This window comes from Populus nigra, chromosome 13, assembly GCF_951802175.1.
Source record: "Populus nigra chromosome 13, ddPopNigr1.1, whole genome shotgun sequence".
In the NCBI taxonomy this organism is placed as follows: Eukaryota; Viridiplantae; Streptophyta; class Magnoliopsida; order Malpighiales; family Salicaceae; genus Populus; species Populus nigra.
In genome coordinates this window covers 14147573-14217089 of record NC_084864.1, presented here as the reverse complement: position 1 = coordinate 14217089, position 69517 = coordinate 14147573, and the positions used below count along the sequence as shown (strand labels likewise).

The 69517-nt window shown below is 35.2% G+C and overlaps 9 protein-coding genes, 1 long non-coding RNA gene and 2 pseudogenes across 15 annotated transcripts; 5 read left to right on the top strand and 7 right to left on the bottom strand.

The window, feature by feature from the left end:
- Window positions 1-10386: 10386 nt before the first annotated feature.
- LOC133671400 (1-aminocyclopropane-1-carboxylate oxidase homolog 1-like) lies at window positions 10387-13867 on the bottom strand. Of its 4 annotated transcripts, none has more exons than XM_062092164.1 (4): window positions 12113-13867; window positions 11454-12040; window positions 11040-11361; window positions 10387-10714 (listed from the first exon to the last, which is right to left on the bottom strand). In XM_062092164.1, exons 2-4 carry the CDS (start codon window positions 11981-11983, stop codon window positions 10457-10459), a joined length of 1110 nt encoding a protein of 369 aa, XP_061948148.1. In that variant the 5' UTR covers window positions 11984-12040; window positions 12113-13867; the 3' UTR covers window positions 10387-10456. The 4 variants fall into 4 exon arrangements, with proteins under 4 accessions (XP_061948148.1, XP_061948149.1, XP_061948150.1 ...); XM_062092165.1 differs by having other exon boundaries at window positions 11454-12006; XM_062092166.1 differs by having other exon boundaries at window positions 13127-13266.
- LOC133671401 (1-aminocyclopropane-1-carboxylate oxidase homolog 1-like) lies at window positions 12589-13861 on the bottom strand (annotated as a pseudogene).
- Window positions 13868-17353: 3486 nt separating the features above from the next.
- On the bottom strand, window positions 17354-19403 carry LOC133671030 (1-aminocyclopropane-1-carboxylate oxidase homolog 1-like). Its single transcript, XM_062091646.1, has 3 exons — window positions 18756-19403; window positions 18341-18662; window positions 17354-17673 (listed from the first exon to the last, which is right to left on the bottom strand). The coding sequence occupies exons 1-3, from the start codon at window positions 19301-19303 to the stop codon at window positions 17386-17388; spliced, it is 1158 nt and encodes a 385-aa protein (XP_061947630.1). The 5' UTR covers window positions 19304-19403; the 3' UTR covers window positions 17354-17385.
- A 4588-nt stretch (window positions 19404-23991) lies between these two features.
- Window positions 23992-25800, bottom strand: LOC133670843 (1-aminocyclopropane-1-carboxylate oxidase homolog 6-like; annotated as a pseudogene).
- Window positions 25801-27121: 1321 nt separating this feature from the next.
- On the top strand, window positions 27122-29124 carry LOC133671246 (polyubiquitin-like). The gene is made up of 2 exons (XM_062091950.1): window positions 27122-27281; window positions 28032-29124. Exon 2 carries the CDS (start codon window positions 28032-28034, stop codon window positions 28947-28949), a length of 918 nt encoding a protein of 305 aa, XP_061947934.1. The 5' UTR covers window positions 27122-27281; the 3' UTR covers window positions 28950-29124.
- Window positions 29125-29774: 650 nt separating this feature from the next.
- On the top strand, window positions 29775-34453 carry LOC133671245 (protein ABA AND ROS SENSITIVE 1). 2 transcript variants are annotated; one of them, XM_062091949.1, is made up of 7 exons: window positions 29775-29987; window positions 30682-30781; window positions 31272-31482; window positions 32510-32798; window positions 33563-33638; window positions 33752-33798; window positions 33914-34453. In XM_062091949.1, exons 1-7 carry the CDS (start codon window positions 29902-29904, stop codon window positions 34092-34094), a joined length of 990 nt encoding a protein of 329 aa, XP_061947933.1. In that variant the 5' UTR covers window positions 29775-29901; the 3' UTR covers window positions 34095-34453. The 2 variants fall into 2 exon arrangements, with proteins under 2 accessions (XP_061947933.1, XP_061947932.1); XM_062091948.1 differs by having other exon boundaries at window positions 29776-29987; window positions 32504-32798.
- A 4786-nt stretch (window positions 34454-39239) lies between these two features.
- Window positions 39240-47055, top strand: LOC133670993 (potassium channel SKOR-like). Of its 2 annotated transcripts, XM_062091604.1 has the most exons (13): window positions 39241-39872; window positions 40961-41185; window positions 41395-41458; window positions 41623-41962; window positions 42595-42890; window positions 43289-43369; window positions 43907-44005; window positions 44244-44465; window positions 44633-44821; window positions 45150-45225; window positions 45301-45595; window positions 45972-46093; window positions 46692-47055. In XM_062091604.1, exons 1-13 carry the CDS (start codon window positions 39607-39609, stop codon window positions 46931-46933), a joined length of 2517 nt encoding a protein of 838 aa, XP_061947588.1. In that variant the 5' UTR covers window positions 39241-39606; the 3' UTR covers window positions 46934-47055. The 2 variants fall into 2 exon arrangements, with proteins under 2 accessions (XP_061947589.1, XP_061947588.1); XM_062091605.1 differs by lacking the exons at window positions 45972-46093; window positions 46692-47055 and having other exon boundaries at window positions 39240-39872; window positions 44633-44841; window positions 45301-45448.
- Window positions 47056-49417: 2362 nt separating this feature from the next.
- LOC133671125 (PHD finger protein MALE MEIOCYTE DEATH 1) lies at window positions 49418-53054 on the top strand. Its single transcript, XM_062091775.1, has 5 exons — window positions 49418-49855; window positions 50361-50604; window positions 50697-52219; window positions 52328-52369; window positions 52665-53054. Exons 1-5 carry the CDS (start codon window positions 49561-49563, stop codon window positions 52667-52669), a joined length of 2109 nt encoding a protein of 702 aa, XP_061947759.1. The 5' UTR covers window positions 49418-49560; the 3' UTR covers window positions 52670-53054.
- Window positions 53055-54299: 1245 nt separating this feature from the next.
- LOC133671605 (probable methyltransferase At1g29790) lies at window positions 54300-56160 on the bottom strand. The gene has a single exon (XM_062092403.1). The coding sequence runs from the start codon at window positions 55641-55643 to the stop codon at window positions 54435-54437; it is 1209 nt and encodes a 402-aa protein (XP_061948387.1). The 5' UTR covers window positions 55644-56160; the 3' UTR covers window positions 54300-54434.
- A 1357-nt stretch (window positions 56161-57517) lies between these two features.
- On the top strand, window positions 57518-59196 carry LOC133671162 (uncharacterized). Its single transcript, XR_009834215.1, has 2 exons — window positions 57518-58038; window positions 58929-59196. It is a non-coding gene; the product is annotated as an uncharacterized LOC133671162 (long non-coding RNA).
- Window positions 59197-59978: 782 nt separating this feature from the next.
- Window positions 59979-61540, bottom strand: LOC133670900 (U-box domain-containing protein 21-like). Its single transcript, XM_062091498.1, has one exon. The coding sequence runs from the start codon at window positions 61442-61444 to the stop codon at window positions 60104-60106; it is 1341 nt and encodes a 446-aa protein (XP_061947482.1). The 5' UTR covers window positions 61445-61540; the 3' UTR covers window positions 59979-60103.
- A 4089-nt stretch (window positions 61541-65629) lies between these two features.
- Window positions 65630-69316, bottom strand: LOC133671257 (receptor protein kinase TMK1-like). The gene is made up of 2 exons (XM_062091974.1): window positions 66636-69316; window positions 65630-66273 (listed from the first exon to the last, which is right to left on the bottom strand). The coding sequence occupies exons 1-2, from the start codon at window positions 68944-68946 to the stop codon at window positions 65747-65749; spliced, it is 2838 nt and encodes a 945-aa protein (XP_061947958.1). The 5' UTR covers window positions 68947-69316; the 3' UTR covers window positions 65630-65746.
- Between the last annotated feature and the right edge of the window lie 201 nt (window positions 69317-69517).

Here is a 69517-nt window from a genome sequence, read left to right as displayed (position 1 = left end):
CGACAAGATAAAAGGCAAGAGATAGGATAAAATGAGAAATGAGACACACAAGAATTTACGTGGTTCACCCAATTTGGCTACGTCCACGGGCAAGTATAGAAGGATTTTACTAAGTAATGTGGGAATTACAACCTCTCTCAAATAATAGGAGAACAACTAAGAATCTCTCTATTATTAGGAGAAAACACCTCACTTACTCTCTCACAAATACCTCACAATTTTGTGGGATTACTCTCTCTTCACTCTCCTCTTCTTCTTCTCTAACTTGGTGTGCATATAGGCTTGAATGCATTGCCTATTTATAGGCAAGAGTGAGGGTATAATGGTCATAAATTTAGGAGGAATATATGCCTAACAACTCATCCTCCACTCATACTCCACCAATTATACCAACTCATCCTCCACTCACACTCCACCAATTACAACTCATCTCCCACTCAAATCCCATCAATTATGCCAACTAATTAAAGTGGCTTTACACAGATGGGATCCATCATCCCCATGGGATCGGACGAATCTGATGGAAACACATTCCGAGTCCAGATTCATGGTTCAGACGTGTTGCATATGCAGGTTCTGTAATGGAAACCGCATTGCAAGTCCTTTCCCTGTCGTGTGAGCAGACAGAAAAAATAGTAGATCAGTTAAGGCATGCTGCTATCCTATCTATGAAGGCAGTAAAGCATAGTGATGTAACACAGCATATCACGCAACAATGGCAGGGAAAAATTCAAATCTGATAGCACCTATGCTAAATTTTATGCAAGGTACGGTTTACTTTTCCATAACATTCATGTTAACACATTCAGCTTTCACTCTTATACGCGGCAGCAGAATAAACAATCTATCAGTCCTAATTTACCGATCCTTTCTGCAGTTAGATTCTTTGCTTCATACGTAGATATGGTAGTAGAGCTAGCCGTAGAAGGAAATTTCAAAGTACGGAGTCCGTTGGAGCAAGGCAATAGCCTGTGTGTGGGTAGAGAAAAGATTAAGCACTCAAAGCAACCTCAGTGCCACCTTTAACTTGGTCTGCCCTTGATTGCCATTCCAAACTAGCAGCTTCTAGCCAGTAAGTTACCTGGTAGTGGAAATAGTCCCTTCCCATCTGCCTCTACCTTCATGCACTCACCAGTCACCACCATTGTTGTTGCAATCTTTTGAACAATCAGAGCTTGCATTCTTCATTGAGATTGAAGTTCTATCAGCTAGAAAATTTCATATGAACCTGGAAACATCATTAACATAAATATCCAAGATATGGATTTGAAAAAAAAAAAATGGAATTCATTATGTTATGCTTGCTTTTCACATGGAGCCATTGTGGAACATATATATTATACAGACATGCCAGATTTTTCATGTACTGATTTTTGCTTTTGGAATTATATAATATATATGTTTAAAATCATAGTGCACTTACTGTTTCTTTGAATAATGTTAAATATACACGTATATATTCACATAAAACTTTGAGCTTGTGTAAAATAAAATATTTATGGACCATTCAGAGAAGATTTCAGGAATTAATATTAACGATACTGTCTAATTTAGAATTTCAGGATGTAAATCTTTACTTGGTTCTGATTTTTAATTTAACTGGACAATATATTTATTCAATAAAACTTAGTTGATTAGCCAAATATGTTACAAATCTCACTGAGTTAACAATAAGAAAACAAATTTAAAAACAAAAACAAAATGATTTGTTTTAATAAAAATGGTTAAATGGATTACTCCTGAATCACCTACCAATGTTGCCAAACATGGAAGTGCTCCTGAATGCCAAAGCTGCAAGTTCCATTCCTGAATATGATGATTCCAACTACAACAGAGCCAAGGAATTTAAGGCATTTGAGGAAACAAAGGCTGGTGTCAAGGGACTAGTTGACTCTGGTGTGACTAAGATTCCAGGGTTTTTTGTCTACGCACCAGAGAATGTGGAGAAGTCATCAGCAAAGGCTAAGACAAACAGTTTACTTCGTCATTTTCTTCAGAAAATAATTTCAGTATTCTATAAAAAAATGTTGTTTTCACCATTTTGTAGCTATCACCAATGACAAGTTCGGAAGTGTGGAGCATAGAGTTCTTGTCGGAGATGTCAGGTCCAGGACATCAGTTGCCTGCTTTTCCATCCAAGTGCAGCGAATCAATTCAAACCATATGGGGTAATAAAGGAGCTTCTATCTGATGGCTCACTGAAATATAGAGGAACTCATATTGCTGAATTTATGGCTTGCATCAGGTCCAGAGGAGTAGACAGCACCTCTGCACTATATCATTTTAAGCTGGCTTGATTAGCTCATGCTTCTTGTTTCCAATAACCAATGTAGAAACTAGTTGGAAAACAATTCTCTCCACTGTAATAGAACTTATCCATCCAAGGGCGGAGGGATGCTGAATGCTAGGTGCGTTTTAGTCCATGTCAAGATTTTATTAATATTTTTTTGATTAGTTTTATATATAAAAAATTCATGATTTTCAATTGAATTATTAAAAAATTCTGAAAATTTATGCGGAGCCTTGTAATATAATATTTTAGCTTGGGTTAAAATTTCAGAAGTTTTGGAGAAATTTAGAAATTTGATAAAAAATCATAATTTGACTAATTTTACGTTATTGGACGTAATTTTCAATCCAATTATCAGATTGAGTTGAAATTTAATAATGGATTTTAAAATATATTGAATAAAATCTGGTTAAAATTTTAGAATGAACGGAACTTGATAATGCTAACAAAAAAAAGACTGTCAAATAAAAGCAAAACAACTCATTAAAGGTAAAATGGTTATTTGCCATTAAAAAATAAAACAAATAAGCTCTTCCTTTCTTTTATATGTTGTCGATTGGGCGGAAACAGAATAGAAAAAGAAAGAAAAGAAAAGGCAAGAGAGAAAGAGAGAAAAGTAAGGGAAAAACATTTTAAAAAAATAAAATAAAAAAGTAAGAGAATAACCTTGTAAACTTTCAAAGTCTAACTTATAAAACACTAATATAAAAAAGAATCAATTGAAAAATAGAGGAATTGAGAGAGGAAAAAAATTTAATTACTTTGTTTTCCAGAGATTGTTATTTTATCCCCGTTGAGGGGTTATTACAATATCAATTTAGATTCGATTATACTTTTTATTTTAATTTTATGTATTTTTAAATTTATTTTTTAATATTTTGGGTAATGCATTTGAATTAAAATTTTAATGTTAACTTCAAAAATTCATATATATAAATTAATAATTAATCTTAAAAAAATTTATATATTTATTTTATAGCCCAGGGAAGAAAAAAATCGTGTATCCACACTGTATGCATCCATTGTCATCAAATTCTTCTACCATGTCCTCTTTTCGTTTGAGCAGCTTATGGCATAAATTACCAGAGTGAACAAAGTGAGTGGTGGAATGGCAAAATTTTCGCGGCTTTTTGGAACGAGTAGTAGGATAAGTGTTCAGAATCAACCAAGAACAACAACAACAGCAGCAAAATCAAAATAAAGCCTTCAATCAAGCTGTACAAAAAGGAAGTTGTACAAAAAAATGCATTTCGGCAAGTGATCCCAACAGAGTAAAAATATAAAAGCAAACTCCCATAAAGGTTAATAATGGATCAGTCACCATGAGGTTAATTGAAGTGTTTCTTATAGATCCTAATTCCCTTTTCGACTAACAATGTCAGCAAGGTGATAATAATGTTATTCTGTTACAAGCTGCTTATTAATGTTCAACATGCATGAAAGAAAGATCAAAATTCAACAAGTTTGTGCAGCAGAAATTGTGAAGCAACAAGCATGGGCTCATTTCACTTTAAAATGAGAAAGGGTTAAGATAGACAATACATGAATTGATGAGCTGTAAATTCTGCCAGATTACGGGTTTCCCTGTACAGTTATAGGGCAAAGAAAGGTCAAAGGTAGGTACGGTTCTCTTTGCCTAGCATATTATATTTGTTTTTGTAACATCAGCATGTATTTTCTTTATTGAGCTTGAATGGCCACCCCTGACAGCTCTATTTAATTATACGCAAGTCCTTGTCTTCGATCACCAGCTTGTTGCCAAGTGCTTGTCCTCGATCACCAGCCATTGTTGTCAACATGAAAATCTCAGATAATGCTGCAAATTCGATTAATGAAGATGAAGAGTCTAACTATGATAGGGTAAGGAAGTGAAGGCATTTGAAGAAACCAAAGCTAGCTTGCGTTAAGGAACTAGTAGACTCTGGTGTGAGCAATATTCCCAGGATTTTTGTCCACCCATTAGAGAAAATGCAGAAGTCGTCTTCAGATACTAGTAATATCAGCATTCAGGTTCCAAAATAGTTTTTGAAGGCTTCAAAAATTCTCTGCGAGCGGAGTTTCTCATGAATCAATGGATTCATGACCCCCCTCTGTACGGAGCTATTATTGTAAATATTGGGGACTTCATGCAGGTAAAGCTTTTTTTTTTATATAATTGATTTGGATTTTCTTTTATGAAAAATTGATATGCCAACAGTTTTATTAATTTGAGTAGACCAATGATGTAGAGAGGCAACCTATGAGCTTCTGACAAGCTGGCCGAAATAAGGTCCAGTCTAAATAAGGTACCCTGGAGGCCAAGTCTTCAGTCTGTATTTTGTGCAGAGTTAATTTCCTTCAGACTTGAAGGAACATAGCTGCGTGTGAGTGAATCATCACATGCAAGTGATGATTCAAGACTTTTAACATAAAAGTTGTGGCTAACTTCATGTCCAAAGTAGCAGACAGCGCCTCAACTCTACCCCATTTAAGCTGGCATGACGAGCTCAAGCCTTGTAAGAAGTTGAATTCATCTCGTTAATTATTCGATTGAATAGAGCGGGCATGCATGATCAATGCAGTGGATGATTCAATTACACAACTCTAAGTTGCTGTCAATGTAAAAGGTATAAAAGAATGCATTTCAGTAGGCAACCCAACATAGAACAAAAATATATAAGCGAAGTCACACAAAAGGTTGAAAATGGATCACTCACAGTAAGGTTTAAGTCTTTTGGATGATAATAAGCTGTTTATTGATGTTCAACATCCATGAAAGTGTAAAGCCACTTTAATTAGTTGGCATAATTGATGGGATTTGAGTGGGAGATGAGTTGTAATTGGTGGAGTGTGAGTGGAGGATGAGTTGGTATAATTGGTGGAGTATGAGTGGAGGATGAGTTGTTAGGCATATATTCCTCCTAAATTTATGACCATTATACCCTCACTCTTGCCTATAAATAGGCAATGCATTCAAGCCTATATGCACACCAAGATAGAGAAGAGAAGAGTAGAGTGAAGAGAGAGTAATCCCACAAAATTGTGAGGTATTTGTGAGAGAGTAAGTGAGGTGTTTTCTCCTAATAATAGAGAGATTCTTAGTTGTTCTCCTATTATTTGAGAGAGGTTGTAATTCCCACATTACTTAGTAAAATCCTTCTATACTTGCATGTGGACGTAGCCTAATTGGGTGAACCACGTAAATTCTTGTGTGTCTCATTTCTCATTTTATCTTATTCCTTGCCTTTTGTCTTGTCGGGTTTGCATGCCAGTATCCTAACAGTGGTATCAGAGCCTTCTTGGTTGGTGTTGTTAATACACAAAAGTTATTCGTGTATACAGTTACTATTCACGTCTACGGCACTATTCACCTATACAGCATTATTCACCCATACGGTACTGTTCACATAAGTTACTGTTGGCGTATATAGAAAGTCAGTGCGGTGATTAAATACAGTCTAGGAAGTTCTGTCTAAGGAGATTGGGTTTTAAGCGGGACCGTTTGTGACCCCTCCAATCTTTCCTGGGAACTTACTTAGTGAAGTATTATTCACACGATACTATTTCTGTATACGTTACAGTTCTGTGAAACGGTGATAGCTGAATAGATCACGGTGAATAAAATGGCAGCAAAGTACGAGATTGAAAGGTTTAATGGGAGCAATTTCTCACTCTGGAAAATGAGAATCAAGGCAATCTTAAGGAAAGACAATTGCTTGGCAGCAATTGGGGATCGACCCGCGGAGATCACTGATAATGCAAAATGGAATGAGATGGATGGCAATGCTATTGCTAACATACATTTAGCATTAGCCGATGAAGTATTATCAAGTGTGGCGGAGAAGAAAACAGCTAAGGAGATATGGGAGACTCTAACAAAGCTATATGAGTCCAAGTCTTTGCACAATAAGATTTTCTTAAAGCGGAGACTTTATACCCTTCGAATGGCAGAAACCACGACGGTGACTGACCACATCAACACAATAAGGACTCTATTTTCACAACTCACTACGTTGGGTCAACAAATAGAGGAAAGTGAACGTGCAGAGCTTCTACTTCAAAGTCTTCCAGATTCGTATGATCAGCTCATTATCAACTTGACCAATAATATCCTCACAGACTATTTAGTCTTTGATGATGTTGCAGCCGCCATCTTGGAAGAAGAAAATAGGCGCAAAAATAAAGGAGACAGAAATAGTTCAAACCAAGCAGAGGCATTGTTGGTGTCAAGAGGGAGATCAACGGAGCGTGGCTCTAGTGGGAGTCAAAGGCAAGGGAGGTCCAAATCAAGAAGTAAGAAGACTGTGAAATGCTACAACTGTGGCAGAAAAGGGCACTTCAAAAAGGATTGTTGGTTTAAAAGGGGTATAGAGAATACTGCAGAGTCATCAAAACCTCAAGGATGTGTCGCAAGCACCTCAGAAGATGGAGAGGTTTTATATAGTGAAGCAGCGACAGTCTCTACAGATAGAGAAGAGCTCACTGAGGTCTGGCTAATGGATTCAGGAGCAACATGGCATATGACTCCTAATCGAGATTGGTTCCATACATATGAACCCATCTCTGGAGGCAAAGTGTTCATGGGTGATAATCATGCTTTGGAGATTGCTGGCATTGGCACCATCAAATTGAAGATGTATGATGGTTTAATTCGTACTATTTCAGGAGTGCGGCATGTGAAAGACTTGAAGAAGAATCTTTTGTCTGTAGGACAATTTGATAGTCTTGGCTGTAAGATCCGAACAGACAATGGAATAATGAAAATTGTCAAAGGAGCGCTGGTGGTTTTAAAGGCGAGAAAGACAGTTGCAAACATGTTTGTATTAATGGGAGAAACACATCATGGGGCACAAGCGTCAATCGCATCAGCCAGTCCTGCAGAAGAGAAGACGATGATGTGGCATCAAAAACTAGGCCACATGTCAGAGAAAGGTTTAAAGGTTCTCTCTGATCAGAAGTTACTCCCTGGGCTTACAAAGGTTACTTTACCTTTTTGTGAGCACTGTGTTACAAGTAAACAGCACAGGTTGAAGTTTGGCATATCAACAACTAAGAGCAAATGCATCTTAGACCTGATTCACTCTGATGTTTGGCAAGCACCGGTTGTATCCTTGGGAGGAGCAAGATACTTTGTATCATTCATAGATGACTTCTCCAGGAGATGTTGGGTGTATCCAATTAGAAGGAAGGCAGATGTGTTCGCAGTCTTTAAAACTTTCAAAGCGCGGGTGGAACTTGAATCTGAAAAGAAGATCAAGTGTTTGAGGACTGACAATGGAGGAGAATATACCAGTGATGAATTTGATAACTTCTGTCAACATGAAGGTATCAAAAGGCAGTTCACAACGGCATACACTCCACAACAAAATGGAGTGGCAGAGCGGATGAACAGAACTCTATTAGAAAGAACAAGAGCAATGTTGAAGGCTGCAGGTCTAGAAAAGTCATTTTGGGCAGAAGCAGTCAATACCGCCTGTTATGTGATAAATCGATCTCCATCAACTGCAATTGAGCTAAAGACACCGATAGAGATGTGGACTGGGAATCCAGCTGATTATTCTCGATTGCATATATTTGGAAGTCCTGTGTACGTGATGTACAATACACAAGAAGTTAGCAAACTGGATTCAAAATCCAGAAAATGTGTATTCTTGGGATATGCTGATGGAGTGAAGGGGTATCGCTTGTGGGATCCCACTGCCCACAAAGTAGTCATCAGCAGGGATGTCATATTTGCAGAAGGTAAAATGCAAATGGAAGAACATAATAGCATTCTAAAGGAGACTACAGCAGTCCAGATTGAAAATACTCAGAATCATACTTCTTCTGAAGCTGTACCAGAGCATGAAGAGCAAGAACAAATAGAGACTGAAACTCCTGAAGTTCGGCGGTCGACTCGTGAAAGAAGGCCACCGGCTTGGCACTCAGAATATGTTACTGAGAGTAACATTGCATACTGTCTTCTAACAGAGGATGGAGAGCCTTCAACTTTCCACGAGGCTATCAAAAGCACAGATGTATCTATGTGGATGACAGCAATGCAAGAGGAGATTGAAGCTCTGCACAAGAATAACACTTGGGATCTTGTTCCGCTACCACAAGGAAGAAAGGCCATTGGCAACAAATGGGTTTACAAGATAAAGCGTGATGGCAATGATCAAGTGGAGCGGTATCGTGCAAGATTGGTGGTGAAAGGATATGCTCAGAAAGAAGGAATAGACTTCAATGAGATATTTTCTCCGGTGGTACGACTTACTACAATCAGAGTAGTCTTGGCAATGTGTGCTATATTTGATCTTCACTTAGAGCAGTTAGATGTGAAAACTGCATTTCTTCATGGAGAACTTGAAGAAGAAATTTATATGCTCCAACCAGAGGGTTTTGCTGAAACAGGCAAGGAGAACTTGGTTTGCAGGTTGAACAAATCTCTATACGGTCTCAGACAGGCGCCGAGGTGTTGGTACAAGAGATTTGATTCCTTCATAATTAGCCTTGGGTACAACAGACTCAGTTCAGACCATTGTACGTATTATAAGAGGTTTGAAGAAGATTTCATCATTTTGTTGTTGTACGTGGATGACATGTTGGTGATAGGCCCCAACAAAGATCGAGTCCAAGAATTGAAGGCACAGTTGGCTAGGGAGTTTGATATGAAGGACTTGGGACCAGCAAACAAGATTCTAGGGATGCAAATTCACCGAGACAGAAGTAAGAGGAAGATTTGGCTTTCTCAGAAGAATTATTTGAAGAAGATCTTGCGACGCTTCAATATGCAAGATTGTAAGCCAATTTCCACCCCACTTCCTGTTAACTTCAAATTATCCTCAAGTATGTCTCCTAGCAATGAAGCAGAGAGGATGGAGATGTCTCGAGTACCGTATGCATCAGCAGTGGGAAGTTTAATGTTTGCCATGGTATGCACAAGACCTGACATTGCACAAGCAGTGGGAGCAGCTAGTCGATACATGGCAAATCCTGGTAGAGAGCATTGGAATACTATTAAGAGGATCTTGAGATACATCAAGGGTACCTCAGATGTTGCATTATGTTATGGAGGATCAGAATTTACTGTCAGAGGTTATGTTGACTCAGATTTTGCCGGTGACCTTGAGAAAAGAAAATCCACTACAGGCTATGTGTTCATAATTGCAGGAGGAGCTGTGAGCTGGGTCTCTAAACTTCAGACTGTTGTAGCATTGTCCACAACAGAAGCTGAGTACATGGCAGCTACACAAGCTTGCAAAGAAGCAATATGGATGAAAAAACTTATGGAGGAGCTCGGGCACAAACAAGAGAAGATTCTTTTGTATTGTGATAGTCAAAGTGCCTTGCATATTGCAAGGAATCCAGCATTTCATTCAAGAACAAAACATATAGATGTTCAATATCACTTTGTTCGCGAAGTTGTGGAAGATGGAAGTGTGGATTTTCAGAAGGTTCATACAAAGGAAAACCCAGCAGATGCTTTGACTAAACCGGTCAACACTGATAAGTATATATGGTGTAGATCCTCTTATGGCCTAGCAGAAACGTAAGCAGCATGAAGATGGCAAGTATAGAAAGGATAGAAGAAGAATCACAGATAATCAAGTGTGAAGACTTGATTAAATCATCAAAGTCTTCAAGTGGGAGAATGTAAAGCCACTTTAATTAGTTGGCATAATTGATGGGATTTGAGTGGGAGATGAGTTGTAATTGGTGGAGTGTGAGTGGAGGATGAGTTGGTATAATTGGTGGAGTATGAGTGGAGGATGAGTTGTTAGGCATATATTCCTCCTAAATTTATGACCATTATACCCTCACTCTTGCCTATAAATAGGCAATGCATTCAAGCCTATATGCACACCAAGATAGAGAAGAGAAGAGTAGAGTGAAGAGAGAGTAATCCCACAAAATTGTGAGGTATTTGTGAGAGAGTAAGTGAGGTGTTTTCTCCTAATAATAGAGAGATTCTTAGTTGTTCTCCTATTATTTGAGAGAGGTTGTAATTCCCACATTACTTAGTAAAATCCTTCTATACTTGCATGTGGACGTAGCCTAATTGGGTGAACCACGTAAATTCTTGTGTGTCTCATTTCTCATTTTATCTTATTCCTTGCCTTTTGTCTTGTCGGGTTTGCATGCCAGTATCCTAACAGAAAGAAAGAGAAAATTCAACAAATTCGCGCAGCAGAAATAGTGAAGCAACTAGCATGGCCTCGTCACTTTAAAAGGAGAAAGGACTGAAATAGATGATCCTGTGGACATGTATTGACCCATGAATTCAGCCAAATGAGTTGCCCTATAGATGGGTGTGTCGTCAGAGAGAAGCTCCTTTATTACCCCATATGGTTTCAATTTGTTTGCTGCACCTGGAAAGAAAAAGCTTGCTACTGATGTCCGGGGTCCGACTTCTTGAGCCAAAACTCTATGCTGCACACTTCTGAACTTGTCATTAGTGATAAGCTGCAAAATGAAGAAACAACATGTAGATCATCCATAGAAGTTAGAAAACAATCTTTGGCACATTTCCCATCATGATTTCAACATTAACGATTCATATCGTTGCATCGGATAAGGTGCGACACAAATTCTGAAACTATAATTCTGAAAACGTCAGAATAGTGATAATCTAACATCCTTGTTTAGAAGCGAGCTCATTCTATTTTGTCAAAGGGAGATAGGTTGCCTCTCTTTGACCGACTCACATAAAAATATTGAAAAAGAAAATCAAAATTATTTTGTTCATAGGAGGAAAATCCTAATCAACTGAAAATATAAGAAATTTTACCTGCATGAAGTCCCCTATATTTACTACAAGTGCTCCTTGCAGAGGTGGGACATCTACCCATTGATTTTGATGATGAACTTGGAGGCCACCCATGTTGTCTTGAACAAGAATAGTCAGAAAAGAAGGGTCTGTATGCTTGGTGGTGCCCATTGTCATGTCTGGTTCAGGACAAAGTGGGTAATAGTTACCCGCCAATGCTTGAGTATCCATGCATTCAATACTTGAAAGGTAGTCACAACGAAGCCCGAGTGCTTCTGATAAGAGCTCAGACAGAGTCTGGCTGATTTTGGTCATGTGTTTTGTGTATTCACTTAACTCTTCTCTGCAAGACAAGTTTAGCTGAATCCAGTGGAAATCTCTTAGAGAAATGAATTCACAGAGACAGTTTTAGATCTTATTGCAAAGTTCTAATACCTTAAAACTTCAGGATATAGTTCAGGGTCAAGTTCACCATCCTGAAAATTTATTGCCACTGTATCCCTCCAAACCGCTGTTTCTTTGGTCAGAACCACTCCTCCATAGAAGAACTTCACTCTTTGTTTAGGATCACGAGAGTACAGCTCCGCCTTCGCTTCCTGGGGTTGCTCGTGGAATCGTTTCACCCCTGCTAACATCTCATCCATGACAGCAACTGGAGTTCCGTGGTTAATAATTTGAAAGAAACCCCATTCTTCTGATGCTTTCCGGATCTCATTTACCACCTCTGATCGCCGACAACTTTCAAACCCTTCGAAGTCTATAATTGGAACCTGATGACTGATATTGCTAGACTTGGATGATGACTTCAGCACATTCTCTGGTGGGTGGACAAAACACCTGGGAATCCTGGTCACACCAGAATCAACAAGTCCCTTAACACCAGCTTTTGTTGCATCGATTGCTTTCACTTCCTTGTCTATGTCATAGTTTGAGCCTTCTTCAAAATTGGAAATCGTGACTTCCATGTTTGCAGGATCGGATGATGATGCTAGTTTTGGTTACAGAAGTAGAGTTTCTGATTACTGTAAAGGGTTTGTGTCTAATTAACTAGAGCAGTCAGATGGTCATAATTGAAGCATAAGAAAAATTGTAACCTGGAATGGCCAATCAGAACTTTTGATCTTCCTGGTCTAGCCTTAATTATGAGACATCATGAAAGGTCTGCAATCCATCCTCAAATCTCTCCCTCCCTCTCTCTTTCTATCCCAGTTCTCTTCGTATGATAATTTTGTTTACTATTGCCTAGGTCCACTCTAGCCTGCATGATTGAATCCATTCAATTCTTTCTTTGTTACATCTTTGAATTAGTCTCAGTCGAAAGAATTGAAAGAACACATAAGAATTGAAAGAATACATTAAGTATTGAAAGTGATTTTAAACACACAAAATTGACCTTTTCCTTAATTAATCTCTCATTCTTTTGATTTAGTTTCCACCCTTGCTCTTACCTGATCAGATCCATGCTTTCACTTTCCATGATCATTTCTATAAACATTAGAGAGTAATTGGATTGGTGTTCGGAATCATTCAAGAACAACAAAAAGCCATCAAGCAAGCTGTTGAAGTAAGAAGTATAAAAGAGCCTGTGTCTCGGGCAAGTAATTCCACAGAGTAAAAATACAAACGCGAAGTCACATAAATGGTTGAAAATGGATCCTTCACCACAAGGTTTAAATCTTTTGTCTAATCCAAATTCAACCAACAATTTCAACAAGGTAATGAGATGTTATTAGTGTTACAAGCTATCTAGTGAACTTGTCATTGGTGATAAGCTAAAAATTGAAGAAAACAACACTTTTAGGTCATTACATTTAGAATGATTCTATTTCTGAGACAAAGATAGCCACGTCCTGAAAAGGTCATCAAACTTTAGGCAACATCAAGTTTTAGTGAGTTATGATTTTCGATCCATTTCTATCAATCTTGAGGACTTAATTGCAGACATTTATGTCATGTACAACCTCTCAAGAGAGAGTATCGTATGATCAATGTTTTGTTTCATTGAAAGATAGTGCTTGAATTCGACCTTTCGAGCTTGCCCGAGACAGGAAGGTTGCCTCCCTCTGAGAAACTCAAATAAAACTATTGCTGCATAAACTATTACGTACCTGCGGCCATTAAGTCCCCTGTATTTATTAGAAGAGCTCCCTGTAGAGGGGACATCAATCCATTGCTTCTGATGATGAACCTGGAGGCCATCCATGTTGTCTTGCAGAACTATACTTAGAAAAGGACGGGTCTGTATGTTAGGTGAGGCCAAACGTCAAGGCTGGTTCAGGGAAAGCAGGGTAATAATGACCCACCAATGACTCAGTTCATGCATTCTATGCTTGAAAGGTTATTGCAACGAAGCCCGAGTGCTTCAGGTAAGAGTTCAGATAGTGTCTTACTGATCTTGATCATGTGTCTGATACATTCACTAACCTCTTCTCTACAAGATAAGCTTCACCTCCTGAGGTTCCTCATGGAATCGTCTTGCACCTGCTAACATCTCATCCGCGACACTAGCAGGAATCCCATGATCGATTAACAACTTGAAAGAAACCCCAGTTTTCTGATGCTTTGCGAATCTCATTCACAACCTCTAACCGCCGGGAACTTCCAAACCCTTCAAAGTCTATCGTTGGAACCTGAAGGCCGAAATTGCTAGACTTAGATGACGACTTTTGAACTTTCTCTGATGGGCGGATAAAAAGCCTGGGAATCTTGGGCACACCTGAGTCTCCTAGTTCCTTCACACCGGCTTTTGTTTCATCGAATGGCTTCACTTCCTTGGCTTGATCATAGTTGGATCCATCTTAAGGATTAATAGAACTTGCAGCGTTGGAAATCATAATTTCCATGTTTGCAACAGTACTGAGTGAGCGATCTTATTGAAGATTTCGTGCCTGGTGAAGATGGAAAGGAATTCAATAATGAAGGAAAGAGGCGCTCACTACGATGAGAAGTCCAAAACCAATATGGTAAGCAAAAAGCGGTAAGCCGCCAAAACGCTGTTTCATACCCCTTTTGACTCCACTGAATATGGCAAAGATCTTCATTTCGAGATATCATGGCATATTAGCCTCAAAACTTATTTAATAGTTTTTCTTCCACAGTTCCACTATTCTGCATGACCCAACTTTATACATAACTACAGGATTTATCAATGATTAGAAAGATGTTTTCTCAGGCTGTTTGCTTAACAGAGTTTTCTAAAATAATTTTATTTAAAATTATTTTTATATATATTTTTGGACTTTCTTGATATTAATTTCAAAAATAATTTTTTTAAAATAATAAAAATTATTATTTTAATATATTTCCAAATAAAATATACTTTAATAAATCATTATTATTACTCTCTCTAATACTCCTTAAAATTCAATGTTCAAAACTCATTTGTATTATCTTTATTTGATCAATTAATTTTTCTTCTAATTAAAAATTTTTAAGCTTTAGTGTATATATGAAAAGGATGTATTATCTTTTCCTTATAAATGATAATTTAAGTTAAATTCAATGTCAATTTAAAATGACATAAATAAATAGAATTTTTTATATGATTATTTTATCTGATGAATAATAAATATAATATAATTATTATTAAATATGACCAAATATATATATATATATATTATTTTTATTTTATATTAAATAATACATAATACTTGAATAATGAATTTTCAAAAATTAATTAATAATATAGATATCTAATTTTTTTCATGAATATAGAAAAAATTCGACATGCAAATACTCCATACCAATATCCTAGTTTTAGCCTAGATTAGGATTACTTTCCATCTTTTCTTTTCTTTTTTAATTTCGTTTCCAATTAATCCTCTGTTTGAAAAAAAAAGTCCTACTTATTTGTCATTATTTATCAAGACGACAACATGATATAATTATGAGAAGTGGACTTTTGTGCCACCACCATTATTGCCCTTAGCTTTCACTGCCCACTTGCTATCATGTTAAGCTCGTTTAGCAACGAGGTAGAGGTTGTGTTTCTTTAAAAACGCACTGGTTTAGTGTTTGGTTAAAGAAAAAAAGTTGTTCATTGTGTATGGATCCCACGATAAATTACGTGCGAAACGCAGGCAATTTAAAAACAGAAAAATACTGCTTTTTTGTGCGGCTCTTTGAGAACAACCATGCTACACTGTTTAAACAGTGTAGCATGATACACTGTTCATTGAACAGTGTATCATGCCTCCACTGTTCACTGAACAGTGGAGCATGTGAACAGTGCAATTCGCACTGTTCACGTGAAATTCCTCTTTTTTTTGTCAGCCAAATAAATTTTTTTAACATTTGTATTTAAAAAAAACACTAGTATAAAATGAATTAATTAAATTCACTCGCACTGTAATATCAATTTTATACCTAATAATATTTATCTACGCTAAAAAAATTATGAAAACTGTAATTCTTATCGGATGAATTTTGTACGTAATGGAATTATAAATAGTTTAATGAAATAATAAAAAGTATTTTTTATAAAGTATTTTTTATTTCATGATGTAATAGGAGTAATTAATTCTACAATATTTAAATTTAAAACCATCAATATTAATATATATTTTTTTAAATTATTTTATAACCTCAATTTCAAAAGCATTTTTAACCAAACACGTTAAACTACTTTTTCTTCAATCTCAATTTCAACCATAGTTTTAACCAAACACCAATTTTTTTCAAACCAACCTCAACTAAAAGTACTATTTATAAAACAATTTTTTTCAAATCACAACCACAGCCGCTACCGTAATATCAAACACACTCAAAGTCTTGACTTTTGGAGAGGGTGTTAACGTACTCCTATCTAATTTGCATTCAAAATATTAATACCTGCAGGCGGGTAATTATGTCGTTATAATGAATAGTGGAAATATTTTTTAAATTTTTTTATTTAAAATTATATTAAAATAATATTTTTTTATTTTATAAAATTCATTTTTGATATATCAACATATTAAAATAATTTAAAAATAATTTAAAATAAAAAATATTAAAATATTATTAAAAAAACTGGTTTAATCTCAATTTCAAATATTAGCCTAATCTACTGTAATTTGTAATTTACATTGCCTATGATGTTAAAGAGTTTTTATCACCGACAAGATATCTGGTGGGTAACTAATCTAACAAGAAAATTTTTAATCCTTAAAATAAATTTTTATTTTAAATTTGTTATACCCTCACATAACAAATCTAATCTTATTTTTCTAAGTCACATTCAAAATATTAATATATTAATGTGTTTATAGTTTAAGAATATAAAAATATATCATTAAACTTCCTAGTAAGCTATATTAATTGGTAAATCATTAGGTTAGCACGGTTATATATAAGAATTATTCAAGATGTCTTTTATGTCTATATATATATATATATATATATATATATATATATATATAAACTACTAAATTAATTAACCTTCAAACTATAAAATAAATTTAGAAACTTAGATTGATTTTTACAGTATTTATAATAACAATTATATAAATTAAAGAATTTTTTTATTTGTAAAATATATTTTAGTTAATACGTAAATGTTACATCAACATTGGGTTTATTTTATAGGATTAATATGTATTAAAAAGAAATCAATAAAAATATCAGGTTGGATACGAATCAGATAATGAAAACAAGTTGGATTTTCACTTGATCCATTTTAATTATGATGAAATTAGATAAAAATTCAAATCGGACACTAAATATATGTTGCATATGGTAAGATTATCATCCCTGTTTAGAACTTATCATCAACACTGTTCATATAAAGGTATATATATATTGTTAATTAACACTATCCCACCACCATTATCGATTTTCAATCGGGAATATCGGTTGCTTTCCATCCTTTTCTTCTTTCCTTTCCGACCAATCCTCTTTACTTGCCATAATTCTGAGGAAATCCTCTTTATGTTCCATCGTTTATCGACACGATAGCATGATGTGAAAAGAATAGGACTTTATAACCATTACCTTTATTGTACGTTACAATGGGCCATTTGCTATAATGGAGCGATCGATAGGCTGTTTGTCCCCAAGCATCAAAACTAGATCCACCATTCTAACGTTGCCAAGAGCAGACATCCACAGTGGGATTAGGAGATTCGCAAGGAATTGCCTTGGAACACGTTTTCAAAACAATCTGCTAGCTATGCCAGCAAGTTCTAGCTAGGAACGTAACAGCTTCTTTTGCAAAAGTGTAATGGTTCCTTAGATTGTAAAGCAGAAAATATTGAAGCAGGAAACAATGTAGAGTGAGCATAAAGGATGAGCTGCTCAGCTAAAGCCAAAATGACTACTTGCAATCAACTAAAAAAAAAAATTCAACAAGGGGAGGATAATGCTATAGGTTACAGGCCGTTTATTGATTTCAATCAGTATCTTCTGTAGAGGAACAAGCATGGCCACTTGACACTTTAAAATGAGAAAGGGTGGAAACATATGATCCTGTGGACATGTATTGGCCCATGAATTCAGCCAAATGAGTTGCTCTATAGATCATGGGCGTGTCGTCAGATAGAAGCTCCTTTATTACCCCATAGGGTTTAAACTTATTTGCTGTGCTTGGGAAGAAAAAGCATGCTACTGATATCCGAGGCCCGACTTCTCCAGCCAGAACTCTATGCTCCACACTTCTGAACTTGTCATTGGTGATGAGCTACAGAAAGAAGAAACAACTTTAGTCCTTGCACTTAAAAGGACAATTTCTTGCAGAATAAGATATATATAGATGCATGCAGAGATAGCCACATCCTGAAAAAGTCGATAGACTTGAGCCAACATCAAGGTCACTGAGAGTTATAATTCTCCAGTTTGCAGTGATAAATTTATCTTCCAAATCTTTATCAACCTTGAAATAGTTCTTTATTTTTCCAGACTCTTATACCAAGCAACAACTCTCAGAAATAGAGGCATATATATGATCGATGCTGTGTTTTGTCGAGAAGTCCTAATTGCTAGTTATTTGATCCCCGTTGATCTGTAGGATGTGCATCAATCATGCTCATCTGGACTACCAATCAGCATTTCATATTTTCTTTGAAAAACAAAAGCAATGCCCGGAAACATGAATATTACATAGAAACATTGCTAGTGTACTGTCCAGACAAAAAAGACACTGCTACAGCAAAAGATAAAGGACAAAAAATTGATCATTGCACTGCTGCACTGCAAGACCATGATTAGATTGAACCTTTCCCGTTTGTCCCAGGCTGGTAGGGTTATATTCTTAATTAGACAAACTCAAATGAAATTATGGATACATTAAATGGCTATCACTTTCAGAAAGAAAAATGCAAACAATGGGAGAACTAAATCTTAATTACCTGCATCAAGTCCCCTATATTTACTAGGAGAGCACCATGAAGAGGGGGTACATCAACCCATTGATTTTGGTGACGAACTTGCAGGCCACCCATATTGTCTTGCAGAAGTATGGTCAGAAAACTTGGATCTGAATGTGTGGTGGTGCCAAGGGTCAAGTCTGGTTGAGGACAAGCCGGGTAGTAGTGACCCACCACTGATTCTGTTTCCATGCATTCTATGCTTGAAAGGAAATTGCTTCGAAGCCCGAGTGCTTCTGATAAGAGCTCAGATAGTGCCTTGCCGATCTTGGAAACGTGTCTGAAATATTCGCTGACCTCTTCTCTGCAAGATAAGTTTGGTTAAATCCTTAAAAATCTAAAAGAAAACTGAACTCATAGATATATTAGGATCTTCCTACACATATTCAATACGTACCTTACGATGCCAGGAAAGAGTTGAGGGTCTAGTTTACCATCCTTGAAATCAAATGCTACCGTATCCCTCCAAATTGCTGGTTCTTTAGTCAGAAGGAGAACACCAGTGAAGAACTTGACTCGTTGATCAGCGTCACGAGAGTAGAACTCCATCTTCACCTCTTGAGGTTGCTCATGGAACCGTTTCACTCCTGCTAACATCTCATCCATGACATTTTCTGGAATCCCATGATTAACAACTTGAAAGAAACCCCAGTTTTCTGATGCTTTGCGAATCTCATTCACTACCTCCATCCGCCGAGAACTTTCAAACCCCTCGAAGTCTATTATTGGAACCTGAAGGCTGATATTGCTAGACTTGGGTGATGGTTGCTGGATTTTCTCTGGTGGGTGGACAAAAAACCTGGGAATCTTGATCATACCAGAGTCTGCTAGTCCCTTAACACCAGCTTTGGTTTCATCGAATGCTTTCACTTCATTAGCATTGTCATAGTTGGATCCATCTTCAGGATCAAAGGAACTTGCAGCATTGGAAGCCATAACTTCCATGCTTGCAACAGTACTGGTCAGTGGGAATCTGATGAAGATGGAAAGGAATTCAATAATGAAGGAAAGAGAGCTGAAGTTGAGGAGTACATAACCAATATGGCAAGCAAATATATATGACAAATGATTGAAAGAAAAAGAATTCATAGATTAATTGAGTTTTACTTAATTTATTCTTTATTTTAAATTTCACCTCATCTCCCTTTATAAATTTGGTCAAATCAAATTTATAATTTTAAATTGGATAAAATAAAGTATCTTCTTCTAATTACAGAACTCATTTTTTCAATGTGTTTCGAAGAATTAAAAGAGATAGAATCCATAGATTAATTGATTTTTTTTATTAATTCATTCTTTATTTTAAAATTTACATCATCATATCTCTTTTTTTTTATTACTAAAGAATTGATAACTTAGTTTTCACACCCAATCCAAAAATAAACTTGATTCGAGAGTTGACCCAGCCAAGAAGTCAGGCCCTGAGTTACACGGGTTGACCCGAGCCAACCCGGAAAAATAAAAAAAATTAAAATTTTAATATTTCATATGAAAAAATTAAGAAACAATTCATGTGAATATAAACTATACATGTTATAAATAATAAAGTTTAAAAGATTATTTCAAAAGTAAATTTATCCCACATTGAAAAAATATTATGTTAATATGTTATTCTTTTAAGATGAAGTATTTAAACTAAAAAGATTTTTTTATCTCATATTAAAAAAATATAATTTTTTTTCTTTTGAACATAGAGTATATGTACTAAAAGGTTTCAAATTTTAAATTGAAAAAATAAAACATTATTTTAATATTTATATAGTCAACTTTAAAAAAAATTAATAATTAACCAAAAAATCTATAAAAAAATCTATGATTAGAAGAAAAAATATATTTAAAAAAAATGAGTTTCAACTAGGTTTTACTATGTTTTTATTCATTCCAGCTTTTACTGGGTTTGCTTTATTTAAACTGTTTCAACCACCCAAGCAACTTATTAAACTGTTTAATAACTATAATCTATAATTACCTCTACTTTTTATATTTATATTTGGTATAATCCATATCATACTCATAAAGATCATTTCATCAACTCTTTTACTATTTTAAATTACAGGATAAATGTCATGTCCGTCCGTATGTATGATATGATATATTTGGTAATGGTTGGAGGATGTCAAATCACCTTTAATTATGGTGCATGGGTATTTTTGTCTAATTAATATATTGTGTTTCAGTATTATGATATAAAATATTTTTATTTAAATCTTTTAATTTTTAATTTCAGAAAATTAAAAATATAATAAAACACTAAAAACAATAGTAATTGATATTTTTCTATATCAAACATATTTTTTAAAAATACTTAAAAACAAAAATTATTACACTTTCTAACTAGAAGAATTGCTTTGAATAAATAAAAAAAGTAAAGAGATTAAATACTAATTTCTTACCAATAATATTTGTTTGGTTTACATCCTTTTCTTTATTTTTTCCTTTCCAATCAGTACTCTCTATTTACCATATAATTATCATAAAAAGAAAAGAAAGAAACATGTCAATCAGTACTCTCTATTTACCATGATTTGCCATTCCATTATTGATGATCACTTGCTATAATCGTTAGAGTAATGGCTTGTCTGAGATTGCTGGAGAAGTTTTTAAAAATATTTTTTAATTTTAAATAATATTTTTTAATTTTTAAAATTTATTTTGAATATTAGTATATTAAAATAATTTAAAAATATATAAAAAAATAATTTTTTAAAAATACTGTAGATAAACAAACACGTCATATGTTTTCATTTAACCTTAAGCTAATTCTAACTTCCTGTCTCTTTCTTTTTTGCTGTTTGTTTCCATCATAGGGACGACTTTCAGCCATCATGGTTCGATGCAAGGTTCGATGCATCTCTTCATCAAATCAAAGTCATTTTATTGTATCATATTATTACATAAACCTAAAAATCTCGATGTGTTACTGTGCGGTGATGCATAGTGAAACTACTTTTTTGCTATTGGATGAAAAAAAAATTGAAAATTGAAAATTGAAAATTTGTTCGTTGACTTTTTAGGATATGTTCAAATAAATTAAGGCATGGTGATTCCATTCGGATCGTTTATTTGCCATGCTCTTCGTGCCTAAAAGTGCCTTGCCTTTTAATTGATTCCCAATTTTATAAAATTATATTTAGTTTTATCAATTGCAAAAATTAAGATAACGCATCGTCTATTTTAACTTGGTGACCGGAAAACATTATTGCTGTACAGACTGGCTAACCATATCTGGTGTTTGTGCGTGACCACACCGGACAAAATATAAGGCCCTGTTCTTTCTGCCCTAAAAGAGAAAAATCGGGACCCTCAGTGATCATACCATACGAGCATGGAGGCACTTTCTTTTGAAAATCAAGGGTTTAAGATTCGGTTAACAATTAGTGTGATATAATGTGTTTTTTATTTAAAAATATGTTGAAATTTTATTTATTTTTATTTTTTAAAATTTATTTTTGATATTGACGTATCAAAATGATTTAAAAACATAAAAAAATTTAAATTTTTACAAAAAACACATTTGAAACGCAAAAACAAGCATGTCTTAATCTACACAATAAATATTTGAGATTGAGATACACAATGTTTGTTTCTAGAGTGCTTCTTGCTTCAAAATTTATTAAAATAATTTTTAATTTTTTTTAATTTTTATAAATTTATTGTGTTTTTTCCGATCATTTTTTAAATTGGTTGTTTTATTAATAAATCAATTGATTATTATAAAAATAGAAAGCAAATCAATCAGTTTTCTTTCTCTAAACACCTAATTAAGCTACAATATATCTTGTCTAAAATAGTTCTATATTTGGTATCACTAACAATCAGATTGACGTTGATGGCTTGCCTTCATTCCCTTCACTTTGATATATTTTTTTAAAAAAATGGAAAGCATGCACGAACAAGAAGAGAGAGGGTGAAAATCATGTAGCCCATTGCAGACGTTTATGGACCCTTCAAGCAATATGCTGCAATGAGTTATGCCACTGTTTCGATGAAAGGGCAAGCAATGAATCACTGCTCACGATCTTCTTCTTCTTCTTCTTCTTCTTCTTCTTCTTCTTCTAATGTATTTCTTTTTATTCCTATTTGCTTTGTGCTAAATCTCCTTCAAAAAGTTCATAAACCAAGCTTGAATAGTAGTACTGTTTTTTGAGTTGAATGTGCAAGTTCCCTTAAACTTAAGACTTCATCCCTCTTGTTGTTTGATAGCACTGAATTTTATATATATATATATGATTATTAAGTTGTAATTATCAATATTTATAACAAAGGAGAGAGATATATAAGAAGAAAAGATAAAGTCTAGACATATTAAAAATGATAAGAATTTCTTTTCTTTTCAAACAAAAATACTTTTTCAAATTTCTATCCCTCTCGCTTCTCTTATACTAAAGTGAATGATAATTACAGCTTGAGCTAGTATCATGGGATTTCTCCTAAATTATCAGTCCATTAATTGGTGTGTAAAATATATTTTTACTTATAAAATTGACTTTATTCCTTATAAAATTTGAAAGGAATAAAGTCAATTTTATAAGTTTATTCCTGTTACTTTGCAACTCATCCATTTTCAGTCCCTTTAGTTTTTTTAAAATTTCTCTTTCCATCCAAAACTATATTTCTCGATCTATGTTTTAAGCTAAGAGTGAGAAAATTATCAAATTTTAAAGGTAAAAAAAAATTATTGATTAATTGACACTGATTATAATCGTTAAAATAATTGATTTTAGTATTAACAAGTTCTATTTGATTAGAGAAGTTCTGCTATGGTTTTTTTTACCTTTAAAATTGTTTGAGATAGTAGATTTAACCTCAATAAATCTTTGGGTTTTGGGTTAATTTTTTATTTTTGAACTGTTTTCAAGTTTTTTAAAAGCATAAATGAGTTTATTTAGGTCTTTATATTTTTTATTTATTTTTAGATCAAAAAATGGTTAAAAATGGTTTTTTTAGGTATAAAACATCTCTGCCCCGACTTTCTAATGATTCTCTAATCGTGGAATCTTGGCATAGCAGGCGATGTATTGCCTTTTTTTTCTTCAAAAAAGGCTACAAAGGATGATAAGAACAAAAAAAAGAAATCAAGGCTTAGGTGCATGAGTTTCGGCTAGCAAACTCGCACCAATTGACTTTTTTATTAAGGTATAGGCATATTGGGCTACATAGGCTTGCGTAACCGGATACATTTTTTCTTTGATTTTTTTTTAAATTTCTTTTCAACATTTAATTTATTTTTAACATGTTTTTATCTATGTAATTATTGTAATCTCAAATAAATATCCAGTTATTTTATTGGTGCTTGATTTTATAAATATTTATTTTTGTTATGTTTTTTTTAGAAATCCAAATTTCCTTTACACTTATCATGATCGGATTAACTCCAATGCAATTTACATCCTTTTCTATTAGAAAATATGTTATCAGCACCTCCTCTTTTTTCTTTTTCTTTTGCAGTTCAATAATTTTGTTTTAATTGTGGCCCATCAATTTTTTTATTTAATTATTTAGCATATTGTTTATTTAAGGTTAATCTTGGTGATTTGTTTTTCATGCTCATACAGCATGTATGGTGATCTCAAAGTGTCAAAAAAATGTTTCGTCACCAAGTTAATCCTTTTTTCACAAAAGGAGAATCTAAATCAATTTACCTGCATTAAGTCCCATTGATTCTGATGACGAACTTGGCGATCACCCATGTTGTTTTGCAGAAGTAAAGTAAGGAAAGATAAGTCTGTATGATTTGCAGTGACATGACAATGATTCACATCCCATGCATTCTATGCTTGAAAGGTAGTCACTACGAAGTCTGAGTGCTTCTGATAAGAGTTCTGTCAGTGCCTTGCTGATTTTGATCATGTGTCTGATGTACTCATTTGTCTCTTCTCTGAAAAACATGTTTAACATAAACCTAATAACAATCTCCTTGATAACTGAATATATAGAGAGGAATTTGGAACTTGATGCCCATTTATCTGAATACATCAAGAAAAATTTCAGGATCAGTTAGTTTACCATCCTGAAAATCAATTGCTACAGAATCCCTACACGCATCTGATTCATTTGCCGATGGAATGCTCCCCAGTGAAGAACTTCACCTGTTGGTTAGGGTCACATGAGTACCACTCCATCTTCACTTCCTGGGGTTGCTCGTGGAATGGTTTCGTAGCTGCTAACATCTCATCCATAACACTAACTGGAACTCCATGATTAACAACTTGAAAGAAACCCTATTCTTCTGATGCTTTGACCACCTCAGGTCTCCAACAACTCTCCAAACCTTCAAAGTCTATGATTGGAACCTGAAGACTGCAAGTCTCAGATGATGATTTCTGGACATTCGCTGGCGGGTGGACAAATTAAATAAACAGGGAATCTTGGTCACACTAGAGTCCACTAGTCCCTTAACACAAGTTTTTAAAGCATCAAATGCCTTCACTTCCCTAGCTCCTCGCCGAAGGACCCATCTTCAGGAATGGACTTTACAGCATTGGAACTCACGACTTCGATGATTGCAAAAGTGGATACTGATATTTTTCCGTGTAATTTTTTTTTGGTGTCAGAAGCGGATGGGGAATAGTGAGAGGGAGATGCATCTATTAAAATAGAGCAGCTAAGTTGCCATAATTCAAGAACGAAAGAAATGTTGAAAAATGGAAATCAAAGACGACAAGGGACCCATTGTCGGAATCTCAGCTCTTAAGATTCGGGCTTGGAGGTCTAGAGCTGTTTTGGTCCAATATGTATTGAGCTATCCAACTTGTTTTTAGGACCTGCCATGGATGTAAATTTTAGAGGTCCGAGGAGGAGGGAAAGAGACCCGGAGGACGGTGTCGTTAAGATTCCGGATTTCCACTAGCAGGTGTAAAACTGATCTAGTCCAATGGTATGTTTCGAGTTATTCAAATCATTATCAAAACTGTATGATACAAGTAAATTTAGGAGCTTGAGAGAGGAGGGAAGAGACCAGTACGCTTCCAATTGACTTCTCACAAAAAAAAAAAAAAACTTTTACCAATAACCCACATTATTTTCCACCCAAAGTACAACCCTCGACTTCAATTAAGACCCCATTTCCTACTTATGATTCTGTTCTTTAGTATTTGAAAAGAGGCATTCAATAAATAGTTAAATACCAGAAACTGTCAAGAACAAACAAAAACTGAAAACTAAGAAAGCAAATCAGAGAGCAACTAACCAGCATTCGATTCACTAACCCTTTCACAGCATTCCTTTGCTACCCTTCTGTAACAACACAAACAAAATGAATCAATTCGAACAAAAGATTCAAACTTTAAGAAAATCCTTTTCTTAATTTTTCCAACTTTTGATTGGTGAAGTGTGTGAAGGACTTGCCTTGGAAGAAGCATGAGAATGAATAGAATAGAAACAGAACCCAAGAGAGCTCCAGCTCCCACTAGTACTGTCAAATACTTCAGTCTCTCCTCCATTGCTTTCTCTTAATTTTCTCTCTTCTTCTGCTTCTCAGCCTCAGGGTTTGCCAAGCAGAACAAAGTAGCAGTTGGGGTTGTTGACAAGACAACGGATGCAGGCAACAGGGTTCAAGTCTATCAAGCTCGTAATGTTGCAACTCTTAACAGCTAAGGCATGGAAATAAAACCAGGACTGCTCATATCTCAGTTAAATGAGTTGATAAACTTCTAAATATAAAATCCAACTGGTGTAAATTCTCGATTAACGATTCACCGAATTAACTTGTATTAGCTTCTATCATTTTGTTCTGATAGAGATTTAGAAAGGTCAATACATATTATTAATTTTTTCGAAGCAAACAAATCAATTTCTTACATGTCCTAATTTTTTAAACAATAATAATTTTACACGATTTGTGAAAGTTACAGAAACAATCAACAAATCTATATTCTAATTTAATATTTTATTTTTAAATATAGTAAATAGGATCTACAAATAGAATTAACTACTATGCTCAAAGAATTTGGCTGAATCACTTTGAATAGTGAACAAATATAAAAATTCAATTAAATAAAATATTAAAAAATGAAATTAATAAATAAATAAGTAAAATAATTTAAAATAAAAAAGAGTAATTAAAATAATGAGGACTATAATAAAAATTAATAGAAAATGAGAGAACATCTTTTAATTTTTCAATTAAAAAGAAAAATAAAATAAAAAAATTTAAAATAAACAAAGAGCAATTAAAAAAATAAAAAATATTCTTCCATATAAGTTATTTTTTCTTTTATTTTAAGAGTAGTTCTTCCATTTAATTGTTCACTTTTAAATTACAAAAATCAATTTGTCCTTGTACAAAAGAATACTGACTAATAGATCCACGTAAAAAGATCTTTTTACCCCTAATAGCAAGTTTAATATTTTTAAATAGGAAAGAAAAAATGATAAAAAACCTATTTTAATAAATAATATTTAAAATAGAGTATTCATAGAGAACATAATCCTTCAACTCATAAGTTAATTCTTCTAATGCGTATACAAAATGTTTTTTTTAATTGTTTTTATTAAAAAATATATTAAAATAATATTTTTTTTATTTTTAATATTAACATGGTAAAACAAAAAAACAATTAAAAAATAATTTTATATGTTTTGAAATAAAAAATAATTTGAAAGTCACTTAAAACCACGGTGAAACACGTTTAATCAAATCCCGTAGAACTTGGAAGAATCTAGAGCCATCGTGGCGTGCAAGTCAAATTTTAATTCCGCACAGCACAGCTTTCAGATACCTTCACCACATTCTATAAATACCTCGTAAAACACGAGAAGAATCTGGACCCATCGTTGCGAGCAAGTCAAATTAATTAAAGCCCACCGCACCGCTTTGAGAAATCTTATAAATACCCAACTCCCATCCACCTCCTCTCACTCGTGATTTCGTTGATAAATCTCTCTCTCTCAAGCTTCGTTTCATTTTTCTTATTCGGCTAAGGTAATTTCTTCTAGAACTCCTTTCGTTCTCTTTAATTATTCTCTCTATGCTCTTTCATTAACCTCTTTGGTTTTTTGATTTATCTGTCAAAATCTGTATTATCAGAGAATTCATCTATGCTTGCCTTTTGGTTGATTGATTAATTGAATTGAACTGCTTAGGGTTTTTTCAAGTTGTTGCTTGATTGGGTTTAAGCATGAAGAAATCCTGTATTTCTTCTGTTTTTGTTTTTATTTGAAGAGGATTTGTTCTTTATAATTGCTCTGTTTTGATGCTGGATTGTGAATCTATGGAGGTGCTAATAATTTTCTTTACAAGTTGGTTAATTTGGATTAGTTGAAGACAGTCCTAAGATTAGTGTGTATTAATGGTAGAAGTTTGATCTGTCTTTGTTTTATATCTTGGAAAAAAGAACTTTTAAAAGATTTTGCTCACTTGAATTTGGGGATTAGGATGATATCTTTTGCTTAATCTTGTTAGGGTTTTTTAAGTTCTTGCTTGTTTAGAATCTGTTTTGATTTCTTTTTCTTAATCTTTTTAGGGTTTTTGAAATTGTTGCTTGTTTAGGGTCTGTTTTGATTTCTTTTAGTTTATCATTTTAGGGTTTTCGAAGTTCTTGCTTGATGAGGGTCTATTTAGATTTCTTTTGCTTAATCTTTTCAGGGTTTTTGTTATAGTTTAATTTTTTTCTTAAATCTTTTGATCTTGAATTACAGAGGTACTCATGATTTTTTTCTTTGGGTGTAACAGATGCAGATCTTTGTGAAGACTCTTACTGGCAAGACTATCACTTTGGAGGTTGAGAGTTCTGACACAATTGACAATGTGAAGACCAAGATCCAGGACAAGGAAGGGATCCCACCGGATCAGCAAAGGCTTATCTTTGCTGGCAAACAGCTTGAAGATGGAAGGACCCTTGCTGACTATAATATTCAGAAGGAATCTACTCTGCATTTGGTGCTCCGTCTGCGCGGTGGGATGCAGATTTTTGTCAAGACCTTGACAGGAAAGACAATTACTTTGGAGGTGGAAAGCTCAGATACCATTGATAATGTCAAGACAAAGATCCAAGATAAGGAGGGAATTCCACCAGATCAGCAGAGGCTCATCTTTGCTGGGAAACAACTTGAAGATGGTCGCACCCTTGCAGACTATAATATCCAGAAGGAATCAACTCTGCACTTGGTACTCCGTCTGCGTGGTGGGATGCAGATTTTTGTGAAAACCCTCACTGGAAAAACTATCACCTTGGAGGTGGAGAGCTCGGATACTATTGATAACGTCAAGACAAAGATCCAAGATAAAGAAGGGATCCCACCGGACCAGCAAAGGTTGATTTTTGCTGGAAAACAGCTGGAGGATGGTCGCACCCTTGCAGACTACAATATTCAGAAGGAATCGACTCTGCATTTGGTGCTCCGTCTGCGTGGTGGGATGCAGATTTTTGTCAAGACATTGACAGGAAAGACCATTACTCTCGAGGTGGAAAGCTCCGATACCATTGATAACGTGAAGACAAAGATCCAAGACAAGGAGGGGATCCCACCAGACCAGCAGAGGTTGATCTTTGCTGGTAAGCAGTTGGAAGATGGACGTACCCTGGCAGACTACAATATCCAAAAGGAGTCCACATTGCACCTTGTCCTCCGCCTTCGTGGTGGTTTCTGAGTCGTTATTCTGTGATTGATCCATCTCTTGTCAGTCTGTACTTACTTTTGCAAAGTTGTAGAACTGTTTCTGGTTGAATAAATGTTGAATTGGCCGGAACGAGCATTTTAGTCTCTTGATATACTCGGTGTCTCCAATGCATTTTAGCCCCAATATATAAATCGTTCTTCTTGTATTGATTTTTCTTCTTCACTCGAAAAATATTTGCTAAATCACATCGTGACGAGGGTATAAATGCAAAGTAAACTTATTCTTCCTTGCTATACGCATAAAAATCTCACAAACCAGTGCTAAAAATTGCAACCGAAAATGAAATGATTGGGATTCAAACCCAAGGATAGCAGCATCTTGTTCCTCTGCCCTGTGCTGTCTCATTACCTGCTTCGCTTCCTATCCCTGTCATCACTCATTACAGATTTGTATAATAAGAAGCATTACTTGAGTACTGATAGCAATGTTATTAAATCTCGCTCAAACATGGTGAGTTAATTTTTTTTTAAAAAAAAAAATTTCTTTAAAAACACTTTTTTTTTTAAAAAAAAAACAAGCTCTTAGTGACCTAAATCTTCTGAGAATTTACTTTATATAATTTCATCTGACTTTTTTAATATATAAAAAAAAAAATCAAAACTGACGTATTTTTTTTAAACCATGGCAGTTATTTAGATGGTTTCTAAATGGGCCTGGTTTATTCAAATTCGGCCACATTATCATCCCAATTTTCTGGATTTTAACCACCTCCCCCCGCTGAAGTTATTTGGGCCCATTACCCATTCAAAAAAAATTGCCATGTTTATAAAAAATTTAAAATTCTCAAAAAATTCCGATATCTTAATCCACAAAATAAAAATTAAGAAGAACAGAAAGAGAGAATCTTTGTCCGAGCAAAGAAGAGAGGACGAGAGGAACAAGAAGAAGAAGAAGAAGAAGAAGACGCCAGCCCGATTTTCCAATGGACGCAGCGAAGAAAAAGGCACTGTTTCGATCCAAACTGAACGCCCAAAGGAAAGAGAAGAAAATCGATTCTCCTCTTGTTAGGTACACCCTATTTTGAAATTTCTTTAATTGATTCCATGTAGAGTTTGAATGTAGCAAATAATAGTATCTAAGCATGGGGGGTTAGTGTTTTAAGCTAGAATTTCAGCAGTTTCTAAGAAACCCGTTTTGATATTATGATTCTTTCTCTGGTTTCTGTTTATATTTTTGGATGGTGGGTTTGATGGGTTGGTGTTGCTGAAGTAGTTGTTGAAGTCAAAAAGACTGCAAAATGAGGTTGACGGAATACATGGGTTACCTTGTTTTACTTTTTTGAGTCATTTTCAAGTGAGGGTTTTGATCAAATGAAAAACAAAATGGTGTTATTTGATGTTTATGCTGATGTAACGAAATCGTGGGTTATGTGAGTATATAAAAAAGATGAACTTTTTTTGTACAAGTGTGGTGATGTCGGTTTTAGTTGTGATTGACATTGCGCTTTGGTGTATTATGGAGAAATGGTAGTTGGCTTTTCGGTGGATATGATGGAGAAACAGTGGAGATTCACTTGTGATATATAATTTCAGCATTATGCTTTTTGTGTTATGATGTTTTTGGTTATTTGTCTCTGAGAATTGAGACTTTCAGATGCACATTGTTTATTTTTTTTTAAAAAAAATCTTTTTATTTATACTCTCTTTTGTTTGCTTAACAGAATGAAGTTTTTACCTATATTTCTTTCTTGTACAATATACAGGTACAATGAATTGGATCAACCAGTTTGTAGGGTTTGCGATGTTGTTTTGAAATCTGAATTCCAGTGGGATGCTCACCAAGCTTCTCGTAAACATATTGAGGTAATATAGAGATATCTCAATCCCCTTTTCTGTTACAAATGATTTTTGGATAACACTGTTGGGAAATTAGCCATAATTATAGACATAATAAATTTGGGATACCTCCTGCTTTATAGTGAGAATCTTCTGCTAGGTAAAAGATCTTCGACAATTTAACATGATCCTGTGCTCTTTAGTTAGAAGCTTGAAAACTCCTGAAAATGTGTCTTGGTTGTAGTTGAACTTCAACTTAAGCCATCTCAATAGCAATGTGAAATAAGTAACTCTGGCACTAGAGCGTTATTTCATTCTAATTGGGAAATTTGCCAATAGAAATTTCAAGGTAATAGTGATAGAAATACTTCAGCAAATACTTCTATATATGTATTGCATTCTGCTCCAAGGTATATAGCTACCATTCCTGCTTGAGGATGCATTTCGAATCACATGTGTTTCATTTTTCTGTGTTTCCAGACTGACCATACACTAACTGTTGGGTTATTTTGGACAGGCAATAAATAACATTAAAGCGAATGCAGCTCGATTAAAAAATGTTAACAATGCAAAATCTAAACCCTCTGCAGTGTCAACTGGATCCAAACATGCAGATAATGCTCAGCTACAAGTTGCAAAATCCGAGTCATTGACACAATTGCCCAGACCTCAGTCGGCACTTCCTCCAGATTTTTTTGATAATAAAGAGGCAAAGAGACAAAAAACTGGTACAATAGTACATTTTTTTCTTTTTTTGGTTCATTTAAATTCCTTAGGCAAAATAAATAAATCAAGTGGCCATTATGTCATGGATATGCTTTAATTTATTTTTGAAAATAGAAATAAAGAAAAATGATGCTTTAGTTTAATGATGAGAATAGTGGTACGATGGAAAATATCTTTTTGAATTTTATTGAGAAGCAATATTGACATAGTTTTGTAAAGTATCGCATCTTACTTCAAACAGCGTCATTGTTAAATGGCCCTGCAACTTTAAATGAATGAGAGCAATATTTACATTTCAGATGCAACTGAGGTCTTTGTGAAGGTCTGATATTTGTTTCCTAGCTGTCATTTCCTAGGAATTCCAGGCGAAATTACATAGGCTCTTTTAACATTTTCCTCCTGCATCATGTGTTGATATCTACAAATCTGTTTCCATTACTACCCCTTTCCTTAATTTCCTGCCATCTTTTAGGCACTTAAATTTTATCTTATGCATTATAGATTGTAACCATGCCCTCATTCCTCTCTTCCACCACATAACTCCCCCAAAGACATGATGTTTTCCCTCCTGACTACACCTGCTCCCTTTGCCTGTTTTAACAATCCCCACTTCAACCTTTTTTTTTCCCTTGCATGCAGTAGTTGATCATTAAACTTCAGTCTAAAAATTGATAAAGATTTTACACATGAAGATAACCTTCAACCTACCACATGATAAATCACTCGCATAATGCTATCCATGCAAATTTCATTTTTTGGGCTCTTTGTATACAGTAATTTTAGTTGCAGTAGCACCCTCTAATTGCTTTAGCTGATGAAGTCATTAACCTAAAATAGAAACTTTTGTTCCCCGTTTCCCATCTTTGTCTATGCTAGTTTTCATCATGTTATTGTTGTTTCCATGTTTGCATAGAACCTGTGCTTCTGTCGTTCTCAGCAACATGTTCAATGTGTTGTCCTTAAAAGTATTTGGCACTAGCTGTTGGATGAGTATGAACTTTATGACTAAAATATTGCATTTAGGTGCAGATGCTGTCAAGCCATCTGAGCTAGATTCATCTTTAAAGCCAGCCGGTTCTATTCAAACTAAGGCGACACGGTCTCTCTTGGAAGATGAGACTGGTGGATTGCCCAGTGGTAATCATCTGCAGACAAAAAATACTGAGGATGCTCGGGGGATTACAAACACACCCACACCCACTGAAATTTCTGACTCACAAGCCAAGCAAGGACAAGGAGCTCTTCCTGAAGGCTTCTTTGATAACAAGGAAGCTGATTTACGTGCTCGTGGTATTAAGCCTGTTAAGCCAGATGTCAAGTAAGTTGTCTAATATTATATCTTATTTGTGGCAATCCTAGTTTCTTTAGACTGATGTTAAATGGGTCCCTTCTTCATTGCGATCTATTTCTTCTGATTCCTGAATATCAAGTTTACTATAGGCATATTCAGTTGATGGTGAGAGAGAGAAAAAGCACAAAATTTTCCATTTTATAGTGAACACAAAGAAACTAGTCACATGCAAAATATGAAGAAGAATGAGAATGGATGTTAAGAACCAATGGGAACTAATGAAACTATTGTTTTCAAAACGTAGTTTTCTTGGTGTCTGTTTATGCAGTGCAGATTTGAAATCTTTAACTGCTAGTTAAACCGAACTGCTGAGTCTCGATATCATGAGTGTACATAAATTTTTGACATTCTCAAACAGTGATCAGTTTTTATATCCTACATGATGAACTCTCTGTTACCCCACTCATTCTCAGTCTTGACCTTCTGGTCTTCTAAGAGGAGTATGCAAACCAGATGACTGTATGTGTGTTTCTTGGAGGGTGCCTTTTCTTCCTTTTTTTTCTTTGCAATAGTACCTCTCATGGAATTCTGTAGTACATTAGAAGTTTTTGTGTAGATATATATTTTGAGATGCCTTACAGTTTCCAGTATCTTGCATCTTCCTTCTGAACTTGCTGCATGCTATGTTTCCTCTTATAGCTCTTCAATGTGTTATTGATATTCTTTCCATTATATTTTTATATTATTTTGGGATGCAACGTAACCTTGTATTTATGTTAAATTCTGGTTAGTGATGGGTACAAGGAATTTGAAAAGCTGATCCAAGGAGACCTGCGAGAGGTGGATGACCGCTTGGAAGAAGAGGAGGTCTGGGCTTATCTATCTTAATACCAATCATTTTAGAATTAGTTCTATTTTCCTTTTAGACACTTGCCAACACAAGAAGCTCAAGTCCTTAATATGTTACATTGTAACTTCAGGTTGATGCAGCTGAAACTATCGAAGAAGCTGAAACATTGGAGCAGAAGTAAGCTCATTTTGGCCAAAATTCATTTTCTTCTGTCCTCAATAACATCGTTGTTAGTTTGGTTGCTAATTATTCCTGCTTCTGCATTCATTTTTTTTTCTCTCTATTTTACCAGGAAATACAGAGAAAGAGTTGAATTGTTGAAAAAAAAGAAAATGGAGTTAATGGCTGCCAGGGCTTCCGAACGCAGCAAAGGTTCTGAGGTTGCTAGCAAAGAGTCTAGCCATGAAGATTCATCCAGCGACGATGACAGTGATGTAAATTTTGCAGTTGATTGGAGAGCTCAGCATTTATGAAACGACGTGGAGACATGACAAAATTTTCTGCTGGAGGGGACTGCTACATGCTCATCTTTGTATGGTCATTGTATGAATATCAGTATAGCCTACTTAGTCTTTCCAGATAAAGAGTCCAAAAATTTAACAGCACTAAAAGGGAGCAAAATTTTCCATATTTACTGTATTGTAAATTAGGTTTTTAAACAAACTAATTCAAATATGAATGCTTGTCATAAACTAAAAGGGAAGAGAAGGCATGAAGCTTTGTTAGTCTTGGATGAATCATCATTTCAATTATCAGAGATGAATCTGTGAACTTTGAACCCTAACTCTGTCTTCAATTGCAATTGAAAATAATCACGTTTATATTTTCCTAATTTTCCTTTTAATACATATAAAATTGCCGCAGGCCATGCATGATCATGGATTACAAGCTGGCCGCCGAGTAAGATGAGTCGTTGCCTTGTCACGCTTCAACTTCCGAAGTTCCTAACTTGTGACAAAGGAAACTTGCTATGTGCTCAAACAATTAAATATTTTAGTGAATGGTGGCATGTATTTTCTTCAATTTAGCTGTGCATCCAGTTGCTTCGGAGTTCAGAAATCTTGGATGATCAAGTTATCTAAGATTTCGTTAGCAAAGTGGTTTTGACCGAACGACCATGATCATGAACCTGAAGAAACCGGGCTGAAGTTTGATTTTTTTTTTTTTTAACTCCTGCTTAGTAAATGATGAAGAAAACATATTTATTAATGCGGGTTGATTTGAAAAACTCACAACCAAAGCTTGATTTTAATTGGATTTTAATTTAAACTAGTTTTAATAATATTAACCGATTAATCTTAGATAATTAAATGAATTAGTCCATCATTTAACTAGACATGTCAGGCCAGGGCTGGCATAAGCTGCTCCAGAGGCAAAATTATATTGTTAGAAATGTGGAGATCACCCTTACCCTCCCCTCCTATCAAGACAAATGTCTAAACCTCTGCACTTGTGCTGGAAGCCATAATTATGGCTTATTCTATAGGTTAGTGGTCGCCTGAGGAAATTATTCTCAAGTGCTTGGCTACATGAAGTTATTTCTTAGTCCTTCATTTTTGAAAAATCTGTAAGTTAGTCCATTGACTCTTGTTGATGTTTATCATGGCAGAACATAATTTAATTTTTTATGGGACCATCGCAATAAGAGTAGTATTATTAAATCCAACCTAATCTGACAAGTTAATCTGATAACTTGTTAATTTGTCAACTCGGACCTTACTCATATTGGATCTCAAATTAAATTGAATGAAAATCAACTTGGTTAAACTTGATTTACTTGGTGAGTCAATGCATGATCTGGTCAAAATTTAATTTAATATAAAAATAATTCAAAACAATATGGTTTTAACTTAAAAAAAAGCTCAAAATGATATTTTTTGAGTTAACCCAAGTTAACATGTTCACCCTGTTACTCGAATTTTAAGCCAGGTTTGATAACTTTGAGTGAGAGTGTTAGAGAAAAAGTGAAAACCAATTGTTTTCTTTTTATTATTATTATTATTATTTCTAAAGACAACAATCAACAAGAATTAAGGGGCTATAATTTAAAGGTTTTAAAAATTAGGGATTAAGATAAAAAGATATAGCTGCATACAACACTCCCCACTCTAGTATTATCGAATCAGTAGTGTGTCGGGCTTAAAAAGATTAGCTTCACAAGTGTACTAAAAAGGTCTGTTGGTGACGAGTGCTATCTCTTACTTTTGAATTTTGATTACTTTTTTTTTTTCTCCTCATGGCTCGTGTGTTTACATGTTGCTTTTATTAGGTTTTGGCTTAATTCGTGCAGTCTTTTCGAATTAGAGAAGAAAAGTTCGAGGTTCTATCTTCTTCTTCTTCTTTTATGCAAGGGTTGAAGAGTAGGTTCAAGTTTCTCTAAGTTATACAGATGGAAAGTCTAATGAAAAAAACTTAAACGATAATTAATTATATATGTTTTTTGCATTATCATCTCGGATATGAATTTGACTTGAAATTAAGTACTTAAAATGAAAGGATTTTTTTTTATGAATATACTAATGATGTGTTTATGTATAAATCACCTTTCTATTTCTTTTAAATGAAAGTTTTAATTACTATTTAATAACCAACTTATCATTATTTATTTTAATATAATAAATAAATTAATGTTTGAACAGGTAATCTCTTATAAATTCTATAAGTTATTTTGATTGTTCCTCAACCTAAAAGATTTAATTTTTTTAAAATGAATTTTTAAAAATCACGAATCAAGCCATTTATACCTACTTTGATAAAAAAAAACGCAAGCCTCTTCAAAACTCATCATAGCAAACTCAAAAAAGAACAGAAAAAAGAAAAAAAAAAAAAAAGGAAGAGAGAAGGCCTAACCAGAAATTCTTAAGAGATTAGGTAGTTGAATTGGCAACTTAATTTATTCAATCTATGGGCTCCCATGAAGAAAAAAGTCTTAATTAATAAGAGTTTGTTGCCAGCATTAGCAAATCAAGTGGGCTGGCAACTTGGTTGTGCTTTGTGCCCTGTGACACTGCAGATCGATTCCCAACTCAGACGAAGCTTGTGGTTCTTAATTTATTCATTTCACTATAATGTCAGTGCTGTAGTAAATTAATCCAACAATTGCAGGTATGATGATAGCAAAATGACTGTTAGTTTTCAGAAAGCTGGTGGACACTGTCATGGCAACCGGCTTCAAAGCCGATCCCTACATGAAAGAAATCCCCCTTTCGAGATTGATGTTAGCTACTAAATACTATTTTAATCTCATAATCCAGACGCATAAGCACAATGACTTATTACCTAAACATATTAAACTTTTCGGATTATGATAATATGCAACCAAAACAAAGTTGGGCTTTAATTCGTTAATCTCCAACTGTGACAAATTATCTCAGTGGGGTGGCACTAAACTCAAGCGAAACCTCACTGTGATGTATGACTAGGAGGAGGGGAGGGAGGCAAACTTGGAAAGGAAGTGCACTTGTGGAAATGGAACTATCTAAATCTCGGCAAAATGTTTGATGGAAGCTCCGTTGGGATGCATAAAAAATCGAATATGCCGAATGTCTTTTAAAAAAAAACACAAAAAAACGAAGGAAAGCATGTGAACCTCTGGTTTTACTATTTTTTTTTTAATATAATGTTCATATCATTATATAAGTCTTTAAGTGTTTGTGAAAGGTTTTCGATTCAATATTTTAGTTCAAAGATTAGGTTATCAATAGGCCAACTTTCCATTAATTAACTCTTTCTACTGTAAAGAGTTGAATTATTAATGCAATATATATATATATATATATATATATATATATATATATATATTTGCTAAAATCCATCCATAGAAAGCTAAGAAATCAAATTGTATTGAGATTTATAGGCCACTTGGCTAAGATTTTTTTTTTAAAAAAAAAACTATCTATATGGGATACGCATGAATATGGGCAATTTTTTTTCCATTTTTTCTTTTCAAATTTTTAATTAACTTATTTACTTAATTTATTATTTTCATGTGGACTCAAGCTAGTATCTCGGTGTACGTACTAATATTTGAATGGAAGTTATTTGTTGACAAAATTAGGGTTTCAGCTTGATCTTCTTGTTTTTTTCTCCTTTATATATTGGCTTTATTGTGGATGATGGAGAAAAGATCCTTCTGCCAGCCCTTTGTTTTTAATCCCCCCAGTATTTAGTATTCTATAGATCTATTTTTGAATTGAAAATAAAATTCTACCCCAGAAAAATAAAAATAAAAAGGAATAACAATGCTTAAATTTGACTCAAGCTCGTAGCTGAATTTTAAAAACAAACTATGCATGAATTCGGAATTTTCCACCAAAATTTCCTTCCAAATGCCTCGAATCAAGAACCTGATACACATTTTCTCCTCTTAATTGAACATTAATTGAGCCATGGTCTTGTAATTCTAAAAAAGAATTAGTCAAATTGAAAAATACACGTTAACTTCACTTGTTTTAGGTCATGATAACCAGGATTAATCCCACGTACTTATCATCATCAATATTGAGCTGAAGTCAACCCAAACCTCGATCAATTCCAGTTGCTTAAACCCTGTTTCACCAGGCCGCCATCTTGCTTAGCTGCCGCCACTACTACCACCGAAGCTAACAATTCAAAGTTTCTAATCAATTCTCTAGTCATCATATCCAGTAGTGATTGTGATATAATTGACATAATTTTTCTTTTTTAAAAAAAGTCAAAAGTTTCAATTTTTATGTAACAAATTTGATATTCTGGTTAACGTTTTGTCATTGTTTTGGGATAAAAAAATAAAATAAAATGCTGGAGACATATTTGTTTATATTTTTTATTTTAAAAATATATAAATTCATTTTTAAAACAATCTCAAAGATAAAATCATTTTATATCTTTATTTTTATTTATTTAATTAAACATGTTTCCGTACTTGCCATGTTTTCCCATAAGCTTTCGTACTATTTCCGTCTCTTCTATGTTTTATTATTTTTAATTATACATAAACGTTGCTCGACCACATATATAATTATTGAAAATCAAAGTCAATGTATACATTGAAAATGAAACACATAGCAAAGATGAAGCAATCCGGCGAAACATTCCACAATCGGCCCGGAGAAATTAACGTGATTTTTTCCGATCCAGCAAAAAATGGGATGAGGGTAGGTTTTGATGTCGACAGCACAAACATGTTGAACCAGACACATTGCCATTATCATTGAAGATGAGGATGATGTCGTTAATTAACACAAAGCATCATGCATGCCTAAAAGAATTGCATTAATTATCACAGTTTAATACTAGATTTAATGAATGATTTGTCACAAAACCACACGAATTAGAGACAATGTTAGTGCTGTAATAAACTCATTTTTTCTGGATCTTATCTCCTTTGTTAATTATGATTCGATTCATCAAACCAATTCTTTTCTATTTATTACAAAACCCTTTCAGTTCGTGTTAATAATCATTAAATAAATAAATAAGTGTTCTTCCGAAACTTCTTTCTTTCTAATTATTAAGAAAAACAAAAACAAAACAAAATAAAACACTCTCCTATCCCGATTTTAGATTCAAATTTAATAAGAGAGATTATATATATAGACACACCCTAAATTATCTCAAAAGCCACACCATTAAACATTATCAAAAGAACAAATATTTAGATGTATGCCATCTTTTAGCCTATAAATAGCGTAATCTCCAATACAAAAATCCATGACTCCCAAAACAAAGCAAAAGAAACTCTTCATCACCATCTTCCATAAAACACTCATTCTTTATCAACCAACCCAATCATCATCAACAACAATCCACTCCAAAAACTTAGTTTCAAAATCTCCAAAACCTCCATTTTCCAACGTCGTATCACTCACCATATTTCCCTCGTGATCCCTTTGAAAAAGTAGCTCGCATTTTACAGTCCTTTCCTTCTCAACTTGCACCCGCACCCTTTTCCCCAACCCTCTCTCTCGAGCTCTCCTCTGTATAAGGGTTGCTGTGATTCATAACATGGATGGTCATGGCAATCACAGAGAGAAAAACAAGAAAGAGAATTCGGACGATGATGGAGAAGAGGAATATGAAGTGGAAGATTTGAAAGACAGGATAAAATCTTCAAGAGGGAGTCGATTTAATTTGATAGAGAAGGAGTTTGGACTCGTTAATAATAATGGGTCGTCGTCGATGACAAGTTGGAGAAGAAAACTGAGTCGTGAATCGGTCATTAATGGTATTCGTTATGTCTCCTCAGGTTTCGTTATCCATCCTGATAATAGGTGAGTCATTTTCTATCCTTAATTAATCTAGTATTCTATAATTAGAAATGTTTCCTTTATCACTATGATTTTTGTTATTAAAAAAATAAATTTATTAAACACTAGTTAGCTTAAATTAATGGACGAGATTCATTAATGCTGTGAATAAAGAGGAAATGTATAGGCTGTTATTTGCTTTGGGTTGGCCTCTTGATTTCTTCACAAGTAAATAAGAAGAAAAAAAATATTTGGTTGAAAAAAAAAAAAATATATATATATATATATAAAATAAATTTATTTTGAGTTTTTATACTTTACGAATATATGTTTTCTTATTCCATTATCTTCTCTATTCTCTAATCTTAAAACAATCTATTATAGTTTAACAAATTTAATAATTATACATAATCATAAGGTCAATAAGCTCACATAATTATATTGTGACGAAAGTGGCTAGCCTTAGCATTGAGTTTTATTCAAAACAATTCATTTTATTTTTTGTTTAAACTTGATAAAGTATAAATTGAATTTAATTGGATCAACTAAATTGGAGCTTTAACACATTAAATTTTAAATCATACGGGTGAATATAAAAAATAATTTCAATCAAAACCTACCTTGGGTTGAGTTTGAATACCAAGACAACTCCACGAGCCAAATCATGGTTTGTATTTAGAAGCTGGTGGGCATAATTGGCCCATCAGGACCGAGGAGGGTCCATTTGTGAACATTGGAATGAGAAGCACATGTAGTCCACCTCTCACGATGGCCTCAGTTGGGTTGTTCATGCCCTATACGCCCTGGTAGGCTTCTCTAGTGCATGAAGGTCATGGACCATTGAGATGGAGCATGCAGTCGCGACAAGTGTGGTGCCCCTAGCTCCTGCCTGGGTTTGATGTGTTGTCATGCCTTTGTTCTTATGTATAGACAGCATAGTTGATGTATTCAGTTCTGCTGTCTTTGTTGTTTTACTGCATTTCATCCAACTATGTTAAGATATATTTCCAGTGATCAGTTGTTGGTCACAGTGAAGAGCACATTGATAATTGTATATGAAGTGCAAAATCAAAGGCACCCTTAAATGGAACACTGTGGTTAAAACAATGCAGGTGGTATCGAGCATGGACAAAATTCATTCTATTATGGGCAGTCTACTCTTCCTTCTTTACACCAATGGAGTTTGGTTTCTTCAGGGGATTACCTGAGAACCTCTTCATATTGGACATTGTTGGACAGGTTGCTTTCCTTCTTGATATCATCTTACAATTCTTCATTGCCTACAGAGATAGTCAGACTTATCGTACGGTCTATAAGCGCACTCCTATTGCTCTTCGGTCAGTTCTCTCATCTTCCATGCATATTTACTGTCATACACATCGTTTCTTTGCTTGCCTTTAGGTTGAAAGCTGTTCAGTGAGATTCATCGATGTTCACTGCCTAAGTAGATACAAGCCTAGTACTTTTTTTTTGGCTTGATTTGGGTCTGCTTCTCTAGCATATTTTGCTAATGTGCGTCACTTATTTCTCTGTTTTTTTTTTCCAGGTATTTGAAATCTCATTTTATCATTGATTTGCTTGCTTGCCTGCCTTGGGACATCATCTACAAGGTATTAGTTTCCTTAGAAGCATGATAGAACATTTTGTTGGCATGCAGAATGAAACTAGTTGAAAAATAATTTGCTGTGTATCATGGATATCTGAAGGCTTGAATGTTGCAATAGTGATCGAGTCTAGGTCTCATAATCATCTTGGGATTTTTTGTTTAATACAGGCTTGTGGACATAGAGAAGAAGTGAGGTATCTCTTATGGATTAGGCTAAGTAGGGTGCGGAAAGTAACTGATTTTTTCCAAAAGATGGAGAAGGATATACGAATAAATTACCTTTTCACAAGGATTGTGAAGCTTATAGTAGTAGAACTCTATTGCACGCACACGGCGGCCTGCATTTTTTATCATTTGGCTACTACTCTTCCATCTTCTCAAGAAGGGTATACTTGGATTGGAAGTTTGAAAATGGGTGATTATAGCTATACAAGCTTCAGGGACATTGATATCTGGAAGCGGTACACAACATCTCTATATTTTGCCGTCATCACTATGGCAACAGTTGGTGAGTTACTTCTTTACTTTAAAGACAGCCTGAATTTTATGGTTTTATCATTTTGTTTATATCACTATATGAATTATCAAATTGATTTGAATTACAACGTTCACTTCCATAACAAAAAGGCGATTAATATTTAATGAGAAAAGGTGAAGTATTGACCTGTGGAATTGATGATGTTGGCTCATATCTGCTGCATAGCTGACGCCTCAAGAGGTATTGTCCCACATTAAGGTTCATAGCCTGGTGGTGTGTTTTGTCATGAGGAGAGAGGTGGTACTAAGAACTTATAATTAAGCCTCGTAATCCCTTATTTCTAGCTGTTGTGGGATATTGGTATCATCAGGGATCCAACAGCATGGTCAAGTAGAGACTTGGAATGTGCTATTTGTATTGTTTCAGAAAGCAGCTGGAATGCCATAATCATTGATGTGTCATCTGTGCGAATCTTCTTAGTTGAGTTTACACTGCTTCATTTTGTTTAGTACTTTTATTTATAATCATCTGTAATGCATAAGGTTCCAGTTAAGTTGGTTGTGTTCTTACATCTACCATGTTTGAAGAGTCTCTCCTGCCGTATACCCAAGTTTTGTTGGGGTCTAAACTACTGTCTAATAAGTCTGCTCTTTTTGCCACAGGGTATGGAGATATACATGCTGTTAACTTGAGGGAAATGATCTTTGTAATGATCTTTGTGTCCTTCGACATGATTCTCGGTGCTTATTTGATCGGAAATATGACAGCATTAATAGTAAAAGGTTCGAAGACAGAAAAGTTCAGGGATAAAATGACAGATCTCATCAAATATATGAATAGAAATAGACTTGGAAAGGACATCCGAAATCAGATCAAAGGCCATGTTCGCTTACAGTATGAGAGTAGCTACACTGAGGCTTCTGCTCTGCAGGATCTCCCCATCTCTATTCGTGCAAAGGTAAAGAACACATCGAGAGATTTCTTCCTTTTCTTTTCAGTTTTTCTTTATAGTATTGGATTTCGCGGATACGAACTTTGAGCTTTAGTTAAAAAGAGGAGTACAGATAACATTGTCTCCTTTTCTAACACTACCGTTTTACAGAAGATTTGTCTCGCTTCTTAAGAGAAGCACGACTTTGTGAAGATAACATTCATTTTCTAAAGATTAGGATGCTGGTTTGGTGCTGGATGAAATGTTCAAATTTGTTTTATGTTTTTCGAACATAAGGGTTAGTTTTGACATTAAGTCATGCATGTGGATTGTTGAATCACTATGTCTGTGGTTCCTCTTCTGCGTTTTTTAGAGTTTGTCCAGAAATTTTAAGCTTATAATAATTTGTTGATTATTCTTTGCAGGTTTCCCAAACTTTGTACACGGAATATATCGAAAAGGTTCCCTTACTTAAGGGTTGCTCTGCAGAATTTATTAATCAAATTGTAAGTCCTTTTTCTCTCGCATTATATTTCATTGATGATAATTGAGATTGAAGATTCAGAAAGTTCCAAATAGTGGAGCAACAATAAAATAGTAAAGCTTAAAATGCTACTTCTTGTTTCTGTGAAATCATGGATTTCATTGCCAAATCACTGTTGCAAGTTAAAGTTAAATTAAATCTTGACATCATTGATGGTCACAATCTGTACTAGGCTCGGGCTTTGTTGTACTTTCAGGAATAATCTATCTTTTTGTACCATGTTGCATGGTGATGAACATGAGAGGTGGACTTGACTTGACATGCTTTTGAAATCTTCCTCTTGTTTCTTTTGCTTCGAACAGGTCAATCTTCCTCACCAGTGCATTGCTTAGTCCACCTTGCTCATATGCAAATACTTGTTATTTCTCTTACTCTGTGCCACTAAAAAATTCTCATACATTATTCTCCATGTTGTATGTTTTGTGTTGCAATACTACTCATCCATTATAGGAGCCACACCTCTTAGGTTCTCATATTTCCATTTCTTTTGTTCTTGCAGGTCATCAGGCTTCACGAGGAGTTTTTTCTCCCTGGAGAAGTAATTATGGAGCAGGGAAATGTGGTAGATCAACTTTACTTTGTCTGTCATGGTGTGCTGGTACGATTCTGTATCCAACTGTCACTAAGTTTCATTATATGATACGATTCGTTAAAACTATGGTGACGCTTTCATATATAGCCTCTCATTAACTGGGAATAATGTTGTAGACATGCTGTTATTTCTATGATTCGGCTATTGGATCAACTTTTGTGTTTTTGAGTGGTTTGCATAGGATACGTACCTTCATGTTTTCAACACATAAGCATGATCACTTCCTTCTTTCTCCTGGGTGCAGGAAGAGGTTGGGATAGGGCAGGATGGATCAGAAGAAACTGTCAAACTCTTGCCACCTAACAGCTCATTTGGAGAAATTTCTATCCTTTGCAACATCCCCCAGCCTTATACTGTTAGAGTTTGTGAATTATGTCGGCTTCTACGGATCGATAAACAATCTTTCTCAAACATACTAGAAATTTACTTTTACGATGGACGCAAAATTTTGGACAACCTTTTAGAGGTAATTCAACTCTGTTAATATGCACCTTCTTCTAACTCATATTCATGTTTTTATTTTCCTTCCATATCATTGTGAAACCAGTATCAGATTATTGATATAGGTCTATATTTGAAGTTAAGGGATTATTTGCATGTTCATTAAGAGTCTAAATCAAGGAAATTTGACAGGGGAAAGAATCTAATCTTCGAGATAAGCAATTGGAATCAGATATTACATTTCATATTGGAAAGCAAGAAGCTGAACTTGCTTTGAGGGTTAATAGTGCAGCTTATCATGGAGACCTTTATCAGCTGAAGGGCTTCATCCGAGCAGGAGCTGATCCCAATAGAACAGATTATGATGGAAGATCACCCTTGGTATGGGAAACGCTGATCAAGTATATGACTGCTCTCATTTTACTTCATTTCTTATCATTTTTTGTGTTGTCTAAATCATTAAAAAAAAAAAAAAAAAACACCTCTAATGCTGGTACATTTCATGTGGCTTATTACCAGAGGTGGGTGAGCTTTCATATCATATTTTGTGCCATACAACTGCAAAAGTGTGATTGTCTTTTTTCCTTTTTAATAATTTTTTTTGCTTCTAAGCTACTTTCTCCAGTACTTGAGCAAATTTATATTTTGTAAAGGTAGATTAAGAGAGTGAAAGAAATGCTTTATCTGAAACTAGCATTGTTTCCAACAGCATCTTGCAGCATCTAGAGGTTATGAAGATATCACACTTTTCCTTATTCAAGAAGGAGTTGACATTAACATCAAAGGTAATTTGCTTATATTAGTGGTTTGATGTCTTACTGACGAATTTAAATTGATAATATTATATAATTATTTTACAGATAAATTTGGAAACACCCCCTTGTTGGAAGCTATAAAGAATGGACATGATCGAGTTGAGTCTTTACTTTTTAAACAAGGGGCTATCTTGAACATAGATGATGCTGGTAGTGTTCTGTGTAGAGCTGTTGCAAGAGGGGATTCAGATTTTCTTAAAAGAATTTTGTCCAATGGAATTGATCCAAACTCTAAAGACTACGATCATCGAACTCCACTTCATGTAGCTGCTTCAGAAGGATTATATTTGATGGCGAAGCTGCTGATAGAAGCTGGAGCTAGTGTTTGCTCAAAGGACAGGTAGGCCTGATATTCATTTTGCTCATCAGTCATTTCGTAACTAGACCTGCTTTTATAGCATTGATCTACTTTGAGGGTTAATATAGGCTTATTAGTAGATGAATAAAGCAAAGGTCTGGCGTTTCTGCAATTAGAATGGAAAGGAAAAGAGAATTTGGAAAATTACCAAAACAAAGGATTCTTTTATTGAAGCTTTTCCTCAGATTTTTGTTTCCTCTCCCTGTCTTCCTAGGGTTCAAATAGTGGCAAACAGGGCAGTATTTAACTTACATGTTACAATCACATGGAGAGACACTTTGTGTGTTATAATCAGTTTTAGAGAATGAGTACATTGTTCTGATCACCGACCTCTTCTTTGCCTATTTCAACTCCATAGATGGGGCAACACTCCACTTGACGACGGCCGGATGTGTGGGAGCAAGAAATTGATCAAGCTGCTAGAAGAAGCAAAATCTTCTCAGAAATTGGAATTCCATTATAGCACCCATGAGACCACAGGTATTTCTAATACTCTGTGGACAGCTTCTATTATGCTCATAGAAACTGAAATTTTCTTGATTCACATGACCAAAAAGCTGGCAAAATGGATTCCAAACAGATTGTTGAGAAAAGATTTATTAAATAATTATAAAAAAGAATAATTAATATAATGCTAATGTAAAGAACTGTCTGTGAGGAAAAGATTTAGTTGAAAATTTTAAGAACAGTGGTCAAATTTAAGGGAGAGGGCTGTGTAGGATGGTTCGGTCTGCTCAAGGATGTCATGCTTATTTTATGTAGATGCACTGAACCAGACTTGAATTTTGAACTGGGATGATTTCTCCAATCATATCTTGATTGGGTAGTCTAAAATGTATGATATAGAACATGATTGTTCTGCTTGAACCTTGTCTTCTTTACGGGTCCGACACATTGGTCGAATGTATCTGAATGAAGCAATTGTTGGAGATTGATCTAGCAACTCAAACATTTGAGATGCCTATCACAGAGAAGAGATGGGCATCTCTTATTGTTAATGCTTGAATTTAGATGCCTAAGAACAGGATATATATTTTGTCTTAGTAAAGTTAATGACAACTACTGTTGCCAATTGCAGAAAAAGTACTCCCAAAGAAATGTACAATTTTCCCTTTCCATCCACGGGCAGAAGAACAGAGAAGACCTGGAGTGGTGTTATGGGTCCCAAACACCATGGAAGAGCTTGTAAAAGCAGCATCAGAGCAGCTACAGTTTCCTGATGGTTCTTGTATATTATCAGAAGATGCAGGTAAAATTCTTGATGTAAACATGATTGATGATGGCCAGAAGTTGTATCTAACTAGTGATCAAACACATTAATCATCTTGAATGTTGTACAGTATTGTAGCCTAGTTTTGTATCATCTCTGTATCTGAGTTCTTGGTCCTGCTGCAAGCCTACATTCATAGAAGTTAAATAAATGCTTCTCATATTCATTAGAATTTCAGATTCTGCAAGGATATGCTTCAAAGACTTCATTCTATGCGCTGAGGTTTACACTAGATAACATGGCAATAGCAACATTTAAGCCTTTGGAAACTTCTTTCAATAGCAGTTGGCACCAAAACTCTTCAAGAACATCACTAAATATGTTGTTCTGTGCCATAATTACAATTACCAGTACTGACAGAGTTAAGAACACTATTAACAAGTAAAACACAGGTCACTCATGAGAAAAATAAAATAGGAACCTCTTACTGTAGTGCAAAGCTGCTAAAGCCCAAAGTGAAGAATACTCTTATCCCATCTACCCAGAAATATTATCTTAATCAGTCGAGGAAATAAGCAGAAAAGCTCTTCTGCAAGTTTAAGTTCGTGTGGAGTACTAGTGTTAAAATAACAAGACGACGACTTGTTCAACCAATCTGCATATTTTACATTTCACTCTCAGTACATCAAAGAAATTTATTACACGGATTCAGTTGAAATGAAGCTTTCAACTTCACTAATTAGTATTAAACACGATCATGCATTAACTTTGCTACCCTCTAGTTATTTCTAGAAAACCGGCACACAAGTGCATGGTTGGATATCACAAGGTTACATGGCCAATTGACCAGTATGGCATGCCACAATAGTAGATACTATTAAGCTATCTTCAACGAGGTTCAGTAGAGATACAAAAATCTGCTATGCTCCACGGACGTGTTGAATTTGCTGGAAATGCTTCTGGGCTGCTCTGTTACTAGCTGCTGCTTGATGATCATTGACCTCATCTCTCAACAAGGCAGTATCACGAGTCACTGCTGCACTTGCTGATGTTGAGTCATAAGATCTGAAAAGGTGAAAAAGAGTTCCTACTACGCATCCCAAAAGGGGAATAGAAGAACATATTTCTATGGCTTGCCTGACATCCATAACCATAGCTTTTGTTTGCTGATCAAAATTTGGTGCCCTAAATAACAAGAAAGACTTTTTGATCGAAATGCTCAGAAAGACTTTGGGAGAAGCTAGGATGTAGGGTTTTAGAGTGAAGGTATTGAAACATCTCCTATGTGTATACACACACACACACACACACTACAATGCGTGGATATCAAGTCACAAAGAGACGCAATATTCTTGCAAAAATGTCAAGCCTACAAAAACTGACTAGGTGGAAACCCAAGTGAAGAAACACACGACTTGACCTCCACAACATAGGAATTTTCAAATTTTCCATTGGATGTAAATGTGGCAAGCTCTCCCATTTGTTACCTTTCTATCATTGCATGCCGACTACTTCATCTCATGACTACTTAGACTGGCAGGTGAAAAAAATAATTAACGCTTAATTAAAGAAGGAGATTAGTAAGAAATCATTCTTGAGAGGAGCTTGAATACGTTTTTGACGTGGGCAAAAGACAGATACCAAACATTCAAATCTAACTTCATAAATTTCTTGGCAATTTCGTATGTCGTAAACTTTATCCTTTGTTTAATTGCTTTGATTATTTTACGATGAAGTGAATGAGATTAATTTCCTATAATATGATTTGCACTTTGACTTTTCCACATGATCTTTGTATGGCTTTATATTTTTTAAAGGTGTGTCTCGATCCAAGCTTGGTGTTTACATGATCACCACATATAGAATTTATGGTGTCTGTAATTTTGGAATAAATTCTGGCTTGCCTCCCACATTAAAGTGCTGATTATGTAATCATTATCCATGAAGTTAGATAATCATATGTATTGTGTTGCCTTTAACATGTCATGTGTTATTTTTGTAAATATATTTTGATATTTTTGATATATTGATTTTAAAAATTAAAAAAAATTATTTTAATATATTTTTAAAATAGCATACGACAATATTTGTTTTTACTGTTGAACCGTGTTTTTTAAAAAAATTTAGTTTTATTTTGTTTTTTAAATTATTTTTTTATATTTTTAAATTATTTTGATATGCTGATATCAAAAATTAATTTTAAAAAATAAAAAATATATATTTTATTTTTAAACAAAAAATATTTTAAAAAACAATTTATATCAATAATTAATTATTGTATTTAACTCTTTAAGAAAATAATTAATCTAAATATATCAAGTTTGGCCCATCATGTTGTGGCCCATCTCCAAAACAATACGAGTACCAAGCAAGACACTGTTCGAAATCAGATTCTCACCATCCAGCCGCCGCACCTCTAACTACCTTAACCGTCAAATCGGAATCCAACAGTCCAGATTAATCCTAACAAACCAAAGCCTATAAAGTGTCCATAATACCCCTGATCCAACACTCAGAGAACCCAAACAAACAGTAAGATCTCTCCTCAACAAGAACATTATCGTCCAAATATACATTTTTTCAAAATTTCCAGCGGGAAGTAACTAACAAACTCCCCATACTGTTGAGAGAGTCCCTCTTGTATCTCTCTCGATTACTCTTTTAGCAAGAGAAAACTTAAAGAACCAGAAACATTGCTGAAAGAGGGAGAGAGGACCAAAGTGGGTTTTCATTGAAAATGTCAATACCAAATCTTGAAAATTGCAAGAAAAGGAAAAGATGGCCAAAACTCTACGATTTCAACACATTTTGTGAACCGGATTGCCCCATTAATCCTAGGGGTCCTTTCCGCGATAACATGCGGCTTTTTCTTCAACAATGTGCAGAACCTGAAGATTATAAAGTAGAGGGCATGTCCATTTGGTGTACTTTGCTTGTTATTGAAAGTAAAAACTTTGTTGTTCCACTTTACACCATTGAAGAAGATGTTAAGGAGTCAGTTAGACCCTTTTGTGATCTGTGCAGATGCAACGGTAAAGCCTGAATCTTTTGCTTTTTTTATTGTTTATGTGATTTCTGAATTGGGTTTTGGTTTTTGTTCGTGAAATTGAGTTTCTTTGATTGCGTTTTGTAATGGGATTTTGTTGCTTTTGGGTTCGGGATTTTGGATTTGAGAAATGTAGTGGTTTCTGTGTTAGATTTTGGAAATTTAGTTTGTGTTCTATGATGAGTTTTCTATGTTTTTGGATTCGTGGCTTGAGAAAGTCGGTATCTTTTGATTAATTGGTAGGTTAATTTGAGATTTGGATCTTAATCTTGGGATTGATGTTTTATTCCTATTCATATTCTGCTGAATTTGATTCTATGGAGCTTGAAATGGCTAATCCTGACCTGGGGTTTTCTGTATGATTAATTTCTGGTACCTTACATTGGATTTTTTGCTATTCTTATCTGGGGTTCTTCAGTTATGGCTATTGTAGTTTCCTGGTTAAAATTCTTCTGTGTTTGATTTTAATTCATTGTCAATATGTGGTTTAGGTTGGAGTCACAATTCTGTTTCCAAAAGAAAGTATCATATGATAATACCAGTTGATAGCGAGTGGAGTCAGAAATTGGAGGATGGCGTTTGTGATCTACAGACACATCTCTTGCATGGGTTGATTCACTGTAATGGTTTTGGTCATTTACTATGCATAAATGGGAGAGAAGGGGGTTCCAAGTATCTTTGTGGCCGGGAAATCATGGATCTTTGGGATCGTATTTGTGCAAGTCTTCGAACTAGGTAATCACAATTTGTACTGAAATTCAGGTTTTTTTGTAGTTAAGCAGTGGCTTAATGGAATCTCAATTTTAGAAATTTCCTTTCTTTTTTAGGAAAATCACTGTTGAGGATGTATCAAAGAAGCGGTCCATGGATCTTCGCCTTCTTTATGGGATTGCATATGGACATCCATGGTTTGGTAGATGGGGATACAAGTTTTGCCATGGAAGCTTTGGTGTGACAGAGCCCATATACTTCAAAGCAATTGAAATTCTGAGCTCTATGGAACTTGAGAAGATCATTCAAGATTTCAGTGACACGAGCCTAAGCAAAAGCATAAAGCAGATAATTCACTACTACAAAGACCTGAGTCCAACCCAGCTGATCACATTCAAAGATCTTCTTCGTTTCATGCTTGCCATCAGATCCTGTCCCTGTGTATGGAAGAAACAAAGCATGACTGCCACCACCACTTCAAAGCCTCCTATCAATATTGTTCTCCGGAGAAAGCCACTCATAAAGGAGAAATGTATGAAGTACAGAAATTTTAGCTCGTTGGTTGGTACAATGGACAGCAGATGGCCTACAAGAAGACTGCAATATGCAGCTGAAGTGATTGTGGATGCATTGAAAGCAAAGAAGGAGGACAAACACAGTCAAGAAGGAATGACTAGACAAGACGTGAGAGATGCAGCTCGAATGCACATTGGTGATACAGGCTTGCTTGATTATGTTCTGAAATCAATGAACAATGTGGTTGTTGGAAAGTATGTTGTCCAGCGGGCAGTTAACCCAAAAACAAGGATTCTTGAATACTCAATTGACGAGTTTGGCGACGGGATTATCCCTGTCAAGTCTGAACCAGAATCTGAAACAGTTCCGGCACAACCTCTTTTGCCTGGAGCTGATGTTAATGCTGATGTGGTCTTTGTATACGAGAATGTGCTGTTTAACTACCCAGAATCAGAATTGGTTGAAGTAGCAACTCAGGCAATTCTAGACAGCAAGCATTTTGTGAAGGAGTGGCCTTTTAGGGTTGAGAATGACCAGCTGTTGAGTTTCATATGCCAAGTGATGCCAACTTGGAATGATCTTGAAGCTAAATTTCACAGGAAAGCTCCTCCTGGCGAGATTATCGTGCTTCCATTGCATGCTTCTGTGCTGGAACTAAAGCAAGAAGCAGAAAGTGCATTGCGAGACACATACTGCATGCTGGAGAGGTTTGTTGTTATAGAGATAGAACACATGGAAAACCTAGATGATAAGGACTTGCTGTGTAAATTTGTCGAATCCGGTGCAGAGATTTTTGTGAAAGGGTATGGCATGGACATAAATTCTCAGTTGAGGTATGAAGGTGGGTCAGATAACTGGAAAGTAAGATGTGAATGTGGGGCTTGTGACGATGATGGGGAGAGAATGGTAGAATGTGACATTTGTGAGGTGTGGCAACACACACGCTGCAATGGAATTGATGATGCTGATACAGTACCACAATTGTTCATTTGTTCTGGATGCTGTGATTCTCTACTGCCAGGGAAAACTGAAACTCACCAGAGATTTGAGAGTTCTGATGATTTGTTGATGATTCCTGCAGCAATTGGATATGGAGCAGAGGCTGCAGAGCCTTTTTACGAAGGTACAAATCTCTCTTTCTATGGTTCTCTGAGTCTGCAAAATTTTGCTGGTATACAGAGTAGTTTGGATTACTTTTTTTCTTCTGATGATTTGTTGATGATTCCTGCAGCAATTGGATATGGAGCAGAGGCTGCAGAGCCTTTTTACCAAGGTACAAATCTCTCTTTCTATGGTTCTCTGAGTCTGCAATAGTTTGCTGGTATACAGAGTAGTTTGGATTACTTTTTTTCTTCCTAGTGCACAACTATGGGGCAAATTAGAAAGTGGGAAGAATCCAGATTGTCAGTTTTTGGTGGTTTAATAACGAACTGGCCTGGTGCCTTTGTTTGGGTGCTTGATTAGAGTTCCAATATTTTTCAAAAAAAGAAAAGAAATAACTGCTGAAGATTTCTCAACTTATAATTAACTATTGATTGAATCAAGGTTAATATTTGTCATGTTTGCAGCTTGAATGCGCTTTGACAATGACGCTTTGGTTGATATGAGCTGAAATATCAATGAACAGTGTTGGAAGGTATATTCCAGCCAGCCTCTAGTGCCTGGAGCTGATATCTATGCTGATGTGGTTTTTTATAAATGATGATGAACTTTTCGACAACCCAGAATCAGAAATTGGTTCAATCAGCAACCCAGGCGATTTAGGACATCAAGGAATTCCACTGATCAATGAGTGTTAGGTAAGGACTAACATGCTTTTATATGGTCTTTTTTTTATACCTTAACCTGAGAATCACACAGCATGATTCTTGTACACAAACAACATGAAAGAGGTTTTGTACAATTTGTAAGTGGATGATACAAAATAAAATGCAAAGGATACAGAATGAGATTGGCTACGTGTTCTTTTGTGGATGACAAGTGATGGCCTTCTTTTCAAATCTCTGACTCACGTACAGATTAGCATACAGATTATTTCGAACCATAAGAATGGTTGCAACTTTTCGATGATGCAGGGAACTAGACAAATTGTCTGGTATAATTCGCATTTCTTGTCATATGCATATTCAGGTGCAGAATATATTTACCACTCACATGTTCATCCAACAAGCTAACAAGCCCTATCTAACCTTGAGCTTGGTTTGAGCACCTTAAACTCAATATGTTGCTATTTCAATCATAAAAGTTTCGTGCATTCCCCGATTTAGTACTGCAAATATAGTGCTGGCCAACTTAATTCCTATTGTTTTTGTTCGCTACATATTTGAACACATTGTTTTCAAGCTTTTGCAGTTACAAGCTTCTTTTGAAATAGATACAATCCCTAGCATAACACTTAAAGAAGTAAATACAGCCCTATCTCCCGCTTCTGTTTGCTACACATTTTCTGTCAATTGTACGAATTTATTGCTGAGAGAATGCTATTAATCAATATGCATAATTCATTCTCGAAGCCCTAACAGTTTCTTTCTTGCATAAATCTGTAGTTTAATAATCACTGCAGTAGTTATTCCCCATGATATATGTACTGTGCACACCAGGAATTTGTGCAGGCTGCAAAGATCATTCTCTTTGGTCAATATTTTTTCCTTTCTGTAAATGCCTTCACTGTTTCAAGATGGAGAGCAGTCATAATCTATCTGATACTTCTTCGTCTTCTTATGGTTAGCTTTGAAGAGCCTGTAAAATGCCACCCCTGCTACTAAATCACCTAATTCTGTTAATTATGAGATGTTGACTGTGTTTTCGCAAATCTTTCACCTGTAACTTATTACATTTTATTGTTTCTGAAATAATAGTTCTGTCAATTGCTAGCAACTTGTACAATACCACCTATGGACTACATCATGAACCATGAATATATATTATCTTAGTTGCCTGTTGCTACTGCATCATTGCTGTGGTATTATCACATTGTCATTGCTGCTATTCTAGTTCCTGCATGCACTAAGGATGCCGTGAGGCCATTCTATTGACACTTCCCCATGTTTAAAAAATTTGGGGATTTAAGCATTTGATGCTATGAAAACCTTTACGATTAAGAAACAACCTGAATAATATGTTAGCATAACCAAACATATAGCTATTGTGACAAAAAGAAACGGAACCAGAGTACATATTACCTAAAATTAAAAGCAAAAAAAGAAAAGAAAATGTACCATTCACATTATTCATGCTCTGATAAGATCCCTCATTAAATTTCTCCAAAATAAAATAAACAAAAGAAAAGTTTAAATAACAAAGACTAATAAAGAAATTAAATTACTAGCAAATTTAAATCACCAAGAATTCTTCAATGGCTTCTCTAACAAAGCTGAGAGGTACATTTCTCTAAGCTCTGCTCCGCGATCAAGCTTTTTGCCCACCACCCATTTCAACTTGATGAATCCAACGCTCTCAATGAGTGGCTTGTAAACATCCAAAAATTGATCTTCCACGCAGAAGAAATGATCAAGCCAAAACAGCCCGCCAGGCCTAAGCACTCTATAGATATCAAACATCAAGAAATGAAGCAAAGTTGAAGGAATCCAGTTACTCAAAACATGCATAGAGTGAACAATGTCCAAAGTGTTGTCAAAGAATGGTAGCCTTTGTGATATGCTTATGTACAAAGGCATAACACCTCTTGAAGCAATGAAGTTGTTGAAGGGACCATTCAAGTTCATTGAAGTTGTTATAATGGTGATGTTCCTTTCCCTCATCCTTACAGCAAATGTAGCCACACCACCACCAATGTCTAGCCCAATTCGGATTGTTCCGGGCTTCTTTGTTGCAAGAACTTCATCGATTGTGAAATCAAGTGACCCTTCAATGCTTTGTCTTGAAGCCCACCTATTCATTTCTCTACCGTGTAAATCAAAGCAGTCTTTACAATCATCAAAACCCTTTTGAGTTTTCACTCTGTTGATTAGACAAGTGTAGTCCTTGCAAGTATAAGCTGTCCACACAACTGAAGAATTTGGTGGGGTAGTCCAAAGACTAGTTGGAAGCGGGTAGGGCTCAACATAGTCAGGCTGAGCAGCAGGGCGGCAACGGCGGCGAGGGAGAGGTTCACAGCCTTTGAGGAGGAGTTTTTGTGCAAATAGTTCATCATCAGGACAGGATCCATTAACTTTGTAGGACATAAAACGACTAAGTTCATCAGGAAACCGAGTGCAGGCTTGGCCTACAGAAGGATAGAAGGTATCAGAATCAAAATTTGTGTTGAAACCAAGTGGGAGAACTTGGCCTGAAGAGAAGGCAAGAAATTCTGATGGGAGGTCTATTGTTGCTTGTGGGGTATCAGGATTTCCTGTGCCATCTGAGTCAGTAGTGCTGGGACTACTTCTTTTAGTGAATGTGGTGGTACTTGAGATGGGGTTGAGAGAGCAGGAAGAGGAGGAGTAGAAGGTAGAGGAGATGAATAGAGTGAGGAGATTTGTTGACAAGAGAAGGAAGAGGTAGAAGAGATTGGTGGAGAGAGACTTGGGTTGATTAGGAGAATCCATTTTGGGGGTTTTGGTTTACTTTTGATCTTCCTAACCAATCACTTTGTGTTGAAGCTAATAGCAGTGACTTAGTGAGGTTTAGAGTAGGAAATGGGCATGGCGTTCCAATCTATCTAGATGTTCCTAGGGCATTTAGAACAAAAAAAGAAAAAAAAAGTAGTAGATAGACCTGATAAATAAACAATAAGGTTTCCAATGACATGGATCCATAGTCAAATAACATGGATGGTTTAATCTAGGGGAAGCTCATTGATGTCACCATCTTGAATATATTTCATGAAGCAACATAATGATATACCAGTGTAGCAGGTGAAATGTCATCAACGAGAGATGCTCTATGAAGTCAAACTTCATAAAATAGTGCTGCTGCTGCAGCTGCTTCTGCTGCAGCCTGGTTCTTATAAACTGTGATTTGAGACCTTGGAGAGATGTAAAGGTAGAATGATTGTGGCTCCGTATGAACATGGAGTAGGCAAATTTGAGGCCTGTAAGGCTAGAAAGGTACCAAGGAATTCAATGATCAACACTAGCTACCCTAATATTGAAATCCTTTTTACTGGGAATCAGCTGATTTCGTTGGAATGCGCACACACAATGGCAAGATTCACATGCATGCCCGAAACTTGTGCGTCTAATCTATTACAACTCAAGAGATTTAGAGTAGAAAATCATAAATCTTTCTAAAATTCTCTGCTTACTATTCACTCATTCATTCACTGTAATCAATGCCCTTGTTTCCGCATCGCGAACCAAATATTTTAGCACAAGTTGCAAGATCGGTAGCTTCATGGATTAATTAGCAACTTGACAAGTGAGTTTGTACTTACTTAACTACTTGGTCTTTGAGCTCTTCCATGAATTTAATGTTTAGATAAAGATATTTGAAAAACCCAAGATTTACATTAACAAAAGATTTATTTTTTCATCTTTTTCGTTTAGCTAGTTGGATAGGGCGTAACTGAGGGATTTGTTGAAGTTTACCTTGAAGTGGGGAAAGCTTTTCTGTTTTTCAAGAGGTTCAATTGACCTTTTTTTTTTTGGAATAATGTTATTATTATATAATTTTTTAAAAAATAACCCATCACCAAAATCCTCTTAATTTTTTTATCAAAATTTAAAACTTGATATGCAAAAATTGATGCAAAAATATTTTTTTACTTTAAAACAAGAAAATAAACATTAATAACTTCATTTTTTGGATAAATATTTGATTGGAATATCTCTAAATGAAGTATGGAATATAGTTTTCTTGAAGTCCCTTATTCTTATTAAAAAAAGATTATTTTATTTAGAAACTGAACAGTTAATTATTTTACACCATTAATGTCACGACCCGAATCCCGGGTCCGTGACCGGCAACGCAGGAGCGGTGGCGGAAGGACACCCCTCCCGCGCTAAGCCTCAAAACGGACATATCAAAAGAATAATTTATTCAAAAATACGCAGCGTTTCATAATCTTCAGAAATATTATATTATTCAAAAACTGATGAAACCAAAAGATAGTTTAAAACTCCTCATCAGTAATTTAAAACAAAAACAATAATCCATAATACTCATTACATTGTCAAAAATCCAAACTTAATTAAAACAAGATAATAGTAGAGCGCCTAAGACATCGAATCAAACAGCCTTGAAAGATAAGCAAGGCATACCGACCCAAAACTGAAGAAGCAGGAACACTCAACAAGGTTCACCTGCTATCAGAAACTAAGAACCTGAAATAATATAATGAGGGGTGAGTTCAACCAACTCAGTGAGGAAATAATATTTAATATACATTTTAGATATTTTAGATATTAATAGTTTGCAAGATGATTTATCTTGATATACATATACATATACATATACATACTAAAACATATTATCCCTCAAATTATGAAAATTACAGTTTAGTCCCCAAACTTTGGAAATATTACAGATTGGTCCCTGGGGCATAAATTGAGGTTCTGAACAGAACTGAGGATGATTTAAGGGAAAAATTCCAGTATAATTAGGAATATATGATATTTTCAGTTTGGTCCTCCAATTTGACAAGTTACGATTTGACCCCTAAAATTTTGATAAAATCACAGTTTGGCTCTTGGGGCATAATTCGAGATTCTAGACAAAGATAAGGATGAATTATGGATAAATTTCAGTATGGTTATGTATTTACAGTTTGGTCCAATTTTGGTAAAATTACGTTTTGGTCCCTGTTTTGGATAATTGTTGTTTTAGTCCCTAAACCTAGGATACTAAACCTGGTTTTCATTTATGCATTGGAATCTTTTATTTGTGTTGCTTTGAGTTGCTTTTGAGTATATTTCATATATTTATTGTAGGTTCTCCTAACGATCCTCAATAGGTTTTTTCGGGTCTTTCATCTGACATTCCTTTTAGTTCTATATTTTCCGGGTGAGTGGGATAATCTTTAATATGCATATATGATAAGTAAATATGTATGTTGATTATACAATGAGTACAACTAGTTAATTTCTTGAATATTTATATATGTTGTTTATTTTCCGAGTACTCATTTATTCTTGAATTTGCATTCGCAATCTGTCGAACTAGATTCTATTTGATATGATATACGTTTCTCTGATGATTATATAAATATCTATTATACCTTGATATCGGACTTCGCAATCTGTCAAACTAGATTCTATTTGATATGATATACGTTTCTCTGATGATTTTGTAAATATATATTATGCCTTGATATCGGACTTGTCAGTAACTCCATGCTAACGGAGAGTAGTTAGCCTATGTGCACATAGTATTCTGTATACCTAGCTGGTGAGAGAGGCATCAGCCTGTGGCGACTGATCATCCCACAGTGGTCACCTTCGAGTGTCATCTGGTCACCTTCGGGTGTCATCTGGTCAGGTCACCTTCGGGTGTCATCTGGTCACCTTCGGGTGTCATCTGATCTCTGACATGTATTCCACTACTTTATGATAATATGTTTAGTATGTATATGTATGTGTATATGAGGATAAATTTCCACTACGTTATGATAATATGTTTAATATGTATCTGTATCTGTATCTGTATCTGTATATGTCTATGAGGATAAATTTCCACTACCTTATGATAATATGTTTAATATGTATATGTATATGTATATGAAGATAAATTTCCACTACTTTATGATAATATGTTTTAGTATGTATATGTATATGTATATGTATATCAAGATAAATCATCTTGCAAACTATTAATATCTAAAATATCTAAAATGTATATTAAATATTATTCCCTCACTGAGTTGGTTGAACTCACCCCTCATTATATTATTTCAGGTTCTTAGTTTCTGATAGCAGGTGAACCTTGTTGAGTGTTCCTGCTTCTTCAGTTTTGGGTCGGTATGCCTTGCTTATCTTTCAAGGCTGTTTGATTCGATGTCTTAGGCGCTCTACTATTATCTTGTTTTAATTAAGTTTGGATTTTTGACAATGTAATGAGTATTATGGATTATTGTTTTTGTTTTAAATTACTGATGAGGAGTTTTAAACTATCTTTTGGTTTCATCAGTTTTTGAATAATATAATATTTCTGAAGATTATGAAACGCTGCGTATTTTTGAATAAATTATTCTTTTGATATGTCCGTTTTGAGGCTTAGCGCGGGAGGGGTGTCCTTCCGCCACCGCTCCTGCGTTGCCGGTCACGGACCCGGGATTCGGGTCGTGACAATTAAAGCAATACATTCAAAGTCAACAAATCTAGCTAGTAAAAAAGATGATTTTAATTAGAAATAAGAATTAAGAAGAACTAGACTTAGGCGATGGATCTAATTGCCTGCTCGATCCAATCTAGCCCAGGACTTCTTAAACAAGCTTAAAACCAACACATATTGAGGGCTAAATAGCTTTGAAGATTGCAAGCCCAGATACCTGGTTTTAGCCTTCTTCAGAGACCCAAGAACGCACCTACCAATCTACCTTCTTCCCGTCAAGCTAAAAAAAAAAACAGTACAAGACAGAGCAGAGCGAGAGATCCATCTTTCTTTTGGTAAGATAGATAGATCCGTCAACTATCCCATATTAAGAAAAAGAAGAAAAAACCCTACGCAAGTGCCACCTTGCTATGCGACAAAAGCTTTGACAGCAACAACAGTCTCTACTCCCACAAAAACAAATGAAATAAGTCCTGGTGCCCGTGCGAGTTCAATAATTCGGTGCCGTCAGCTCAACTCCAACCAGCCTGCCAAGTATGACTTGACAGGTAGAGCAAATAAAATTCATGCCAGACAGCTAGAGTGTTTATATAAAAAAAAATTAATATGAAATAGGGTTAATTAAGTTTAGGTTCAGATGGTAATAATAAATTCAAGCATGGATAGAGCATATATATATCAATAAATCTCAATATTCTAATTATTGATTTTTGAGTAATTTGTACACAATTGAATGAATTCAAAATCTTCTATGTATCTGTTTGTATTTTCTTGCCTAAACTGTTTGAGAAACACGAAATCAGTATGATCTTTTGAGATACTTGAAATCTGCTGTAGAATCTAAACAATCTAACCTAACTCTACAAAGATTCAGCAGTTTTAGCAACTCTTTAAGCTTCTCTTTTGTGCTCTCGCCACAACCCACTTGCAGTAAGACCAATAATTTCTGAAAAGCACCCACTTGAAGTGCCTCAACTACCACACCTCCTTCAGCATCATCATCCTCTGGTCTGTATTGAGAATTCTTGAAGAGCTTCCAGAGAATGGAGACTGACAATTCTGATGCCAAACCTGATACTTTCAAGATTTTCTTGATCAAAACAGCAACAATTAGAGCATTCTCATAGGCCTTTTCTCTCCCTTCTTTGCAATCACAAATATGGTCCAGAACACCTAATGCCTTCTCACATATGCTTTTATCTCCATCAACAAGAATCTCTACGATCACTGACACCAAACCCATTTCCACAAACATTGGTATCATCTTCTCATTGAGGCTTGATGGTGAAGTCATGTAGAAAATTGCCATCAATGAAGCCTTGGTAGCAGTAGGGCAAATAGGCTCCTTGATCAACTTAACCAATGCTGCAAACACGCCTTCAATCCCCACCAAGGCACTCACATGTTTTTGATCCAAAGCAAGAAGATTTTTAAGCACCAAAGCTGCATTTTGCCTGGCTGAAAGATCTCCACTCTTCAAGAACCATACCAAACAATTCAAAGACCTAACCGACCCAAGCTTACTTTGGCCTTCTTCACCAAGTGGAAACATCCATACCAAAACCGATAAAATCTCTCCCAACAAATCCTCATCTCTCCCCACTGAAACACTTGCAAAGGACTCGAAACAAGCCGATAAGACACAACCAGCCCCATTCTCCACAACACACTTCTTGTTGCGCTCACTCTCTTTACCCCAGTTCTTGATCTTCCTAACCAATTCCCGACACTTATTTTGCTCCCCACGTCGAGTTGCATCATTAACCCTCTTACAAGTCTCCGAAACGTCATAGGGTGTCACTGGAACGCGAGGCGTAGGAATCCTCTCGACACCATAAGAACGGTTCTCCACGCACCAATCTTGAATCATCTTTCTTATGGAATGATTTGGTATCTGATCATAGCTTGCTAACACCTGGTTTGTAACCGGACACGTTAGGTTGCCCTCTTCAATCCATTTTTCAATGCTTTCTCTGTCGTATGTGATTCCCGTCGACAATGTGACAGGATCTTTCATCAAGTCAAGAGAAATCGGGCAGCAGAAGTGCCTAGGATTCGAGATTTCCATGTCTGAATTGATTTCTTGGCTTGGAATCTTGTTTTTCTTCGAATTTCTTCTTGATCTCCAGGAAAGTATCATTGTATATGCTTGAATTTCTCTAGTTATGTCAAGGTCTGTAAGGTATGTTTTGGGTTTTGCTTGTGGGCTAGAGAATTCGATGATAGAATTCTTGTGAAGTGGTGATGTATTTATATGGTGGTCATTTTTCTTGGTGGTCAAAGCTAGGTAAGAGCTGGACAGAAGACTTCAAAAATGAAGAAAGCGTGGACGGTTTGCTGAATTGGAAACGTGGAATGTTGACTGTTGAACGAGGGAATAATGCAGTGTGTAAAGAGCGTTAAGAATATCCGGAGAAAGGGTTGACAGCTGAGGGTCAGAGTCAAATTAAGCAGCAGGTGGACCGCCTTGGTTTCTTAAGTCGTAAGTTCCATGACAATGGATGATACTTTTTAAATCCGACTTGGTTGCGTGTAAGATTATAATAGTAGCGATTGTTTAAAGTATTTTTTATTTAAAAATATATTAAAATATTTTTAAAAAAATTATTTTTAATATATCACATTAAAATAATTTAAAAATATAAAAAAATATCTTATATTAAAAAAAATTAAAATTTAAAGAAACGTGATTTGCACCGCATTCCTAAACAAGACCTTAAGCAGGTGATTTCGGCAAGAGATGATCATTTTTAGTTCGGTTCGATTTCTATAAAAAACAAAGTAACCAAACCGAAACCAATTCAAACCGACCGGTTTTAGTTCGATTCAGTTTTTTAGAAAAAAAACCAGTTCAAACAGGTTTGGCTTGGTTTTTTTAGTTTGACTCGGTGTTGGCTCGGTTTTTTCAGTTTTAACTCTGTTTTTTTCCGATTTAGATTTGATTCGGTTCGGTTTTTTCGATTTCAGGCTTATAAAACTAAAAAAATGAACCGAAACCGATCGGTTTTTTTTAAATATTAGTTTTTTTTATAGTTCGGGTTTTTTGTTTTTTTTTCTTGATTTTTCAGTTTTTTGCTCACCTCTAATCTCGGCAATTTCAAGGATGAGGTGAATTGACCTGGTTAACTAGGTTAATATAATTTTTTTATATATAAAAAAACAAAAATAATATCATTTCAAAAAAAATATATAGTTTTCTTGAAATAACTAGATTCACAAGTTAATCTAAATTTTTTAATAGATCACACCAAATTAATTCCCGTAAAGTCTACTCTAACCCAACCAACCTGTGTTTGGATCATGGGTTAACCTTACAGTTCAGGGCAAGTTTACAAGAGTACAATGGGCAACCCTTTCCTAACTCATGGTTTGTACAGGTGGAGCTCATATTATTATCTAGGCATTGTAGTTTAATAGAATTGATTGATTAGTCCTTGTTGTTTTGGATAACATATATTTAATCCCTTTATATTTGTTATCTAATTCATTTACAACTTAATCCTTTCGTCAATTTCATGCTCCTTTACAGTTTTATCCTCTTCTTCTTTTTCTGAGGGGTAGAAAAAGGAAAGAGAAATAAATAATATGGTAAAATTTGATGAGTAGAGAAGGTATTTCCCGAGGGACTATTTAATTATTTTTTGGAGAAAAATATATATGAGTTCTCTCTAGAGAGACAAATTATCAAATGTTGTCACTTGTGAATAATTGTAATTTATTATTTTCTTATATAAATATCATTATAAACCTTGGTTATATTCTAATGAAATTATGATTGTAAAAGTAGAAACTATAATTCTTTTTATGTTTAATATTTTAAAAAAAATATTTCTCTATTTTTTAAAAATTATATTTCTTTTTATTGTAATGCTTTTATAATAAAAAAAATTCAAATATATTTTTAGGATCTTATGGAAAAATATGATAAGACATGACTTATTTGGAAGAAAAAATTGATTAATTTTGAGAAAGGACTAAATTATAATTAATTCATAATTAAAGGAGTGGTTTATGGCCCATGGGCCTGCTCAATTGTAGTTTGGAAAGTGATATAAGTTACCAGTATTTGAGCCCAAATAAAAGAAGAGCTCTACCTTTGCTTAATAGTTTGGATCGTTAGGATCCAAAGACGTTGACTACTATTGGATCTTAACATAGAAAAGAGGACCTCTCTCTCTCTCTCTCTCTCTCTCTCTCTCTCTCTCTCTCTCTCTCTCTCTCTCTCTCTCTCTCTCTATCTATATATATATATATATATATATATATATAAGTGTTGGTCTGGGGACGCGGTAAAACTCGAATTTCTAAGAAATGGGAAGCGGAAAATGCATCGGAACGTGGTACAACGCGTGTTCTTGAAAATGAAAAGTGCTTTTTGTTGCTTTTTTTTTAAAACACGGTCTATTTGGTTATAATTCATGTTTTTAATTAGTACTTAAATACTTTATGAAATAAAAAAAATAAAAATACATGTGGTTAAAAAAATAGAGATAAAAACAAAACAAAAAATTTGTCTCAAAAATATTTTTAAAGTCAAATTTATATACTTAAAAAAAAAGATATGGAAATGATACGTGTTTGGATATAATATTTATTATTTTTATTTATAAACTATACATGTATAAATCTTTTAATTTTAAAATTATTGAGCTAAAACAAATAAAAATAAAAATAATAATTTTAATAATTTTAAAACATGATATGAGAATCAATTTAAAATAATACACAGCTTATAATTAACAACTTCTCATCTTTTCTTTTGTATGTAAATTCTTTAATATTTTGATTTTCCTTATTTATAAGCTAAACCTCTTTGATATATAGAATATAGAAATTAATTCTCTAAATATTTATTTTTCTCAAGTGAAGCTAAGCCTCTCATGATATGTTTGGTAGCATCTTGTAAACAAAATTGTGGAGGAGAGTGAAGAAACCTTTTTTTTTATTTATTTTTTATTTTTTGCATTACGTGTGAGTGATATTTTTCAAAGAAAATCTTGCAAAGAGGGTTCAATTTTGTTGTATTACCCAACTAAAATACATAGATTTTATTTTTGCATCGACAAAGACATTAGCATGTCCTGATGTATAGGTCCACACATGGGAGATTTAGGGCATAAAGAATGAAAATAACCCAATAGACACGTGACAGATGCCTTGGGAAATAAAGAGGTGGAACGTGAACCCCACGTTAGGGCAGACAGCTACAGCACAGCACTTGCATATGCTTCCCCCGTAAACAAAGACAAAGTCCTCACTCGGTGCCCTCCTCCTCTGTTTTCATGGACGGGGAACCTTTTTTCTGATTTCTCTGCATGTTACTTGTTTCGCTTATCCAATATATTTCTTGTCCTTCTCTTCTCCGAACAAAACAAATTATATTGCATTTATTTTGAATCTAATGCACTGAAACATGCACGAACTCTGTTTCTTTTCCAGTGAAAAGATAGCTGTTAAACTCATTCCAAAATAAATCAAATTTTAAACAAAATAAAATAAATTTTGATGGATGATATTCTGGCCACGATGGCTCTTAGCAGCTCATAAATTTAACCTTTCGATGCGATAACTGGAGCACTTTTCCAGAACAGATCCCAAACATTTTATGTTCAGTTTGCAAGCTGTCGTATGATTGCATGTAGGAAAAAAGAAAATTAAAAGTTGATAGTTGCTGTTTCCAAGGAACAAACCTTTACACAACATTTTTCTTGGAAATGGCATCATCTTTGCCCTGCCATGGAACTTTACTTTCTTTTTCTTGCCTTGTTTTTACAATGAAAGCTTTCTCATTGCCGTCTCAGTTCTTTGTGATTGTCTTTTCCAAAGAATTAAAGCGATCATCATCATCACAAACTGTAATTGATTGGAAATGGGGTCTGGAACTTTATGAGAAAGGAGGTGATGCTGTCCTTGAAATTAAAAATGGACAGAGAAAGGAGCCAAAACTGTGGATAGGATGGAGATGACAAAAGCAAAAACAATACCACTCCAGCTAGTCTGAAAACACCAAGACATTGCATGTGCTCAATGTCTGGATGGTAAATGATGCAGCATTTTTATTTTTTAGTGAATCTGATCTAATGGAAGGGTTGTTTACACACCAAAATTGGAACGAATGCAAAATCTGATCTAATCTGATCTAATGTGGCTTTGTTGTCCATCGACAAGCAAGAAGTTTTGCAGAGATAACTGAGAATTGAAGAACTGAAGACGTTTTTTTTTTTTTGTTCTAAAAACCTATCTCATTTCATTTTCAAAACCTCTAATTCAAGTGAAGAACATCCAAACTACATTTCCAATAAGAAAAAAAAAAGAGACAATGGGATGATACTAAAACATGAAAGAATTAGGAGTCAGACAAGTTTATAAAGAAAACAGCAAAGAAGCTGCAAATAGAATGAATATTGAAAACCACCATCACCACCATTTACAAACACCACACTCATCTTCCATCAGCTGATGTAAATGACTCAGCAAACCCATATGGGCGTGCAGGTATGCTGGTCTGAGTATTGTCTAAGCTGGGAAGGAGTGAAGAAGAAGAATCCATGTTGCTTCTACCTTCATAAGCTTGCCACTTCTTAAGTGCCTGCGGCAAGGACATTTCAAGGTCAATACCATATATGTCTTCAGAACTTTGGTCGGTTGGTTTCCAGAGCTCCACCAGAGAAGAGAGAACATTCACAGTATGACCCATGTCTGGCCTTTGATACGGTTCCCTTGCGCAGCAATGGCCTGCCAACTCTGCAACGGTGCTGATGCTGGCAAGCGTCTCCTCATTGAGGTCAATTGTGGGATCGATGGCCTTCCGGAATGTGTCCTTGTTCAGGTGCATTCTGCGGAACCATGTTACAAGATGCAAGCTCTCTTCAGGTTGCCTCTCATCAAGAGCTTTTCTACCCGTTATAAGCTCCATCAATATCACTCCGAAACTGAAGACATCAACTTTAGTTGTCACTCGACCAGTAACTGCAAACATATCGCCCAAAAACAAGAGTTGAAGTGAAAATGTGAATTAAGAGAGAAATCAGGAGATTATGAACACAAATAACAAATCAACAACAAAACAAAAATACACAATTCGAACAGGAGATTGATGAACCTTTTTTGGTAGTCAACACGGTATTGTTGTGCATTTGTGTAAAGTTTGTGATGAGAACAATCTCAGAGTAATAGCAGTCAATATATAAGAATACGTGACCTAACTATATGTTTCCCCTAATCTCTATCGAAAAACTAGAACTCGAATATATACAAAAGTCCAAACATACGGTAGCCTTGAAAGAATTTAAACATTAATTGAAGGGTAAAGCAACTAGAGGAAATGGTACCTGCATATTCCGGTGCCAAGTATCCGAAAGTTCCAGCAATTCTAGTTTCAATAGAGCCTTTACCCTCTGGTGCAAGACGCACAAGACCAAAGTCTGCAACCTTAGCCCTCATATCATCCCCAAGAAGAATGTTTGAAGGCTTCAAGTCCCTGTGTATAAAGCTTTGATGAGCCAAACCATGAAGGTACTCAACACCTCTTGCCACATCCAAGGCTATAGTCAACCTCCTTGTCCACTCTAGTGGTTTCAATCCTTCTTCTGCCCAGTTGAAGATATGTCTACTGAGTGTCCCTTGTGGCATATATTCATACACAAGAAGCTTCTCATTACCATCCAAGCAGTACCCAAGAAGAGCAACGAGATGTCGGTGCCTAACCTTGGTCAAAACAGCAATCTCAGACTTGAACTCAGTTAGTCCCTTACCACTTATGACACCCGACTCCATCCTCTTCACAGCAATCTTTGTACCATCATGCAACTCACCTTTGTAGACCACTCCAAAACCTCCCCATCCCAATATATTTTCTTCACTGAAATTGTTTGTAACATTCCGTAACACTTGAATAGAAATGACCATGTTCCCAGCCTCAACCATTTGAATGTCACCTTGTTCACTTGCAGGAATAGTATGTGTTTCGCTAATAGCACCAACACTGATACTTGAGCCAGCAACTGTAATCTTCACACTCTCATTATCAGACCCAGAATGGCGAGGATGAATCACCATTTCATTCGGACTCTGTACTCTGCTAAAACGCTTTTGTTTCTTCTTGTATAGACAGAAAACCAACAAGCCGATCAAGGACAACAGGAAAACACCCCCAATTACCGAAAATATAATTACTACAATCAAAGTAGAAGATTTCTTGCCACTTTTTCTTGAACTACCACCACTTCCAGAGCCAGTATTCGCCGATGGACTTGCAGATGGTGATTCCGAAGATGTAGAACTATTCACATCCTTCCCTATATTTGGATTACCATTAGTGTTAACAATCACATTACTGGTAAAGGCTGGAACTCTCCCATACAGGTGATTGTTTGACACATCAAGCACTTTAAGTCCGGGTAAGGTAGTAATTTCTTGTGGAATCGAACCTGTGAGGTTATTATTTGCAAGAACCAATCTTTCCAATGACTTAACCGAAGCAAAATCTGGAGAAATCGAGCCTGTTAGCCCCATCTTCTCAAAGTTGACAACTGTGATGTTCCCGTTATTGCAAGTAATTCCAATCCAATCAGCACATGGATCATTCCCCTTCCAACTATCCGCCAACCTTTGCGGATAATCCATTGATTTCACAATCGAAAGCAATGTGTTAACTCGCGAATCACACAAACCAGGAGTTGGCAGACAGAATCTGTTCGAATCCTTAACCATATCCACAGAAACTGAGCTCTTAAACTCAGGCATTGGTCCTTGAAGCAAATTATTCGACAAATTCACGAACTTTAACGACTCAAGGTTAACCAAAGACTCAGGAACAAGGCCAGTAAATGAATTATCTCTTAAACTTAAGCTCTCTAAATCTTTCAAACCCGAGAAGTCAGGTAAGGGACCCGAAAACCCATTAGAATGCAACCAAACTTCTCTTAACAAAGTCATGTTCTGAATAACATCAATGCCACCACTAAGTTTCTGCCCATTAAGCCACAAAGACTGAACTTGTGACCCCGAAAAACTTGCAGGCAACTCACCTTCAAGATCATTGAAAGCTAACCTCAAGATGGTTAGACCCGGAAAAGAATCCGGGCCAAAAAAACCCGGTATTGACCCGGATATATTAGCTGAGTTTGCAGAGAAATTCTGCAAAGCAGAAGCATTTTTTATACTTTCTGGTATGACCCAATTGGAAAACGGGTTGTTATCGATCTCCACAGATTGAAGTGAAGATAAACCAGTGAAAAAGTCACTAGGGACTGAAATGAACTTATTGTCACTTAGAAGGATCACTTGTAATGAACTTAACCCGTTTAAACTTGGCAAAGGACCGGAAATGTTGTTATACTGAAGCTCTAAACGTTCAAGTTGAGCAAGGTTTCGGAGATTTGAAGGGAGTGTACCTTGAAGGTTTTGGCGTCCAATTTGGATCCTGGTGACCCGCTTTTCGTCCGAACATACTACATGGTTCCAGTTGCATGGATCTGGATCGGACCATCCAAGTGAATCTGGCACGTTGAGGCTTTTTTTGAGAGAGAACATAACTTCAGCATCTGGGCTTGTTTGAGAGTTTGCAAAATGAAAGATTGAAGAAAACCCAACAAGGAAAACTAGTAAAAGTTTCGTTCTCCGATGGCTTCTTCTCTTCATCTTTACAGAGATGAGAAGATGAAGCAAAAGAAGGTGCTGTTTTTGAAGCAAAAGAAGTAAACTTTCTAAGTGAAATGCATTGGCTTATAGTTCTTGATAGAAAAGAAAAGAAGAGCTAATGAATTCAATAAACAAAGAAGGGGGAAGAGTTTCTTCTTCTTCTTCTCCTTTCTCTTTCTTGGGTTGTATTTTTGGCTGCAAAATGAGTAAACTTTTCAAGGAAAATGCATGTGCTTATAGTTACACACAAGAGAGGGAAAAGAAGAAAGAAAGAACAAGAAGAAAAGGTCCAATTTGGGGAACCTAGGAGAGTAGCAGGGAGGGAGGGAGAGGAGTTGGCATTGTTGGGACATGGGAGTGGAGTGAGTTAGAAGGGAGAGAGGGAGGTGTAGCCTGTAATTGAAAGGCAAAGCACATGCAAGAAGGGGTCCACATATCTGAGAATCTTAAGGCTGTCAACAACAGAGGTTAAAAAAGGCTAGAAGTTGTAAGAGAGTGGCTTGTAGTTTCAGTTTTGGATTCCTGTTCTAGGTACACAAGGCTAGTGCATGATTTGCATAAGCTGGCAATG

Bases quoted from the DNA above. Each gene is read 5' to 3' on its own strand.
- LOC133671400 (XM_062092164.1), bottom strand. From the start codon at position 11,983: ATGGAAGTCACGATTTCCAATTTTGAAGAAGGCTCAAACTATGACATA. The intron at 11,362-11,453 runs GTATTAGAACTT...CTTGTCTTGCAG, and splicing joins CTATATCCTGAAGTTTTAAG to AGAAGAGTTAAGTGAATACA. The intron at 10,715-11,039 runs GTAAAATTTCTT...TTCATTTTGCAG, and splicing joins ATATAGGGGACTTCATGCAG to CTTATCACTAATGACAAGTT.
- LOC133671030 (XM_062091646.1), bottom strand. From the start codon at position 19,303: ATGGAAGTTATGGCTTCCAATGCTGCAAGTTCCTTTGATCCTGAAGAT. The intron at 18,663-18,755 runs GTACGTATTGAA...CTTATCTTGCAG, and splicing joins CTCTTTCCTGGCATCGTAAG to AGAAGAGGTCAGCGAATATT. The intron at 17,674-18,340 runs GTAATTAAGATT...TTCTTTCTGTAG, and splicing joins ATATAGGGGACTTGATGCAG to CTCATCACCAATGACAAGTT.
- LOC133671246 (XM_062091950.1), top strand. From the start codon at position 28,032: ATGCAGATCTTTGTGAAGACTCTTACTGGCAAGACTATCACTTTGGAG.
- LOC133671245 (XM_062091948.1), top strand. From the start codon at position 29,902: ATGGACGCAGCGAAGAAAAAGGCACTGTTTCGATCCAAACTGAACGCC. The intron at 30,782-31,271 runs GTAATATAGAGA...TATTTTGGACAG, and splicing joins CTTCTCGTAAACATATTGAG to GCAATAAATAACATTAAAGC. The intron at 32,799-33,562 runs GTAAGTTGTCTA...AATTCTGGTTAG, and splicing joins CCTGTTAAGCCAGATGTCAA to TGATGGGTACAAGGAATTTG.
- LOC133670993 (XM_062091604.1), top strand. From the start codon at position 39,607: ATGGATGGTCATGGCAATCACAGAGAGAAAAACAAGAAAGAGAATTCG. The intron at 39,873-40,960 runs GTGAGTCATTTT...AAAACAATGCAG, and splicing joins GTTATCCATCCTGATAATAG to GTGGTATCGAGCATGGACAA. The intron at 45,596-45,971 runs GTAGGCCTGATA...TCAACTCCATAG, and splicing joins AGTGTTTGCTCAAAGGACAG to ATGGGGCAACACTCCACTTG.
- LOC133671125 (XM_062091775.1), top strand. From the start codon at position 49,561: ATGTCAATACCAAATCTTGAAAATTGCAAGAAAAGGAAAAGATGGCCA. The intron at 49,856-50,360 runs GTAAAGCCTGAA...TATGTGGTTTAG, and splicing joins TGATCTGTGCAGATGCAACG to GTTGGAGTCACAATTCTGTT. The intron at 52,220-52,327 runs GTACAAATCTCT...TGATTCCTGCAG, and splicing joins TGCAGAGCCTTTTTACGAAG to CAATTGGATATGGAGCAGAG.
- LOC133671605 (XM_062092403.1), bottom strand. From the start codon at position 55,643: ATGGATTCTCCTAATCAACCCAAGTCTCTCTCCACCAATCTCTTCTAC.
- LOC133670900 (XM_062091498.1), bottom strand. From the start codon at position 61,444: ATGATACTTTCCTGGAGATCAAGAAGAAATTCGAAGAAAAACAAGATT.
- LOC133671257 (XM_062091974.1), bottom strand. From the start codon at position 68,946: ATGAAGAGAAGAAGCCATCGGAGAACGAAACTTTTACTAGTTTTCCTT. The intron at 66,274-66,635 runs GTACCATTTCCT...ATATGTTTGCAG, and splicing joins CTTGGCACCGGAATATGCAG to TTACTGGTCGAGTGACAACT.